The following is a 72,089-nucleotide window of genomic DNA, read 5'->3' as shown; positions in this document are numbered from 1 at the left end:
ATCCATGGACCCGTCATACCAGTAGGAGACTGTGCAAGCTGGTAGAAGCTCTGTAATGGTGTGGAGCGTGTGTGCAGTTGGAGTGATTAGGACCCCTGATACGTCTACATGCGACTCTGAGAGGTGACACTTATGCAGGCGTCCTGTCAGATCACCTGCATCAATTCATGTTCATTATGCATTCCGATGGACTTGGGCAATTCCAGCAGGACACTGCGACACCCCACACGCCAAGAATTGCTACAGAGTGGCTCCAGGAACACTCTTTTGAATTTAAACCCTTCCGCTGACCGCCAAACTCTCCAGACAAGAACATTATTGAGCGTCTCTGGGATACCTTGCAACGTGCTGTTGAGATCTCCACCTCGTCGTTCTCTTACGGGTTTATGGACAGCCGTGCAGGATTCATGGTGCCAGTTCCCTCCAGCACTGCTTCACACATTAGTCGAGTCCATGCCACGTGTTATTGTGGCACGTCCATCTGCTCGCGGGGGTCTTACACGATATTAGGCATATGTATCAGTTTCTTTGCCTCTGCAGTGTACAACAGGTCATACTCAATCATTACGTAAATATTTCATCAAGCTCACAACATAGAACCTTTTGACCAGTCTACTCTGATATGTTACGGTGAGGAAGCTTATTGCCATGCGCCTTCCGTTTTAGTTTCGTTTCTAATGAGCTCTTGCTTAATAGCTTATCGGTTTGTAATTTCGTATGCTTAATGTGGGACCTTTTTCGACTGAGCACTTATTTTCTAGCACGTGTGATCCGAAAATTATTTCAGAGGTTAGCATCATATATCACTTTAAAAAATGTGTTAACCCGTGTGGCATATTATTTGCGTATATGTGGGTCTATGGTGTTCAGAAAATTTGTAAGGTTTGTTGATTCTTTTGTGTGAATACACCCTTCAGGGATAAGCTGCGTACTTTATATTGTTTTCCAATGATAGCTAGAGGCAACTGAATTTACCTGGAAGCGTTAAGTTACAAGTTTTCCTGTGTTTCTGGATAATGTACCTGCCACGTGATGTGGAATCATTGTATGAATTTTGAATCAGACAGCTTAACGAGCTTAAGTGATCCGTTGAATCTCGTACTTTTAGGAATATGTTGCACTGGGATGTTGCCTTGAAACATGTCTTTCGTAAACGATTTTTTTGGGCGTCGGTTACCTCACTCACGGATGCAGTTTTCTCCGTGACCTTCCGGCGTGGAAGAGGAACAACTTGCATTCAATAGATCGATCCAAAAACATAGATTTGAAGGTTATTTAACACCAATGGAATTATCTGGAATTTGCAGAATCGGCTTAGGTATTTTTCAGTTGTGCTTTGCAATAATGAAACTAAGAGCTAACAGTTCAGTAAGACATCACTGTAATGATTTTACCCCTTGATCTTTGCAGCCTTGCCTAATCTCCCTCTCCCTATCGCTATTGCAATCAGATCACTTCATCCTTCAGAGTTGTTTCTTATATGCAAAGGTGGACTGAAGGACATAAATAATTATTCCAAACTTGTATGTAAACTGCCTGATCAACAGAATATGCCAGCCCCATGTAATGTGAAGTTGACCACTAGACACCACGAGAAATAAGCCCGCCAGTATTAAACGAGACGATGAGTATTGCGTCGATAGAGAATCAGTAACAGCAGAATGAGTCTGTCAGGAGAGCTCAGAAACTTCGAACAAGACGACTCACTAGATGTCACCGGAGTAACAAATCCATCATGAAGTTTTCAACCAGTCTAATGCTGCCCAAGCTGATTTTTGGTGACGTGGAAACTGGAAGGAATAACCATAGGGAAATCAAAACCAGAAAGGCCTCATGGACAGACGGACAGGGACAGTACAGCATTGGGAGGGGAGGGGGGGGGGATGGTTGTAAGAAATCGCATGAAATCGATTCTCGAAATGCTCCTCATAAGCCACATATTAGTGTAGTCAATGTTAAACGCCGCCACTGGACAGTGGATGACTAGGAACGAAATTTATTTGTGTTTGTCGAATGCCTGGAGAACTTTACTGCCGTCGTGTATAGTGCCAACACTGAAGTACGGAGGAGGCGATGTTACAGTATTGAGGTGTTCTTGGTGGTTAGCGTGTGTTCCCCTTATTGCGCTTAAGAAAACGTTGAGTGCTGCAGGATACGATAAAATTTTACAGCATTGTTTACTCCGTACAGTGGAGGAACAGTTCAGAGACGATGATTGTTTGCATCATCATGACAACGCACCCTGAAATGGACTGACCCGCTCATTGTCCCCACGTAACCCAATGGAGAACCTTTGGGACGAGTTAGAGCGTCGAATGTTACAGACCCCAGCTTCGAACATCGCTGCCTTTTCTAGTTTCATCTCTTCATTAAGACTGGTATGCCGTTCCACCACAGACATTCAGACACCTCACTGAATGTGTTCCCAACAGAGTTCAATCCGTCCTAAGAGCCAAGTGTGAACATATCCATTGTTAATGCCCACTTATAGGTGTCTGGATACTTTTGATCAGATTGTGTGTATGCAACTACTCGTCCACTTAATTGGTCCTCAGAAAAGTGCTACTTCCTGTGAGGGATTTTCGATAGTTCAGTGCTAAGCGGTTCTGGGAAACACCTCCCATCCCAGAAAAATTACTCACCATTCAGCCATCGCAGACACAAACATCACAAGCCTGCACTTAACCCCTTCCCTACTACTGGATACCAGCCGCCAGGCCCAGTATCCACAACGGTCTAAACCACTCGCCTTTGAGTACGGTGAAGATAGTTATGCCATGAATGTTATTAAAAAATTAGTTTAAAATCCTTTTAACTTCAGCTATGTTTTATTACAAAAACGAGAAACCTTCCGTCTTTTGCAACTGAAATTTATACTTGAGTACGAAATGTTTCGGCTATTCATGTTAGGCATCTTGAGTGGTCTATATTACAAATAAAATTATTTAACTGTACTTGTCTTGATGTAAGTTTTGTAGTGATTCTGTGACAGTTTGTTTATTCAAGCTATGTTTGTATTTTTTTACTTACATTTATTTTTGTGTCCTGTTCATCCAGCCATCTGTTGATTTTATGTGCTAAATGTACATGGTATAGGTTTCTTCCACTAAGTACTTCTTCAGTCATAACCTAAATTGTACAAAACTGTACGTGTTTGTACTGCTCTTGGTCACGTGTGTGACCAATAGCAGTGCAAACATGTGCAGTTTTCTACACTATAGGTTATGTGCAAGGAATTATTTATTGACAGTATAGGCTATGTGCAAATAAGTATTTATCGGGTTAAACCTGCACCATGGGCGTTTAGCACATACAGAACTACAAATGACACGACGAAGAGGACACAAAAATGAAAGTAAGTAAAAGCATAAACCTGAAATTGTAAAAAGGAAGAGCTACATCTAAACAAATTGACAAAAAATCATTACAAATCTCACATCAAAATATGAACAATTAAATAATTTTACATGTACTATAGACGGCTAAAGAAGCCTAACATGAATAAGAGAGACATGTGTGGTACTCAAGAATAAATTTCAGTTGTAAAAGACGGAAATTTATTGTCTTTATGATGAAACGTAACTGAAGTTATTGTTAGTAACTGAGGAAAATGGCTCCAAATATTAATAACATCAATATCTTTTATTAATTCCTAAAACTTTTGTTGCTTAGTGTGGTTTAAAATACGGGAAATTTTAAAGAGTGTTAAGCTGAACACGAAGACTAAAAGTAATAACCAAAGATATAGGAATCAAACAGCAAAAAATTGCCCCGAAAGTAGCGGGGCTGAACAAACGTGTTACGCAAGATAGCCAGTACTCTCCTTTGCTGTTAAACATCTGATCTGCCCTAGTCATTGTGAATTTATTCCAGCTTCGTAACTTTCACCACAAAGCACACGGCGACATGAGAGTTCCACATTTTTCTGTTGTTACCTTGGAACAAATAAAGTATTTCCCATTGTTATTAGCATTTCCAAATAATTTCGTTTTTCCTCAGCACGTGCCAGCGGCTAAGCATTCCGAGCGTCTAGTTTCAATTCGAGGAAATATCTCAAGTATGTTTCCAGTTTTATATGTGAGAATGGTACTTGAAGTGAACAGTTCTTTCCAGAGTGCATTAAAGAACGAATCAAGGACACTGCTCAGCACACAAAGGGACATAGAGTGAATTCACACTATTTACACTTCACTCTCCTCCACACTTAGTTTTCAATATTATGAAATACAGTACCACTAAAGAAAAACAAAATTTACGAGGCAGTGGTATGTCAGGGCCAGAAAAAGCTGCAGTGGAATTTGTCTGTATACGTGATCATATCACGAATTACTATGAAGAACGTTCTTAGCCGGTCCCACAGTCATTGCCACAGCTCACTTCATCTAGGCAGTCACTGCGGACCTCATGCTGTCACGTGATTTTAAGCCTTAGGTATTATATAAGACTGTATGTTTTCTTTCCCCCAATTATTTTATTTAGGTGACTGTCTGTTCTGAATGCAGCAATTTATCTGAACTTGACTTATTGTACATTCATACAAGCTCTGCTTCGAGATTTATTTTACCTTGCCAGTGTGAACGTAGCTTTCGCCATCTACACGTACCATTTGTTTTATCTCTGACATCCATTTATTATTATTCTAGTTTTCCTGAATTGCAGTCTTCTTAACTGGACTACCGACCTTTTGATGGCTTAACTGTTTTAACGCAATGGAACAAAGTATGTTGGGTCATCTAATGACTATGGTTTGGAATAAATTTTAAATATAAGTACGTAATTTTTCCTGTATAGCTTCATGTATAGTAAAATTTCATTTTAACCCAAACAGGACCTTTATTTGTTTTTAATCTTGTTAACATACAACTGCACCCCGAAGGTGTGGCTCTAACGCCACGAAACTAGCTGGATTAGAAATAAAGACTTATCATAGATCTGAAGCGATCTTATTCATCATGTTTCAGTTCTACAGATGTGGTTGCCCACAATACAAAAATTGTAACAAATTTTGCCATACATAATCATGCGGGAGCAAAACTGAAACATAACGCAACAAATTCCACTGCATGTCATCATGGTATAGAGAAATGTTATAAAATGTCCCATACACCGCTATTTCGTGTCTAAATTGTAACAGATTTCTCCTCACGTCATTATATTGCAGCAAAGTTATAACAAGTTGACCTATGCATTGTCATGTTGTAGCGGAATTCTATCAAACTGCGCCATACATCTCTCTGTTACGGGAAAACTGTGACAAATTACTTTCATCATCAACATTGTTACACAAAATTGTAAGAAATTACTCCATATATCATGAAAAAGTGGTGGATTCTATTGGGGCAATGACTGTCACTGGGAATGGTGATGGCCTTTATCCCAAACAACTGGTGGATAATGTTCTGGGGCAATCTGACATAAGGCAATTGCCGTTGTTCAGATACTATTGGGGTTCAAAAATGTCTCTGAGCACTATCGGACAGTAGCGCCTAGAACCGCTCGGCCACTCCGGCCGGCTACTATTGGGGTTCAAAAATGGTTCAAATGGCTCTGAGCACTATGGGACTTAACAGCTAAGGTCATCAGTCCCCTAGAACTACTTAAACCTAACTAACCCAAGGACATCACACAACACCCAGTCATCACGAGGCAGAGAAAATCCCTGACCCCGCCGGGAATCGAACCCGGGAACCCGGGCGTGCGATGCGAGAACGCTACCGCACGACCACGAGCTGCGGACTACTATTGGGGAAATGATGGTTAGTTGACAGGATGATAGCATTACCGCGTATTCTATTCTGGGGCAATGATGGCCAGTTGACTAGGTAACTACCATTGTCCTGCATACCACTGTTTGGGACAATGACGTGTTGAATGCCATCACACCTCATGTGCATTCATCTCAACTTACCAAAATGTGATGTGCTTCGAGATTGTGTCAGCGCGCTTGTGCAGACATCAGCAAGTCTTATCATGATGTGGCTTTCGCTTATAAATCCCAAATTTAGGACAATTTTCGATTCATCTGAGAGCTTGCTGACTAAGTGTACATACACAGTAATTGGGGTAATTCAGGGCAGCGGGCAATAATTTGGCACCATACAAGAATAGCAATGACAGTGAACACAGAATTAGGAAAATACGAACATTGAACGGTGTTTTCTATTTGTCTGATAAAGTGGTAGTCATTTCATTATTGTTTTTAGTACCATCATTTTAAATTGAATCAGCCCATACATCAAGGCCCGACTGTGTGCAATATCGCACTGGTAAGGGTACTCGTACTGCCACGTTCTTCGTAAATTTGACTTCGTTTAGTAATCAAATGGTTCAAATGGTTCTGAGCACTATGGGACTTAACATCTTTGGTCATCAGTCTCCTAGAACTTAGAACTACTTAAACCTAACTATCCTAAGGACATCACACAACACCCAGTATTTAGTAATCACTGGAATAATTTCACATACCCTCTCAGCATGAAGTTTCATTTCACTTTCCCCTCCCCTTCTGGATAATTCACCTTTTCCTTGTCAGACAGTGTATACGTAAGAGAATACAGGAAAATTTAATGCTGTGCTAGAATAAATATAGTGAATTATTTAAAAAGCGGTGAAGTAACTAAAATCGATCTTGATAATAGTCTTTACTAATAATTTGGCCAAAAATAAAGTTGGGCACAATGACTTGGCGGTAGTAGGTAGTTCCCTCTCACAATCCGTTTGGTAGCAGCATCATCTCAGTGAGTGGCAACACTGCCCTGTACAAGTACCCGTACTTGTTCTTACATTCATATCCTGAATATCATCGATAAAACCCATATCTATCTGCACAATTACTAATTCCTATAAGACTCTCAACCAGCAGACGAAGAGTGTGAGCGGATATATTCCAAACTTTCCCTAAAAAGAAAATGTCGAACTTTAAAACAATCGCCCAGCAAAGATCAACATCGAACTCTTTGAAAGAGGTCTACATCTACATTTACGTAAATACTCCGCAATCCACTGTATAGTGAGTGGCGGAGGGAACCCCATACAACCACCACTCATTTCCTTTCCTGTTCCACTAGCAAACAATGAGTGGGAAAAACGACTATCTATATGCTTCCGTAAGAGGCCTAATTTCTTTATTCTTAAAAAGTGACTCTTATGCCCAGTGTATGTTGGAGGCAACAGAATCGTTGTGCATCCAGTTCAGATACTGGTTCTCTAAATTTCTTTAATAGTGTCCCTCGAAACCAATGTCACCTTTCCTCCAGAGATTCCCATTTGAGTTCCTGAATCATCTTGCATGTAGTTCGAACCTACCAATTACAAATCTAGCAGTCCGCCTCTGAACTTCTTCAATGTGTTCGCTTGATCCGACCTGGTACAGATCTAAAGTAGTATCCAAGAACAGCTCGCACTAGCGTCCTATGTGTGATTTCCTTTACAGATGAACTTTACAGTCCCAGAATTCTCCCAATAAACGAAACTCGAGCATTCGCCTTCACTACCACAATCCTGAATGCTCATTCCATTTCATATCGCTTTACAACTTTACGCCCAGACATTTCAACGAAGTGTCTGTGTCAATCAGGACACGACTAATGCTGTATCCGAACATTAAGGGATTGTTTTTCCTATTCATCCACATTAATTTATATGTATCTACATTTAGAGCTAGCTGCAATTCATCTCAACAACTGGAAATTTTGTCTGTCTTGTATCCTCCTACAGTCACTCAAATTCGAAACCTTACCGTACACCACAGCATCATCAGCAAACAACTGGAGATTGCTGCCAACCCCATCCGCCAATTCTTTTATGTACGAGGGCTGTTCAGAAAGTAGGGAACGTTTCAGTCTGACGCCGCTAGGCGCGCGCCGATCGCGTATATTTTGGTATGTGCGTGCTCGGCAGCTCAGTCCGCATCCATCCGTGTCAGTGGGAACGTCTCTACACGTCTGGGTTTTTCGATATTCGAATTTGAAATGTGCGCTGCAATCGAAAATCCAGTCAGTTCTGAGGTGCGGTCTGTGATACGGTTTTTGTTGGCAAAAAATCTAAAACCTACAGAAATTTATCGTGAACTGTGCGAAGTGTACGGGAACAACGTAATGAGTGAATGTTCCGTCCGGAAATGGTGCATTCGGTTTAAAAATGGCCGAACCAACGTTCATGATTAAGAGAAGAGTGGACGCCCGAGCACTGTGACTGTCGATCTTGTCGCTAAAGTTGATGAAACGATTCGTGAAAACCTTCGCTTCACAATAACCGAGCTTCCGCTTTCTTTTCAGCAAGTATCACGGACTTGTTGTTTGAAATTTTCACTCAAAAGCTAGGCTACCACAAATTTTGTGCAAGATGGGTGCCCAAAATGCTTACAGAACTCCATAAAGAACTGGGAATGGGGGCAACGTTGACATTTCTGGAGGCCTACCACAAGCATGGTGATTCATTACTGGATCGAATCGTAGCCGGTGACGAGACTGGAGTGAAACACGTCAAATGCGAGACAAAATTACAGTCAGTGGAGTGGGGGAACACAAGGTCCCCCCAAAAACCAAGAAAATGTTTGCAAACCTTGTCAGCAAGGAAGGTGGTGGCGACAGTGTTTTGGGAAAGGCAAGGTGTGCTTCTTATTAATTTTCTCGAACGTGGAGCAACCATAAATTCTGCCCGGTACTGTCAAACGTTGCAAAGTCTTAAAAGAGCAGTTCAAAACAAAAACGCCGAGGAAAGCTGACGTCCAAAATTTTGTTTTTGCCCGACAATGCCCGACGTCACACGGGAAACCGCACTAAATAACTCCTTAATTGACTCAAATGGGAAATTTTACCTCATCCGCCCTACAGCCCCGATCTTGCACCAAGCGACTTCCACTTGTTTCACAAGATGAACGCAGCGCTTTGATGACGCCGCGGAACTCCAGGCGAGCGTGGCTCACAGGCTGAAGTCTTAGGTGGCAAAATTTTACGACGAAGGTCTTTCAAAGCTTGTCCACCGCTGTGATAAGTGCCTCAATGTGTTTGGTGACTATGTGGAAAAGTAGTATGTCAGCCGCTCTTTCAGTTGTATATATAATAAACTATATTTCTTGTACTTTTTTTTTAATGCCAAAACGTTTCCTAATTTCTGAATAGCCCTCGTATATAGAGAACAACAGCGGTCCTATCACACTTCTCTGGGACACTCTTGACGATACCCTCGTCTCTGATGAACACTCGACGTCGAGGGCTAGATAATGGGTTCTATAATTAAATAAGTCTTCAAGCCACTCACATATCTGTGAACCTATTCCACATGCTCGTACCTTCTTTAACAGCCTGCGCTGTGTCAAACGCTTTCTGGAAGTTAGATGTATGGAGGGTAAGAGATGAATACAATAAGCAAATTCAGAATGATGTTGGTTGCAGGAGGTACTTTGAGATGAAGAAGCTTGCACAGGATAGAGTAGCATGGAGAGCTGCATCAAACCAGTCTCTGGACTGAAGGCCACAACAGATGTATGGAATCCACCTGTAGCCCTTCATTCATAATTTGTAGTATATCTTGTGGGAAAAGGGCAAGCTGAGTTTCGCACGAGCAATGCTTTCTAAGCCCATGCTGATTCGTGGACGTAAGTTTCTCGGTCTCAAGAAAATTTACTATAGCGAATCGATGATAGCGATATTGACCTATAATTTAAGGGTCCATTCTTTTGCCCTGTGCTTGTTTTCAGTCGCTTGGGGCTTTGGGATAGACGAGAAATTCACGATAAATGCAGGCAAAGGGAAGGAGCCAATGCTGTACTCTTTGGCAAACCAAACTGGGTTTTCATTTGGACCTCGTGAATAATTTTTTTTTAATTCTTTCAGTTGTTTCTCTACACCAAAGATGCTTACTTCTATGCTCCTACATATTTTGGGTGTCTGTTTGATGGTCAAACGACGTTATGTTTGCACGATTCTCCTGCGTGGATGATTTCTAGAACGTGAAATTTATGTTTAGAAGTGGATATCCAGGTGCTGAAGAAGAAGATGAAGATGATGAAGAAAGCAATTTCGTCTTAGTAGGTGGATGGAGGACTGTAGACCATCCCACAGAAAATGCAAATTTAATAAACATTAAACATATATATCCCAACGTTTAAGTGAAAATTAAACACAATAAAAATAAAGATGTGAGAGTCCCCAGACTGTATGGGCTGCATCCAATGCTATCCCAGGTGAAACTATCAAAATTTTTCATGCAACGTAGAATATCAACTAAATGAAGCAGGCAGTGATTCACTGGAGACTGGAATATTTATAACAAACCTGAAATATACTTTGCTAAATATGAATCATTGCGTTTCAAAGAAGATATAATTTAAAATGAAAAGTAAATACTTATGATTGCTCAAAGAGATTTTAAGGAAACGAAATACCTCTCTTTCACTTCCTGAATCAAGGCCGTAAAGTTGAATGAATTTGATCTGTCTTTAAAGTTACTTTAAGAGTTTGATATGATCAACTACGACCTTAGAAAATTATGTGGGTATGGCAACCAGGACGATATCTACACGTGGTTTGTCATAGCTTACCCGCAGGCGAACATGCTGGTATTATGTTAGGGAAATGGGAATTACTTTCGAGGATGTAAGTAATTTAGTTGTGGAGGACCTCCGGACTGTTCGTCATGCCCTCCAATACTCTCAGTGTTTGTAAATAATTTACCATCTAATTCGCCAACTGTAGAGTCAGTGTTGTTTTCATATGGTATGAGCGTTTTTATGTTAGGGTGAAAGGGAAGCAGCACATGACATTATCAAGTATGTACAAGATTTTGAAAGAGAAAATAACATCAAAATTTTTACAAAAAAGACCGAAATTGTTTTATACAATCGCCAAAATATCGCAGCAGACATTAGATTGAATAATATTCCAAGTGTATCTACTTAGAAAGTGAAATCACTAGTAGACATTAGCTTGAATAATACGCCAAGTGTATCTATTTAGAAAGTGAAATTACTTCATATGTCGACATAAAGAGCATAATTGCACAGGCAAAGAGAAAGGTACTGCTTGCATCGACAAACTTTATTGTCAGCATCAAAAAGTGACATATTAAGTCCTTTTCATGGAGCGTGACCTTTTACGGCTCGGAAACCTGGATTATATAAGCATGCGATGTCTGGGGTCATTTTAAATATGATGCAGGAGTAGTATGGCAAACAACAAATTCTTAGAAGAACAGATGAAAGAAAGATCACTAACAACATGGAAATAAGGAGATGAATTATCTGACCGTCTCTAGTGACACAGTAGTTTTCCATTTAGTATAATGAAAGGAATGATTCAAAACAAGACAGGAAAATGAGAACTACGCTGCAGTACTCAAGATCAGAGATGATGTAGGAGTTGATTGGTATGAGGAAATAAACAGGGAAGAGCTAGGAGTGGAGTAGAAGATGTTCTGCCATCCAGGCTTCGGACTGAGCATTAAGAAGAACCAAAAATGGCTCGATATTCAAACCGTAGTCTCTAAATCGTCGTTTCTTTAACACTTAGAATAAGATCCCTTGTTTTCATCCAAGGTGGGCAACATGAGCGTTGGAAATGGACTATTTTTGCATAAAACATGAAACCTGCGCACTTCGTCGACTCATCCAACCTCCAGATACTTAGCTGCAGTAGCGTGTTGCTGCTTTTTCCTTTCTTTTTGGTAGAGGTAAAAACTATCGCAAATCTCGTCTGTGAATAGGATATCCTGGCTGCGCTTTTCATCGTAGATATAAATGCTTTTAGCTACGATTGGAAAACTGGTAATATTTCCTTGGGGGACACATTTTTTACAGACCTGTGTAATAAAACCTTCCCGACTCGGTACCAGAAATATCGTCAAGAAAAAGAGACATAGAAATTGTAATGACATCTTTACAACTGCGTCCAAGTGGTATCGGGGGTTATTTTCTCAAGGACGTAAAATAACATCTGCAAAGTTTTAATCTCCTCCGTCAGCCTGTCGTATTACCACTTGAAGCAGCGCGATGTTATCAACGGAAGCACTAGAGAGCTGTCTTCGAAAAAGTGCTCTTTGAAGTAACGCCAACACAGCTGGTGAGGGCGCCTCACTTGTTCAAGAACGGTCCTTCCATGGCTTTGAGAGGCGGTTTAAGAATACCACCTTCAGTGAGTCAGGAGAAAGTACCATGTTCAGATTTGGCTTACCAGGCTGAGAAGAAATTCTGTTGTTTCTCCAGAGAGATTCAGCTCATTGTGTAATTCATAACATCGTGATGAGCAGTTGTAATGCCGAATTTATTCCTGTGTGTGTTGGAAATCAGATTTAAGTTCTGCGCTGCTAGAATTACTTTAAGGATAAAATGATGTATTACGACGTTTCGGCTACTGCAATCGTCAGATATCAAAAAGCTTAGAACTTGTAAGCAAAGCTTCTGTGTCAGTACTAAAACCTATGCGTAATCTGATGATAGAGTAGCCAAAATGCCGGAATAAATTATAAAATTGAAATAAGTAATCCAAAAAGTTTTCTTCACAAAAGATTCATAATGATCGTGGACTCACACAGGAAATTCATTTCCTTTATCAATACAGTATGTTAAAGCTACAATCGAAAACGCCGCTTTCAGCGATAGTTCTGCAATGCTGGAAGTCTGAGTCCTCAATGACCGCGGTATTGCCTTCAGCGTAATGTTTCGCCATTGTCTGTGTGATGTCTGTCTGGGTGACCCGGAGATTACCGCTTCGCATCGCATAAGTGACTGAGCGACTACCATATCGCACAGATGGGTTTATGTGCCCCTCAAACTTATGCTACTATCCTATCTACTCTACTCAATGATTTCTTCAAAACCTTGTTCCACGAAGAGAGTCTTTCAGTTTCCCAAAGATATGATAGTCACATGGAGCCAGGTCAGGACTGTAAGGCGGGTGTTTCAGTGTTCTCCATCCGAGTTTTGTGATCGCTTCAGTGGTTTTTTGACTGACATGTGGACGTGCATTGCCGTGCAACCGCAAAACATCCTGCTTTTGCCGATGTGGTCGAACACGACTCAGTCGATCTTGAAGATTCTTCACTGTCGTCACATATGCATCACAATTTATGGTGGTTACACTTGGCATGATGTCCACAAGCAAGAGTCCTTCGGAATCGAAAAATACCGTAGCCGTAACTTTTCCAGCAGAAGGTGTGGTTTGAATTTTTTTTTTTCCTTGGGTGAATTTGCGTGATACCATTCCATTGATTGCCTCTTCGTCTCTGCTGAAAAATGATGGAGCCATGTTTCATCACCTGTCACAATTCTTCCAAGAAATTCATTTCCACCATTCTCGTACTGTTCCAAAAGTTCGCTGCATACTGTTTTCTTGTTTCTTTGTGAGCCTCTGTCAACTTCCTGGGAACCCACCTGGCACATACCTTTTTTAACGCCAACCCTTTCAGTATTCTGCAAACACTTCCTTCCCCTATCCCAACGTAGCGTGACAATTCGTTCACTGTGATGCGACTGTCAGCAGTCACCAATTCGTTAACTCTCTGCACTTTGTCTGGAGAGTGTGCAGTACGAGGCCTGCTGCTGCGAGGACAATCCTCAATATTGCCATGCCCGCTTTCATCACGTAACCTGCTTGCCCACCGACTAACTTTACTGCTATCGACAGCAGCATCTCCATACACCTTTTTCAACCTCTTGTGGATGTTTCCTACTGTCTCGTTTTCACAGCACAGGAATTGTATGACAGCACGTTGCTTCTGATGAACGTCATGTGTAGCAGCCATCTTGAAGACATGCTGTGACGGCGCCATTCACGGGAACAGATTGAACTAAGTTTGACAGCAAGCGGAAAGGATGTATCTACACACTGTAACACTTTCACACGTGCAGAATGAAAACTGTATTTTTACAAAAATAATGTGCATTTCTTTTCAAGTGATCCTCGTATTCCAATCTCTTTCTTTCCCCACAGTTTTTACCCTCTACAGCTCTCTCTAGCAACGTCGAAGCTGTTATCAGTTATCTTAACTGATGTCCAGTCACCCTGTCTATTCTTCTTTTTACTGTTCGTTATTTGTTCCTTTCTTCGCCGATTCTGCAGAAATGCTCCTCATTTCCTATCAGTTCACCTAATTTTCAATATCCTTCTACAGCAGCACACTTGAGACACATAGTGTCTCGTTTTCCGGGTTTCTAACAGCCCCTTATTCACTGCCATAAAATACTACGCTCCCCAGATTAAGGCCGATACTTTATATTAGCAGACTTTTCTTGACCCGGAATGCTCACTTTCTCTATGCTAGTCTGATTTTTATGTCCATCTCGCTTTGTCTGTCAAGTGTTATTTTGCTTCCAAGGTAGCAAAATTCCTTGACTTTGTCTATTTCGTGTTCCCTAATCTTGATCTTAAGTTTCTCGCTAGTATCATTTCTGTACTGCTCATTATATTCGTCTTTTTTCGGTTCACGATCAATCGATATTCTACACTCATTTGAGTGTTCATTTCATTCAGCAGCTAATGTAATTCTTCTTCACTCTCACAATGTTATCAGTGAGCCATACAACTGATATTCTTTTACTTTTAATTTTAATGTAACACTTGTAAATGTCTTTTATTTTCATCATTCATTCAGCAATACATAACGTGAACAGTAGGAATGAAAGACTGCATCCCTGTCTTACACCATTTTCAATCAGACACTTAGTCCTTAGTCATCCATTCTTGTTGTTCCCACTTGGTTTTTGTACATCATACGTATTATTCTTCTTTCTCTACAGTTCACACCTATTTTTCTCAGAATTTCAAATATCTTGTATCGTTTTATATGGGCGAACGCTTTTTGCAAGTCGATAAATGCTATGAATCTACCCTGATTTTTCGTAAAGCTTGCTTCCGTTATCCAACGCAGCAACAGAACTCTCTGGTGCCCTTACATTTCCGAAAGCCAATCTGATCGTCATCCGATACTTACTTTTCTTTTCCATTCGTCTCTTTATTATTTTTGTCACTAACTTGGATGCGTGAGCTATTAAGCTGACTGCGCGATAGTTCTCGCACTCTCTCGCACTCATCTGCCCTTTCTGTCTTCAGAATTCTTTAGTTGATGCTTTCCCAAAAGTATGTTGATGTGGCTCCAGACCCCTAGATTCTACAGACGAATTTGAATCGTGCGCTTTTTTGCTACTTCCACCAAAGATATCAGAAATTTCGATGGAATGTTACCTATCTCTTCTGCCAGATTTTATCGCCAGTCTTCCAAAGATTGGTTAAACTCTGACTGTAGTTCTGAATCCCCTATGTCTTCCACATGGGCTTCCATTTCTTCGTCAATCACGTCGAAATTCCTGCTCCTCGTAGAGACTTTCGGTGTACTCTTTCCACCCGTGTGTTCTCTCCTCTGCGCGTAACAGTGGAATTTCCATTGCGGCCTTAATAATGACGCCCTTGATTTCGATTTTAAAGAAGGCTGTTTTGGCTTTCCTACATGCTGAATCAGTCCTTCCAACGACCGATTGTTTTTCGATTTCTTCACCTCTTCCCTCCAGGCATTCTTCCTTGCCCTCCATTTACTTCCTTGTTTCACTTCTAAATGACTTCAGCAGTTAGTGGCGTTTAAAGTTGAACTCCCGCACGCCGGTTACGTAATGGTAGTTATGTCTCCAATAGGGATAGGTGAGATTCGTAGACAGCCAGAAGATTTTGAAGTTGTTACATGAACTCTTCATATATCACGGTAGTAAATTCCACATCCATATTCTATTGCTGCTGTCGTTGTGGTTTTCGATCCACGTTGGTGCAAGTCTCTTTATCTGTTCCTAACTATGCAGTATACATATGCTTGAAACTACTTGCTGTAGTCACACCTTAGTCTTCCTTGGTCATAATCTATACGCTCCTCGAGATTAACATTAATGAACATTTTGTAGTAATAACCGATTGTGGACTGTAGTTTTTCCTTACAAAATGTTAGTTTTAACAATATAACGATAAATTTTTGGACAGTTGACAATGTTTTTGATACGGGTACTCTGTTGTGTAGTTCATAACAGTATCTTTCACCATTTTTACAAACTGGAAAACTTATTATCTTAACACAATAATTCTCATTTCTGTGAGCAATGGCCTGTAACATTCTGTAGTCTCTTTAGTGAAGACTTACACATATATCTCAAGTGTTTATTTTAAATATTACACACTGGATCACAGGCGCAGTGTATGAAAGACTCGGATCAAAACACTGGCCTGCATGTCTGAAGCATTTTCCAGTTACGTTTTGCAAATTTTTCACTATTTCAACATTCAAATTTGAAGCGTTGAATTTGTTTCGACAACATTACAGATTTCAGATAAAACATAAAAATACGGTAATCTCTCGATTTGCTAATGTAAAACGTAGTATGTAAGGGACCACTCAGTGGAAATGTCTTTCGCCGTTTGTGTACTTGCGCTTCCTAGAAGCAGTGTTGAGCTGACTGTTTCCTATAACTAATTCTAGATTATTCTCGAGCGCTGTCACGATTTTATCTTACAACTGAATAATGTATCTCATGAAAACTTCTACAGCAAATAACTATCGTCGGATGCATGTTCTAACATGAATGCGCTCTTAAAGAACTACTCGTTGTCGCTCAGATACATGTTTACGAGTAAGCTGAATAAATGTACTCATAAGAATCTATCAGTAGCTATGAATCTCTTAGGTTTGCTCACGTTTTCTCAATAAACATATTTAAGGCATAAGTCTTACAATCTCACTCGAGCTATCCAAGTAAACACACACATCATAACAGTGCCACATCACTCACGGACGCGTTTATGACGTCAGTATTACCAAATGGGACTTAAAAAATTTATCATAACAATTATCTTAAAAATACTTAGGTTAAAGTGAAAAAGAGATGGCGCTTGGAATAGGGATGATGTCTTCAGTCCAGAGGCCGGTTTGATGCAGCTCTCCACGCTACTCTATCCTGTGAAAGCCTCTTCATCTCCGAATAATTACTGCAACTTACATCCTTTCTAATCTGCTTACTGTTTTTTTCTCTTGGTGTCTTCGATTTTCACCAGCCACACTTCCCTCCAGTACTAAGGTGGTGAACCTAATGTCTCAGAATGTATCGTATCAGCCTATCCCTTCTTTTAGTTTACGGACCCATTTTTGTCTCCCCAGTTAAGCTGGTTTCTCCTCATTGGTTACATGCTCTACCCATCTAATGAGTAGTATTCCTCTATAACACATTTCAGACGCTTATATTCACTTCTTTTCTGCACTGTTTAGGCCCATGTTACACTTGCATAAAAGGTTACACTCCGGATACCTTCAGAAAAGATTTCCAGACTCTTACATCTATATTCGATATTAAATTTCTCTTCTTCTTTAATTTTATTTCCATTACCAGTCTAAAAATTTTATCTTCTCTACTTCGGCCATCATCATTTAGTCTGCTGTACAAATAGCAATATACTACTGGCCATTAAAATTGCTACACCAAGAAGAAATGCAGATGATAAACGGGTATTCATTGGACAAATATATTATGCTAGAACTGACATGTAATTACATTTTCACCCAATTTGGGTGCATAGATCCTGAGAAATCACTACCCAGAACAACCACCTCTGGCCGTATTGACGGCCTCGATACGCCTGGGCATTCAGTCAAAGAGAGCTTGGATGGCGTGTACAGGTACAGCTGCCCATGCAGCTTCAACACGATACCACAGTTTATCAAGAGTAGTGACTGGCGTATTGTGACGAGCCAGTTGCTCGGCCACCATTGACCAGACGTTTTCAGTTGGTGAGAGGTCTGGAGAATGTGCTGGCCAGGGCAGCAGTCGAACATTCATTTTCTGTATCCAGAAAGGCCCGTACAGGACTTGCAACATGCGGTCGTGCCATTATCCTGCTGAAATGTAGGGTTTCGCAGGAATCGAATGAAGGGTAGAGCCAAGGGTCGTAACAGATCTGAAATTTAACGTCCACTGTTCAAAGTGCCGTCAATGCGAACAAGAGGTGACCGAGACGTGTAACCAATGGCACCCCATACCATCACGCCGGATGATACGCCAGTATGGCGATGACGAATACATGCTTCCAGTGTGCGTTCTCCGCGATGTCACCATGCGACCATCATGATGCTGTAAACAGAACGTGGATTCATCCGAAAAAATGTCGTTTTGCCATTCGTGCACCCAGTTTCGTCGTTGAGTAAGCCATCGCAGGCGCTCCTGTCTGTGATGCAGCGTCAAGGGTAACCGCAGCCATGGTCTCCGAGCTGATAGTCCATGCTGCTGCAAACGTCGTCGAACTGTTCGTGATGATGGTTGTTGCCTTGCAAACGTCCCCATCTGATGACTAAGGGATCGAGACGTGGCTGCACGATCCGTTACAGCCACGCGGATAAGATGCCTGTCATCTCGACTGCTAGTGATACGACACCGTTGGGACCCAGCACGGCGTTCTGTATTACCCTCCTGAACCCACCGATTCCAATTCTGCCAACAGTCATTGGATCTCGACCAATGCGAGCAGCAATGTCACGATACGATAAATCGCAATCGCGATAGGCTACAATCCGACCTTTATCAAAGTCGGAAACGTGATGGTACGCATATCTCCTCCTTACACGAGGCATCACAACAACGTTTCACCAGGCAACGCCGGTCAACTGCTGTTAGTGTATGAGAAATTGGCTGGAAACTTTCCTCATGTCAGCACTTTGTAGGTGTCGCCACCGGCGCCAACCTTGTGTGAATGCTCTGAAAAGCTAATCATTTGCACACCACAGTATCTTCTTCCTGTCGGTTAAATTTCGCGTCTGTAGCACGTCATCTTCGTGGTGTATCAATTATAGTGATTGACAATATGTCTGTGTTCCTCATTGTAGGAAAATATTTAAGTACTGGTTTGATAGATCAGTCTCCCTCAAAACAAAGAAACAAAAGAAAGAAACAAAACAAAACAAAGAAACAAAAGAAATACATGTACATATAATTATTTTTATCACACCACATCCTAAGGTAAAAGAGAAATATTGAAATGAAACTGTTCTGTAATACTGCATGGAAAAGTGGTATTTATCACTATTCCACGCATTGCAATTACATACGTAGGAGTAAAGGATATACAGGTCGACTCATGTAGGAACGTACGCTCTCGAAACTTTAACAGCAGACCATTCAGTGATCCAGAACGCCTCTCTTGCACCGTCTGCCCCTTGAAGTCGGCTGAGCATCTCCCTGACGTTTTCGCGCTTACTAAATAATCCTGTAACGAAAGGTGCTGCTCTTCTTTGGATTTTCTCTGTTTCTTCTATCACTCCTATCTACTGCGGATCCCGCACTGACGATTTTCAAGTATTGGTCGAACGAGCGTTTTGTAAGTTACTTCCTTTGTTGATGGACTACATTTCACGATGATTCTTCCACTGACTCTCAGCCTGGCATCTGTCTTACCCGCTATTAATTTTATGCGGTCGTTCCACTTCAGATCGTTTCGTACTCATTCTCCTCGATATTTTATGGAAGTAACTGCTTCCAGCGATTGTTCTGCAATCGTGTAATCATACAGTAAAGGGTCTTTCTGTCTGTATAATAGCAGTACGTTACATTTGTTTGTGTTGAGAATCGACTGCCTGTCTCTGCACCAAACTACACAACAGCATCATCCGCGAAAAGTCTCAAGGATTTAACAACTTTACCTACTAGGTCATATATATATATATATATATATATATATATATATATATATATATATATATATATATATATACTCCTGGAAATGGAAAAAGAACACATTGACACCGGTGTGTCAGACCCACCATACTTGCTCCGGACACTGCGAGAGGGCTGTACAAGCAATGATCACACGCACGGCACAGCGGACACACCAGGAACCGCGGTGTTGGCCGTCGAATGGCGCTAGCTGCGCAGCATTTGTGCACCGCCGCCGTCAGTGTCAGCCAGTTTGCCGTGGCATACGGAGCTCCATCGCAGTCTTTAACACTGGTAGCATGCCGCGACAGCGTGGACGTGAACCGTATGTGCAGTTGACGGACTTTGAGCGAGGGCGTATAGTGGGCACGCGGGAGGCCGGGTGGACGTACCGCCGAATTGCTCAACACGTGGGGCGTGAGGTCTCCACAGTACATCGATGTTGTCGCCAGTGGTCGGCGGAAGGTGCACGTGCCCGTCGACCTGGGACCGGACCGCAGCGACGCACGGATGCACGCCAAGACCGTAGGATCCTACGCAGTGCCGTAGGGGACCGCACCGCCACTTCCCAGCAAATTAGGGACACTGTTGCTCCTGGGGTATCGGCGAGGACCATTCGCAACCGTCTCCATGAAGCTGGGCTACGGTCCCGCACACCGTTAGGCCGTCTTCCGCTCACGCCCCAACATCGTGCAGCCCGCCTCCAGTGGTGTCGCGACAGGCGTGAATGGAGGGACGAATGGAGACGTGTCGTCTTCAGCGATGATAGTCGCTTCTGCCTTGGTGCCAATGATGGTCGTATGCGTGTTTGGCGCCGTGCAGGTGAGCGCCACAATCAGGAGTGCATACGACCGAGGCACACAGGGCCAACACCCGGCATCATGGTGTGGGGAGCGATCTCCTACACTGGCCGTACACCACTGGTGATCGTCGAGGGGACACTGAATAGTGCACGGTACATCCAAACCGTCATCGAACCCATCGTTCTACCATTCCTAGACCGCCAAGGGAACTTGCTGTTCCAACAGGACAATGCACGTCCGCATGTATCCCGTGCCACCCAACGTGCCCTAGAAGGTGTAAGTCAACTACCCTGGCCAGCAAGATCTCCGGATCTGTCCCCCATTGAGCATGTTTGGGACTGGATGAAGCGTCGTCTCACGCGGTCTGCACGTCCAGCACGAACGCTGGTTCAACTGAGGCGCCAGGTGGAAATGGCATGGCAAGCCGTTCCACAGGACTACATCCAGCATCTCTACGATCGTCTCCATGGGAGAATAGCAGCCTGCATTGCTGCGAAAGGTGGATATACACTGTACTAGTGCCGACATTGTACATGCTCTGTTGCCTGTGTCTATGTGCCTGTGGTTCTGTCAGTGTGATCATGTGATGTATCTGACCCCAGGAATGTGTCAATAAAGTTTCCCCTTCCTGGGACAATGAATTCACGGTGTTCTTATTTAAATTTCCAGGAATATATATATATATATATATATATATATATATATATATATATATATATATATACGTCTGAAGACTTCTTACAGTTCAGAACGACATGCTGTGAACTGTTTGCTAGAAACTCTTCAGTCCATTCACACAGTTGATCTGATATTCCGTAGGTTTGCAGTTTGTCCATTAGGCGGCAGTGACCGCTGTGGAATACTCAGGTTTCTCGCCATTTTTAGAGTGCTTCAAATAACGGATTTATTCACACTTTACGCCCATCTCCGTTAGATTTTATGTGTATTTATGACATTTCATAAACATTTGGCAGAAATTACTTTGCATATCACATTTAATTTGGATTCTGTTAAGAATCATTACATTGTGATTCTATAAACTTCTGTCTGAAAACTTTATGGAACCTGATTGGTGTACCAATACAGCTCCATCCTCTTTTCTGTCCCGTGACCAATAAAACTACACTCGCAAGACATTTATGAAGAATGCACCACAGGAGGCGTCTGACATTGCCTGACGTGCAAACAGTATTGTTCTCAGAATAAAATTTTCACTCTGCAGCGGAGTGTGCGCTGATATCTAACTTCCTGGCAGATTAAAACTGAATGCCCGACCGAGACTCGAACTCGGGACCTTCGTCTTTCGCGGACAATTGCTCTACCATCTACCCAAGCACGAGTCATGTGCCATCTTCAGAGCTTTACTTCCTCCAGTAATTCGCCTCTTACCTTTCAAACTTCACAGCACTTCTCCTGCGAAACTTGTAGAACTCTCCAGCTGTGCTTGGGTAGCTCAGATGGAAGAGCACTTGCCGCGAAAGGGAAAGGTCACGAGATCGAGTCTCGGTTCGGAGTACAGTTTTAATCATCCAGGAAGTTTGGATAGTGGTATTGACCGCAGTCATTTACCAGTAGACGAAGGTAGATGCTGCATGTAATTGTAGTTCTTTAGGTCATAACGTTGATTTTGTTTCTAAAATAACATGGGACACCATGAATTAGAGTTATGTTTTCAGAGACATCGTTTCGTGGCACAACTGTACTAAAAGAAAGAACGTATTGAGAGGACAAAACACAGTGCTTCAAGAAAAAATAAATTTGTTAATAGAAGGGAGAGCTAGCGGCAGTACTACAGAACAGAGAGAAACCCATATATACAGCAAACAAGTATAGGTACTGTAAATCTAATTTGCACAAGAAAAAATATTTAGCGGACAATGAAGGTATTTCTACCTCAGACGGAACGAGTCGAATCGAATTACAAAATGGTTCAAATGGCTCTGAGCACTATGCGACTTAACTTCTGAGGACATCAGTCGCCTAGAACTTAGAACTAATTAAACCTAACTAACCTAAGGACATCACACACATCCATGTCCGAGACAGGATTCGAACCTGCGACCGTAGGGGTCGCTTGGTTCCAGACTGTAGCGCCTACAACCGCACGGCCACTCCGGCCGGCATCGAATTACAATACGTACACGTATATCCGATGTTGTCGAACAGGAACTCCCTACTGACCTCGGCACAGGAGAGGAGCGACGGAGTTCCGCGAGAATACGAATCACAGGGTACATGTTAATGGCTCTGAGGACTATGGGACTTAACTTCTGAGGCCATCAGTCCCATAGAACTTAGAACTAGTTAAACCTAACTAACCTAAGGACATCACACACGTCCATGCCCGAGGCAGGATTCGAACCTGCGACCGTAGCGGTCACGCGGTTCCAGACTGTAACGCCTAGAACCGCTCGGCCACCCCGACCGGTTACATATTAATGGAGCTGCATATTGTGAACATATATTACTGCCGGGTTTTCTACGTTTGGTTGTCAGTAGGGAGCTGCAAAAGCCCTTAATACGAAAGAACTGCTGGAAACTAATGGCAGTACGCTGAAACACTTGTTTCTGAGAAGGAGACAAAAATATGGATAAAATAAATTAAATAGTAGTTACTACAACACAAAATCGAATACTTACGTACTACATGTGTGGAGCTGACTGTGTTAGTCGTTGATATTACAAGTTTGTTGATGTAGCCATTTTTGCAGGAAAGTAATTAAGTATTCGATTTATAGCTTTAAAAGCTTTTTCCTCGTTGTAACAAAATATTTGCTCTCCGTACGTGTTTCGCCTTCTACATAAATACATGGGCGAATCTCGCCGGTAACGCAAATATTTCACAGCAATAAAGAAAAAAGCACTCCGTCTTCAGGCCACAAGTAACCCATCGGGATAATCCAACAGCCGTGTCATCCTCAGATGAGGATGCGGATAGGAGGGGCGTGTGGTCAGCACACCGTTCTCCCGGTCGTTATGATGGTTTTCTCTGACCGGAGCCGCTACTATTCGGTCTAGTAGCTCCTCAATTGGCACCACGATGCTGAGTTCACTGCAAAGCAGAAAAGAAAAAGCTGTTTAATTTTATAAAACGTAGTTTGTGTTGTCTCAAACGGTCATACGTGAACTATTGTTATTTCGACAATTTAAGATAGTGCCTCTGGCAAGGAAATTGCCCGAATTTTCTTCAATTAAGCTTGTGCTGCTTATAAACTATCTGACGAACCAACACTGTGTGACAAACACAGCGCCTTGTGAATACTAATACAGAAAAAAAAGGACGCACTACGAAGAAACTATTCCGAAAGGGAGGAAATTGGTACATGTGATATATATTTACAGACAAAGAAATGGCCCTCAGAAATAATGAATGATTTATTCAAGAGAAAGAGCTTCACAAAGTGAAAAAGTGAAGCTCTGGCCCTCATGCAAGCGTTATTCAGCTTGCTATTGATCGATAGAGCTCTCTTTCTGAATGATATCGTGCCCAATTCTGTCCAATTGGCGCGTTAGGTTCGCAAAATTCCGAGCTGGTTGCAGAGCCGTGCCCATAATGCTCCAAACGTTCTCAATCGGGGACAGAACTGGCGACCTTGCTGGACAGGAAACAAGTAGTAGAAACTCTCGTCGTGTGTGGCTGGGCGGGCATTATATTACTTAAATATAAGCCCAGGTTAGCTCATGAAGGATAACAAATCGGGGTGTAGAATATCGTCGACGTACCGTTGTGCTATAAGGGTGCCGCGGATGAAAAACAAATGGCTTCTGTTATGAAAAGAAATGGCACCTCAGACCATCACTCGTACTTGTCATGCCATATGGCGGTTAATAGTCCAGTTTGTTTTCCACCGCTACCTGGGTCGTCTTCCCCGGTCATCGTGGATCAGCTCCAAGCGGGGCTCATCACTAAAGACTTTCCTGCTCTATTTAGTGAGCCGGCCGGAGTGGCCGAGCGGTTCTAGGCGCTACAGTCTAGAACCACGCGACCGCTACGGTCGCAGGTTCGAATCCTGCCTCGGGCATGGATGTGTGTGATGTCCTAAGGTTAGTTAGGTTTAAGTAGTTCTAAGTTCTAGGGGACTGAGGACCTTAGATGTTTAGTCCCATAGTGCTCAGAGCCATTTGAACCATTTTTGAACCATTTAGTGAGATTCTAGGCCATTTGTACACGTGCGTCACAACCACCGATTTCCGTACCATTCGGATAATTACTTCGTGGTGCGTAGTTTTGCTTCACCCTGGTTCCCAGAACTCCTGAAGATAGACGTTGACTGTGGATATTGCATCACACACACACTCCCTTTGACTGTTCACAGGTGTCACTAAACCCGCCCAAAGATGTAAACAACCATGCATGAGCAGCGCCTATTAGACGGAGGGGGTCCGACAGCCGATCAGTTCCAGTCATTCCACCAGGAAGGAGGTACACGGCTCGTGTTGTCTATAATTAACCATACCTAGACGGTCAATACCGCGGTTCGATAGCGTCCGTATTGTTACTTTGTGCTAGGAAGGGCTCTCAACAAGGGAAGTGTCCAGGTGTTTCAGAGTGAACCTAAGAGATGTTCTTCGGACATGGAGGAGATACACAGAGACAGGAACTGTCGATGACATGCCTCGTTCAGGCCGCCAAGAGCTGCTGCTACAGTGGATGACGGCTACCTACGGATTATGTCTCGGAGGAACCCTGGCAGCAACACCACTATGTTGCATAATGCTTATCGCACAGCGACATGATGTCGTGATACGACTCAAACTGTGCGCAGTAGTCTGCATGATGCGCAGCTCCCAACGCCTATGGCGAGGTCCATCTTTCTAACCACGACTCCATGCAGTGCGGTACAAATGTGCCCAACAACATGCCGAATGGACCGCTCAGGATTGGCATCAGGTTCTCTTCACCGATGAGTGTTGCATATGCCTTCAAGCAGACAATCTTCGCAGACATGTTTGGAGGCAACCCGGTCAGGCTAAACGCCTTAGACACACAGTCCAGCGAGTGCAACAAGATGGAGGTTCCCTGCTGTTTTAGGGTGGTATTATGTGGGGCCGACGTACGCCGCTGATGGTCATGGAAGGCGCTGTAACGGCTGTACGAAACGCGAATGCCATCCCGCGCCCCCATCGTGCACATCTTGCAAATGTCTTCCTTCAGGATAACGACCGCGCTCGACTAGAGTGACCAGCATGATCTCCAGAAATGAACCCCATCGAACATGCCTGGGATAGATTGAAAAGAGCTGTTTGTGGACGACGTGAGCCACCAACCACTCTAAGGGAACTACGCCGAATCGCCGTTAAGGAGTGGGACAATAACGACCAACAATGCCTTGATGAACTTGTGGATAGTATGCCACGACGAATACAGGCATGCATCAATGCAAAAGGACGTACTACTGGGTATTAGAGGTACCGGTGTGTACAGCAATCTGGACCACCACCTCCGAAGTTCTCGTTGTATGGTGGTACAACATGCAATGTGTGGTTTTCATGAGCAATGAAAAGGGCGGAAATGATGTTTATGTTGATCTGTATTCCAGTTTTCTGTACAGGTTCAAACTCTCGGAACCGAAGTGATGAAAAACTTGTTTTATGCATGTATATATCATTTAATTACCGAATGATCATTCTGGAGACGACTCATTGCTCACTGTCAAAGGTTTCAGAATGAAACTTGACCGACTTTGATGTGGTTTACTGTATTCCGAGGCATAATTATTCGCTTTCAGTAATTTAGTCAAAGTGGTTATGGATGTTACATTAATAGAACATTTAACCACGTTTTGTTTTTTGTTTTTTCTTCTTCTGAAAAATCCGACCGAAAGAGGAAATATAAATGGAACCACGAACATGTTATCCACAATGAGTATGCTGTAAACAGAAAAATCACGACCCTACAAACTGAACAAGACGCTTTGTTTCAGCATGAGTTTCCAGTTTCTAATGATAGGACTCTTCACCAGTTAGAAATTGAATCGCGTCTCACTTCTCAGCGGACTGGGGATAATTGACTGGGAAGAACTTTTCAAGGTGGTCAGCTCTACAAGCTTTGAGGAAGTACCCGAAAGGTTACCAAGTTGCGTCGTTCGTAGGTGCAGGTTCGTGGAAATGATGCGCTGAAGTTGCGCCACCATATGCCGAGTCAAATCAGTTACCTAACACTGCAGATGCTCTTACTTTCCAGGGTTCTTTGTTTCTCCTCACCTCTACGCGTCCTCGGTAAATTTAATCTGGACAACCCACTCGGTGTTTGTAGCGTTTACCTTAAAAGTAAACATTTTAATCGGGACTGTGGTACGACGCGGTGGTACTATAGAGTCAAGTCAGTAACTGCCTGTCAGTAAATGTAGTCGCTGTGTCTCTTAATGTAATATTAAGATTTTGCATTGATTTTTAAACCAGAAGGGAGATTTGAAGAATATGAGGTGAAGGTCGTTCAGAAGTTTTCATCTACATCTACATCTACATCTACATGGATACTCTGCAAATCACATTTAAGTGGCCGGCAGAGGGTTCATCGAACCTCCTTCACAGTTCTCTATTATTCCAGTAACGTGTATCGCGGAAAGAACGAACAACTATATCTTTTCGTACGAGCTCTGATTTCCATTATTTTATAGTGGTCATCGTTTCTCCCTACGTAGGTCGGTGTCAACTAAATATTTTCGCATTCGGAGGAGAAAGTTGGTGACCGGAATTTCGTGAGAAGATTCCGTGGTAACTAAAAACACCTTTCTTTTAATGATGTCCAGCCCAAATCCTGTATCATTTCAGTGACACTTTCTTCTATATTTCGCGATAATACAAAACGTCCTGCCCGTCTTTGAACTTTTTCGATGTACTCCGTCAGTCCTATCTGGTAACTATCTCACACCGCACAGCAGTATTCTAAAAGGAGACGGACAAGCGTAGTGTAGGCAGTCTTCTTAGTAGGCCTGTTACGTTTTCTAAGTGACCTGCCAATAAAATGCAGTCTTTGGTTAGCTTTCCCCACAACATTTTCTGCGTGTTTCTTCCAATTTAAGTTGTTCGTAATTGTAATTCATAGGTATTATTTGAATAGATGGCCTTTAGATTTGACTAATTTATCGTGTAACCGAAGTTTAATAGATTTCTCTTAGCGCTCATGTGGAGACCTGGCACTTCTCGTTATCTAGGGTGAACTGCCACTTTTCGCATCATTCAGCTATCTTTTCTAATTCGCTTTGCAATTTGTTTTGATTTTATGATGATTTCATTAGTCGATAAACGAGAGCGTTATCTGCAAGTAACCTAAGACGGCTGCTCAGATTGTCTCCCAAATCGTTTATGTAGACAAGGAACAGAAAAGGGCCTATAACACTACCTTGGGGAACGCCAGAAATCACTTCTGTTTTACTCGATGACTTTCCGGCAATTACCACGACCTGTGACCTCTCTCACAAGAAATCACAAATCCAGTCACATAACTGAGACGATATTCCATAAGCACGCAATTTCACTACAAGCCGCTTATGTGATAAAGTGTCAAAAGCCTTCCGGAAATACAGAAATACGGAATCGATCTGAAATCCCTTGTCAATTTCACTCAACATTTCATTCGAATAAAGAGCTAGTTGTGCTTCACAAGAACGATGTTTTCTAAATCCATGTTGACTGTGTATCAATAGACGGTTTTCCACGAGGTAATTCATAATGTTCGAACACTATGTTCCAAAATCCTGCTGCCTATCAACGTTAATGATATGTGCCTGTAATTATGTGTATTACTCCTACTACCTTTCCTGAATATTGGTGTGACCTGTACAGCTTTCCAGTCTCTGGGTACGGATTTCGTCGAGCGGACGGTTGTATATTATTGTTAGGTATGGAGCTAATACATCAGCATACTGTGAAAGGAACCTAACTGGTATACAGTCTGGACCAGAAGACTTGCTTTTATTATGTGATGTAAGTTACTACACTACTCCGAGCATATTTACTTCTACGTTACGCATGTTGGCAGCTGTTCTTGATTCAAATACTGGAATATTTACTTCGTCTTCGTTTGTGAAGGCATTTCGGAAGGCTGTGCCTAGTAACACTGCTTTCGATAGTATCTCCATTGCTATCGCGCAGAGAAGACATTCACTGTTTTCACTGTTTCTTGCCACTAACACACTTAACATACGATCAGAATCTCCTTGGATCCTATGCCAGGTTTTTTTTTTTTTTTTTTTTTTTGCAAACTGTTATAAGCATCTCGCAATGAAGTCCGCGCTGTATTTCGAGCTTCTGTAAAAGATCGCCGATCTTCTAACCCGTTTGTGTACAAAGAGGATCAGATCCGAAGTCTGTGAATTTATTTGGTAAAAATCTCTCAATTGCTGCCGATTCTATTTCTTTGAATTTAAGCCACATCTGGTCTACTGTTAGTTTGGAAGGAGTGGAGATTGTCTCTTAGGAAGGCGTCAAGTGAATTTTTATCTGCTGTTTTGAATTGGTCTATTTTTCGTTCATTTTTGGAGGATTTGGGGTTATAGTATTCAGTCTCGCTACGACAACCCTATGTTCACTAATCCCTGTGTCGGTTTTGATGCTCGTTATTAACTCAGGATTATTGGTTGATAAAAGGTCAAGGGTGTTTTCACAACCGTGGGCTCATGAACTAACTATTCCAAATAATTTTTAGAAAATGTGTTTAGCACAATTTCGGATGATGTTTTATGCGAACCTCCGGAATAAAACATGTATTTTTTGCCAACATTTAGAGGGTGAATTAAAGTCACCACCAACTATAATCGTATGAATCGGGTACGTGTTCGAAATCAGACTCAAGTTTTATTTCAACCTTTCAGCAACTGTATCTTCTGAATTGGGGGGAGGGCGGATCCAATTATTATTTTATTCCGGTTGCCAACAATGACCCCTGCCCATACTAACTCACAGGGACTATCTACTTCAGTTTCGCGATAAGATAAACTACTTCTACCAGCAACAAACTCGGCACCGCCAACTGTGTTTAACCTATCCTTTCGGAACGCCGAGAGGTTCTTCGCAAAAACTTCGGCTGACCTTATCTCTGGCTTTAGCCTTTTTTCAGTGCCTATAACGATTTGAGCATCAGTGCCTTCTATTAGCACTTGGAGCTCTGGTACTTTCCCAACACAGAAACGACAATTTACGACTGTTATACCGATGGTTCCTGTATCTACGTTCTTCCTTTGTTCGGCCTGCACCCTTTGTGACTGAAGCCCTTCTTGTGTTTTCCCGAGACCCTCTAACCTAAAAAACCGCCCAGTCCACGCCACACAGCCCCTGCCATCCGTGTAACAGCCTCCTGCGTAATCAGCGGAACCCGAAACCCAACCACCCTTTGGCGTGAGTCGAGGTATATATAGCAACGAAAGAATTTTTCATATCAGTCCATGTAAGGTCTGAGTACAACCAATTTAATCGACCAATTGAATCGACGTAGGCGGTCGGTCGACCGAAAAACTGCAACCTATTTCTTCTCATTAGTCTGTTCTGGCGATTTTACACTTTATAAAATGATCTGCGAAACTTCTGTTGCTTTAAAAACAGTTATACGTAAATAACAGTATTCTAAGTGTATTCCCTTTATTTTGCCTCATATTTTGGTCTTCTTGTAACTAGATATTATCTAGAGCTGTAATTTTTCACAGTCTTTACTTAACTAAGAGACTTTCAACGTTTGAGACATCCCACGATGGAACTTCACTACACGACCTCATTGAGTTGTACACCTAATCGTAGACTTCGGAAGTCATCGCTCTACGAGACGGCTGAATCACTAAAGTGGTACGCGCAGTAAGAAGCGTGTGACAGAAATCAGCTGTCCGCTAAATAGCGCAAAGATCAAGATAAGAGAAAAATGTTAGCCGAAATAAAGTGAGACTATAGCCAACCATCCTAACGTTTCTTCACTATAATTAGTTAAAACTTTCTCCAATTCTAGACAATTTGTAAAACTAATTCTCAAACATTTTATTTATAGCAAAATCTATTTTTATGACGTTTCGATTGATTTTTGTCCCAAAGTGGACGCAGAAAAGCACTAGACATCCTATCATATGAAATGAAATTGATAGCTTCTTTTTACAATAATAGTCAGAGTCACTTACTACTTTAATCCAGTGTCTGAGTGAGCAAAAGGCTTTATTTTCTTACACACATAGTAAGTAATCATTATACCCTCTTCGATTGTTATTTTCATATTAAACAGTCAGGGCCATGTACCATCTTCAGTTCGTCTTATTTCTTTGCTCTCTCCTATTTTTTAGTCCACCTTCATCTTTATATTGCCTGATTTATTACTCTTTTCATCCTTCAAAGGCTAACAAATTTAGCATTTTATTCTTAAAACTGTTCTTCCTGTTTTTCTTCTACTTCCTTTCTTATTCATGTAATCCGTGCTAATTTTAAATTTATTTTAGACAAATACAAGAATGTGCTCATTCCTGCGATAATGTGCAAAGAAGTTTCCCCTTCGCTTTGTCATTGTTGCCGTGTACTGCGTTTGATTACACATTTTGTATTTCATCTTCTTCTTTCCACTACATCTCATTATTCACTGCACTGATTTCTAATTCTCACAAGATTATCACGGTACACTTCTTGTCGCGCATCTGTCGTGACAACAATTCTCCTCATGTTCCATATGTGCGGCATTCGTCGTGGTTAATGGTCTGACCTGCATTGGGTCTACCGAGCGAGGTGGCGCAATGGTTAGACACTGGACTCGCTTTCGGGAGGACGACGGTTCAATCCCGCGTCCGGCCATCCTGATTTAGGTTTTCCGTGATTTCCCTAAACCACTCCAGGCAAATGCTGGGATGGTTCCTTTCAAAGGGCACGGCCGACTTCCTTCCCCGACCTTCCCTAATCCGATGAGTTCGCTGTCTGGTCTCCTTCCCCAAACCAACCAACCAACCAACCTACATTGCGTCTTATCCGTAACGCAAACAACTTATTGATCGGCCACTCCATGGAGTGCTGTGTGCACAACGACCAGGTCAGCGTTGGTCGTAATACTGATAGCAGAATCGATTTTCGATCACATAGTGATCATCTTCGGTGCTGTACACATTAAACTCAGACATTGGTATCAAGTTATCAACAACCAAAACTGAGAAGTTTTGGTTATTGATAACTTGATACCAGTGTCTGAGTTTAATGTGTACAGCACCGAAGATGATCACTATGTGATCTAAAATCGATTATGCTATCAATAAAACATCAATATTACGACCAACGCTGATCTTCCTTTTAAATTAAGCAAAGAACTTAGTTTCTGATACATGATTTTAGTGAAGGAAAGAAGTAGCAGAACCAGAATAACTTTTCTTACGTTAATGAGTAACACGTAAAAGTTTACGACGTTTTTCGTGAACATTGCACCACTTTGTGCTACCTCTACAAGTATTTAATATTGAATTTGATGCATCCAAGACCTCGATGCTTTAGAGGAGTGCCTGACATAACCTAACCTTAAAAAGACGTACACACACACACCGCGCTTGACCGGGGACTCCCCGCTTCAAGGGCGGGGCAAGAGATGCCCTTGGAGATCATATTTCCCTGTTCACGGTCACCTTCCGAGAAGCGCCATAGAATGCACGACGTGCAATGGGTCGTAATTGTGAATGTTCTGGCTGCTGGGAAGTTCGTCCCCTCCTTTCTTGCATATACCTCCCGGCCAACATCGAGCGCCTGCCTCCTATAAAAGGGTCGGCAGCTCCGCTCACTGCTACAGTTGGCTTCATTGCAAGAGGCAAGTGACAGCAGACTACTACCGACATGAACAAGTACTTGGTAAGTGTCTTTGCAATACTATTGCGAACTACCACACGATGCCTCTCATGAGTCAAAATGAGAGTTTAAAGTTGAGCTTTGAAATGTATCTTGAACTTACAGTCAGTTCCACAAGAAAGTGTACATCATAATTTTAAACGTAACGTCAGCAGCGACATCTCTGGTAGTAGTATCGAATCTGTAATTAATGCACTTTTGCACAGTGTATAGGTCAACAGTGTTTCGTGTTGTCGGTTGCAGTTTAAAAGGAGTGCAAAATACCTGAAGCGTCACGAGGCATTGTTTCTTGTACATCATCCAAAGGGCCTGGTCTCCTCTTTCAAAAGCCTGGTGTACGAAGCGTGAAGGGTTGTTTCAACGAACAGTCAAACACCCAGTAAAAGTGCATGGTTGGGGACGTTTCTCTAAACGTAGTTTTGGCTATTTGCACTTATTTACAGCCAATTTAAACCATGAAAAATTGGCAGTATTTATCAAAAATGCCTTCTGAGGTCCGATAAGAAGTTATTTGGTTCGAACGAGGCAAACTGGTGCTTCAAGAGGGTAATGACCCGAAACATCGCAGGCCTCTCTGTGCAGCATGGAAACAAGACAATGGAGTGCCCAATACGGATTGGCGCAATGTCTCCAGATGCAAATCCGATCGCAAAGGTTTGGTCGTACATGAACATGAAGCTTAAAGGAAGGCCAATATATACTTTGAAGCAGCTGGAATATAAAATCAGGATGATATGGAGATACCGAGAGAATACGCAGTAAATCTCTTGAAAAGCATTCCAAAAAGGTGCCAAGCTATAATGGCGGCGATTGGATTAACTTTTAGGTAATTGCGCAATTAGTAATAACATGTATTTTCATGTACACGTATACTTATAATATTGTCTTTTATTTCCTACAAATAACGGCGTACACTTTCTTGTGGAACTGACTGGAGACGTAAAGAATTATTACATTTTCGTGCCATGTTTCTTTCGTCAGCAACCCGAAGCTCACAAATTTCTTACGTAAAATTTCTTTCCCAACCCATCTGGATGCAAAATTCAACCAGTTATCTCATATTTTGACGTAGATTTCCCGTGTCAAAATTAAGGAATGTACAAACCGCTTAAATAGAACCAATTTCTGTATTCTGTATGTTCTGAAAAGTTCGGTGGCTGTGACAGAGTAAGAAATTCTGTAATGAAAATTTTCAGAATCACGAACTACCAACCAGTCTCTGTTTCTAACCCTCTTTCTAGATCTTTTGTATGCGATTCGCTGCTACCTGATAAAGGCAAAACTCTTATGAAATAGATATTAATCTTCTTTGTTAGAAATAGAACGCAGTAACCGACTGATATGACGTCTTTGTGGTTGTTATAGTCCTATATACACTTATACACTTACCGCAGTTTATGTAGGGTGCCACAGAATTTAATTGCTCTTTTTTACGTTTCTTTTAATTTCCCTATGGCATTTCGACGATATATATAAAACTGTTCTTAGAGTTTGACACAGTTCACGGTTTTTATGTCTTTCCTTCTACAGGAATCGGAACAGTCGAGTTAAAAACCAGTAAACGACGCTATATATTCTAATACATTTTTGTTAGTTCCTTTATTTCCCTTCTTCAGAAAAGGGTGAATTTCTTCCTGAGGCCAATGGTTAGCCTTGGACAGTAAAATTCAAAAATAATGTGACGTACCTGGCATCCTAAGAGCACTAGACCATCTGAGCGGCACTGCTAGAAATAAATGAAGTTCGAGAAATCAAGTGTGTCGCTATACTTTTCGTCCTCAACAGCAAATTGCTTAAGATGCATGAGACACTAAACGAAAGTTGACTGTGAATTTAGAAACTTAGAATAATTTTTTGGTAAATTTTGCTGAAAATAAAGACAAACAAGCAAAAGACTGTCCACTCGTATCAGTGAACTGCACCTACAAGTTAAGGCTCATTCAGCATGGTAGAACGTTATACTCCGATGAATGTAGCTTTATCAGGCATACGCTACGTGCATTTCCTGTTCGAGATGTCGGACGAGGCAATCTCGTGCACCTTCTGCCCTTGACATGACAGGTTACATGGTCTTAGAATGCAGCTCTCAAGGTTTCTGAGTGGGTACTTTCACTGCTTTCCGAGTAACGCGAATATGTAAAGTAAACAGAACTTGCGTAACCAACATTTTTAAAAGGATTCTGGAAGACACTAATGTGCGCAGTAGATACCGTAGTTGGATAACATTTCCACTGTATTACTGCCTGTGCAGTGTTTTCCCCTCTTATCTCTTTATATGAATTACATTACGTTTTAGATTTTGTGCTGGAACTACCTCCCAAATCTTACAAATCGGTAATTATTGAACAGAGGCCAAATACTTGTCATTAATGTACTGCTGCCAGTAACAACTAAATTACCTCCTATGTCCCCCACGGTCAGTCACGCGCACTTTCAGTGAAGATATATTTTAGCGTGTTTAGTTAAACATCGGTTCATTAGGTCAGTTTTCGCAGGACATGAGAGATCTAGGGAAATTTTCTCTCTGCTCGGACAACAAATGGCGCCATACTGCTCTTAAACGTAATAATCACTATCAGACATACGAAAAATATCTTCGACTGAAACAAGCAGGCTCATCTTACTAAGGCTACGGAGCTATTGAAACTGCGTCAAACACGAAGGAAGGTATGAAATCCAAGGGCACATCGGGTGGCGAGAATGTGATGAGTATGCAAGCAATAACGGCGGGCCAACCACATTTTAAAGAAGAAGCCTGAGTTCAGCTACAGACTGTCATTTAGGAACACTTCCTTATGTGCTTACCTGAGGCACCCCAAATGAAGAACTTTACGAAAGGAAACATTTTGTGATGTGGACAGATTAGGTAATGGAATGTTTATCATTGTTGTTAAGATCAGTAGTTGTAGGTATAGGCTACATGTTGAAATATCAGGACGTGGGGACAAAAATGCTGTGGTGAATTAAATTTCGGACTTCCCTTTAATGTCTGGGTACTCGTTCTGACAAAATAGTTGACATCCCGTAAAATCTGAAGTTGGTGGGTTAACGACGGAGCACTATGCTAAATGTTTAATGCGTGAACTAATTTGATTCTTGACTCTTAAAGGCATGTACACATCTTCCACATGAGATTATTTGAGCATTTCTGTACACTCTAGTGCTGATTTAACAAACCCATGGAAAACAGCGCAAGATCCTTTTGTATTTCTCTACCTCTTTCGCGAATTCAAGTTAGTAATAAACGCTTAAAAACTCTAAAAAATTAAGGCTCATTTGTATATCTTTTTTACTGAAGTTGGAGAAATAAAATACGAATTGAGTAGAGCATCAAAATAGTATGACAAATTCAGAGGGAAACCAGGTGAGTGAGCATGTTATTGAGACTTTTATTAAGACATTCATAAGTACTTAGTGTAGTACTGAAAAGAACGGTAGAGTTCAGGCGCCAATGTAGATTACCCTTTGTGCCGAAGATTGTCGACAATGTTATGTCTAACAGGTAAATGGAAATGAAGAGAGTAGGGAAGAAGAGGGAGATGGCTTCAAACCAGTCAAACGAAAACTTAGAAAGAAAGAACTGAAGACTGATACATAATTTTGTATCGTGGCCTGACACAAACTACTCAGATCATTATGCCAAGCTGCTAGTTTTTGAAGCAGAAATCAACTCTATGTCGATGGCCGAAGACGCGGTAGAGACGACAACGTTACCACTGCAAGTATCTTGAGCTCGGACCAGAATCAATGAACTAAGACCAAATAATTTTTGGCGTGATACACACAATAATAGCTCGAATCGAAAGTCGAGATGGCTGTTGTAATCGAGAATCGGCGTACTGATGCTTCAACGACAAGATTCAAACTGCCTATCCATCCGCCAGATCAGGTTATTTCCTGCGGTAGTCTAACGACCTTCTTTAAGTGACAAAGTCTATGTAGCGAACGTATAGCCACCTGTTAACCCACTCCTTTTCACCGTCTTCAGTTCGTGATTGCCTACAATCGCGTGACATGACACGTCCGATCGTATTGGTCTCCCCGTGACACGTGTATTTTAACACAGGACGTGTTATGCACTCGAATTGCCGAGTGGTTCCACTGGAATATCACCACAGTGCTGCGATTACGCCTGCACTTTTTTGGCCAGGAGAGAGATGTACTTCACAGATTTTCTAATGAGAGATGCAGCAAGAGCAGTTTTTATGCATTAAGATAAATCATGTTATAATTTTAGATTCGCCCACGAGATATCATGAACAGAGAGATGTAGAACTTTAACTAGTACAAATTTGTGAGCAAAGCTGTTCCGTTATAATGTGAGGTCAGATTCTTAAGACGAATTTCTTTAATCGTCGCTTTTTGTTTTTGCGGAAGTTTCTGTTCTATAATGAGCAGTCCCAGCTGCAGGTTCTACGTCGCATATTGGCGTCAAACATTGATATCTGTAGGTAACTCACATAAGCTCCCTGGACAAAAAATTAGTGACCTCTAGAAAAATCATTACAAGCATCTCCTAATATGTTGTATATACCCAGCTGGACTGCCTCGATTTGGTGAGGAAGTGAGTCCTCAATGTTATGCAATTGCGTCAAATCCAGGTTAAGCCATTCGTTGAGGATGGCTGGGACGGTGATGTCGACGTTTTACCCACTTTTCCAATATGACCCACAGATTTTCTATAGGCAGATGATTTTGCAGACCAATCGAGATCTAATAGGGTGGGGGAGTGTTCAGAAAACCAGTCACGTATTCTTCCATCCCAGAGAACTTTTCTGTTGTTGTGTTAGTAAACTGGAGTGAGCAGTGGGTTCTTACGCGGTGACTGACTCAAACCGTTTATTGCATGCAGCTCCCGTCGCAATGTTCTCTAGATAACAAGTTGGAGTGGACCTTCATTCACTGCCTGCATCCATTCCTGTCGGATTTGGAAGCGATTTTGGTTCACAAGCCCCGAAACGCATCTCCCGTCCGTCTCAGACAGGATCTTTTTTCGATCACAATTCCGACGTCATATTTCGTGGTCATGTGTGTTACACCACTGCTTGTGGACACGTTGAATAGTTCTCGGCGAAAAGCCAACAAATCCCGCAACATCACACACTGTATAAGCACGACCAACACCAGTTTTCCTTTTTGTCATTCTGTCAAGTCTTTAAATTTACCCATATGTACGCACAATGTGAGCTGGTAACGTAAATGTCTCACTGATCACTACTGACTTACGCTCACGCAGAAGTAGCGGATGCGCGTTTGACGACATGACGCGATCCCTGAGCCGTCTGTAGAGGCTCAACGATTCGTTTGCGCGTGCGCAGCGGGCTGACTGATTTTTTGTCCAGTGAGCTTCTCAACTATACAGTTATAGAATAATGCAAGTGTGTGGTGTCACCTGTCAGTCAAGGATGTTTCATGTATGGATGATACGTTTGTTGGGAAATAGTATTCATTTCATGCTCATTACACTGATGATCCACAACATTCCAACGATTGCCCGCGCGAGGTTGAATGTTGCCTTGTAGCAGTGTGCGCACCTGCCGCAGTAGGGAAGTTATGTAAGAGGAACAGAGACGGTCGGGAATCATTCTAGAGACAGTATGCACCAAAAATGGATAAATATACTGACACAAGTGAATTTGACAAAGTACAAACTGTTGAAGCCCAACGTCTGGAAATGAGCGCCCCGGGAACGGCGAAGCTGGTCTGCTGTATGCGGACGTTAATAAACCCCACCCTGTGGAAGAGGGAGCCAATATTTGCGTCTGGTTCTGTAGACCACTTCAGGAGGAATATTGCTGGAGTACGCACGTTTCGGAGCACACCGTTCAGCGTACATTGTCGAAAATGTGTCTCCACAACACATGATCGCTACATGTTTCCACGTCGTCGTCAATTACGATTGCAGTGGGAATGAGGTTACCGCGATTGGACCGTAAATCAATATACGCTTTTCCCCTGCTCTGATGAATCAAGTTTCTTGGTGCACTAGGTCGATTGTCGTATCCGTATATGTCGTCATCAGGAGAACGGCTGCTCCAAACATGCGTCGCACCGCTGACACAAGCCAGCGGGGGGCTGTATCGTGCCATTAGGGACATTCGATTGGACTTTGTTTGGACTAGTAGAAGTCGAAAGCACCATGACAGCTCTGGGCTCCGTGAACATTATTGCGGTTCACCTGCACCCCTTCATTGTCGACGTCTTCCCACAGGATAACCGTCCAAGTCACAAGGCTAAAACCGTCTTCCAGTGGTCTCAAAGAGCGAAACACTGAACTCACATTTACGTCTTGGTCACCAATTTCGCTTGATTTGGACCCGACGGAATAAATCTCAGACCCTAATGGGGACCAGCTCCGCACTCACAAACGACCGGCCCGTAATTTACGGGAATCACGCAAATTAGACATCTGGTTCCACACACGTCCGGAAACCTGCCAAAGACCAGCCGAATCCAGCTAGTTTCGATGTTCTGCTACGTTGCATAGGTGCAGCAACTCGCAATTAAGCAGCTGTGCATGAGATTTTGACTCACCAGAGCGTCCTTTCATGTTCCATGTAATACTCTAAGTCAGAAAAAATTCCTTGAGAAAAATACAACAATATTACTACATAGTTATCAAAAAAGTTGCGATTCTGTCACAGCAATAAATTAGAGCTTACAAAACTACTGTAATAAGGTTTCTTAAAAGGGAAGAACTTTTAATTTATGCTCTTAAATAAACCCTGGTGCCACAGAAGCATGGTTTCTGTGGTGCTAAATGGTTTGGTTGAGCTAGTTTCTTTTAAAGTTCGTTAAATAATACTGCTTCAGAGTTTTTTGTTAACTCTGAAACTTTGTTTCTTCCCTGTAAGAACTATGTTTCATACTTAACGTAGGCTACATTTTTCTGTTACTGTTGCTGAGGATTATAAATGAACTACTTACAACACTAAGTGTCTGAGCTCACAGGCGTAACAAAAACTGGGAAGTTTATGGCTGTCGCTGTTGCTGACAGTAGCACGAACACTGGGATTTATAATCTTTCATAAAAGTTATTTTTCGACGTGTTTCGCTTACATTTTTTGTTGCTCAGGATATATAAGGTAGTTGAGCTCTCTTCCATAACAACAAGCGCTACATAAATAGCTGCAGTCAATGTATCGACAGAAGCCGGGTGGAGCCAAAATAGCACACGCCCGCAATGTAGGACTGTACAGTACTTTAGATGTGACGTCTTTGTCACAATTTCGGGAGTCCCCGATGCCGCATGCAGATCTACTAATCTCCATCATTCTTCTGTAGTACCACATTACAATAAAAAGTTCAGGAAAGACTTCGTAACATTTGAATTTATATTTGATGTTACCAAATTTCTCATTTGCAGATATGTTTTTCTTGCTATTGCCAGTCTGCATTTTATATCCTCTCTATTTTTGCATCGTCAGTTACTTCACTGCCAAAATGGCAAAACTCGTCCACTACTTTTAGTATCTCATTCCATAAACTAATGTCCTCCCCACCACCTGATTTAATTCTGTTGTGTTGGCAGAAGAGCCAACACCGTGTTACTAGAGGAGGCCGAAATGCACGCGTTCTAGCTCACGCAGGCTGGCGTGAGGAGGGAAGAACTATACTGACGTGAGGTCTGGAACATGACAAGGAATTGGAATTCAGAAAGCGGACGTAATTCGTTTGATACTTAACTTTAATCCATAAATGATGAACGTCGCTCTTGACGGTACATGATTCACAATATTATCTGTTCAGAATAGTAAATGAATAAGACGCCTTGCTAGGTCGTAGCAAATGACGTAGCTGAAGGCTATGCTAAACGGTCGTCTCTGCAAATGAGAGCGTATGTAGTCAGTGAACCATCGCTAGCAAAGTCGGCTATACAACTGGGCGAGTGCTAGTGAGTCTCTCTAGACTAGACCTGCCGTGTGGCGGCGCTCGGTCTGCAATCACTGATAGTGGCGACACGCGGGTCCGACGTATACTAACGGACCGCGGCCGATTTAAAGGCTACCACCTAGCAAGTGTGTTGTCTGGCGGTGATACCACAAATTCCACAGCATTCCATTATCTTTGTTTTACTTTTGTTGTCTTTCACCTCATAACCTCTTTTGAATTACAATGTCACCCGTAAACTGCTAAGTTTTTATTTCTTCTTACTGAATATTAATTTTAACTCATTCCTTTCACGGCTATTTCTCCCCTTTAGTCCTCCGACTGTTATAAATGCAGCCTGGTATCTCTAGAAGTTGCACAGAAGTTTTAGCTCCCAGTATTTTACACCTGCTTCCTTCAAAATTTCAAAATGTGTTTTCCAGTCAACCTTTTCTTGCCTCCAGATCTAGAAATACTGTGATGGTAGGTTTATTTTTGTTCAGTCTCTTTTTCTAAGATAAACGTAGGGTACAAAATGGTTGAAATTGCTCTGAGCGCTATGGGACTTAACATCTGAGGTCATCAGTCCTCTAGACATATTCTAGGCGCGCAGTCCGGAACCGCGCGACTGCTACGGTCGCAGGTTCGAATCCTGCCTCGGGCATGGATGTGTATGATGTCCTTAGGTTAGTTATGTTTAAGTAGTTCTAAGTTCTAGGGGACTGATGACCACAGATGTTAAGTCCCATAGTGCTCAGAGCCATTTTGAACCTCTAGACATAGAACTAATCAAATCTAACTAACCTAAGGACATCACACACATCCATGGCCGAGGCAGGATTCGAAGCTGCGACAGTAGTAGCATCGCGGTTCCGGACTGAAGCGCCTAGAACCACTCGGCCACAACGGCCGGCCTAAACGTAGGGTCAGTATGAACTCGCGTGTGTCTATATTTCAAATGGTTCAAATGGCTCTGAGCACTATGGGACTTAACTTCTGAGGTGATCAGTCCCCTAGAACTTAGAACTACTTAAACCTAACTAACCTAAGGACATCACACACATCCATGCCCGAGGCAGGATTCGAACCTGTGATCGTAGCGGTCGCGCGGTTCCAGAGTGTAGCGCCTAGAACTGCTCGGCCACTCCGGCCGGCCTGTCTAGTTTTCTCTAGAACCCGAACTCGTCGTCCTTGAGGTCAGCTTCGACCATTTTTAATTCTGTCTATATCTTGACGGGATATTAAATATGAACAATCGAATGCTGATCGAAAAAAAATTAAACACGACATCGTCTCAGTTTTTTAAAGACCGATGAAAATTTTGTTTATGTCTGCTTCACTCACCCCTTGCAAAGTGATCATATCAATGTCCGAAGGAATATTGCATCGTACTTCATAATAACACAGGCACCGCTCTGTTGTATTTATTCGCCAATACCAGGCCCCCGTCTCTAAATAAATATGTCCTTCCTGGAGAATAGTATACGTAACGTACGAGTGCAGGTTGTGACGCATGGACGACAACATATTGAAGTTTGGGTCTGGCCGCGATTGTGCACGGATAGCCGAAGCAGTGAGGACGACCGTTCCCATAAAACGAGAAATCTGGCATCGACTCGCGGTCTGGCACAAATTTTCATTTTCATCGTTCCAATATTCAGTCGATGGTGGTTCATACTGCGAATACATTTCCCGTATAAAATGGTCATAGTTCGGAAATCAGGGTTCAGGAGTCTGAACAGCGAAGTGAGAGAGTTGTCTGCTTTGGTGTCCACCAGGTGGTGCTGGCCGGCGTGCTGGTGGTGTTGGCCCTGGTCCAGGGTCACCACGAACCGGGCCACGTGGGCGACGACAGCACCGGCGGCGGCAGTGATGGGGGCAGCATCGGCGGCGCCAGCAGCCGCGGGGGCGGCGGCAGCGATGGCGGCAGCACCGGGGGCGGCCACGGCGGCAGCGGCGGCGACCACTCGGGACACCACGGCGGCGGCAGCGGCCACGACCACCACGCCTAGGCTGACGTCTCACTCCAATCAAGGCCCCTGCAACGGCTCCAGATGAGCACACAGCTCCTACATCTATCTCTGTCCCCTTTTCCTTTCAATCCGTAAAACCTTCTTGGAATTTTAGATACACTGTAATAATGACCGAAATCAATTTTTCAGTACTACAATAAAGCTTCAGTTGTTAGTTTAACCAGTTTTATTTGTCCTCAATCGTCTTTTGAATGTACTCTAGATGACCCGAATGCATTGTGTTATCTGGAGTCACGAGCACTGTTTTTGAACCTATAATGAAGTGTCCACAAGCACTGAATTGGTATCCTGTGTTTATGTGTCTGTGTTCAGCAATTCAGAAATATGAATCCATCTTATCCTGTTGTGGTAGTATGCTGTACAATTATTAGAAGCACGCACGATTTTAAAGGCGGGAAGGAGATCCTGGTCCCCAGCACGAATCCGCCCGGCGGACTTGTGTCGAGGTCCGGTGATCCGGCCAGTCTGTGGATGGATTTCAATCTGCCACGGGGAATGCGGGCTGGCTCCCCTTATTCCGCCTCAGCTACACTATGTCGGCGATTGCTGCGCAAACAAGTTCTCCACGTACGCGTACACCACCATTACTTTACCACGCAAAGACAGGGGTTACACTCGTCTGGTGTGAGGCGTTCCCTGTGGGGGGGGGGGGGGGAATCCCACCGGGGGCCGAACCGCACAATAACCCTGGGTTCGGTGTGGGGGTGGCGGAGGGGTGAAGTGGACTGTGGTAGTCGTCGTGGGGTTGTGGACCATTGCAGCTGCGGCAGGGACGGAGCGTCTCCGTTGTTTCTAGGCCCCCAGTTAACATAAAATACATACAATACAACACAATTATTAGAAATGGTATCCACAATCCGATCAAAAGTATCCGGACACCACCAGATAATGCGGGATTGACCAGCAAAAGTCAGGACAGGGGGGAATCCCCTCAGAATAAAAGGACATGAAGAGTGTTGTGTTGTCAGGTTATCATTAGGGAAGTTGTAACAGCAGAATGGAGAGCTCAGTGCCTTAGTCGACTACCTCGTGAATTCATGGACCCTACATGTCAGTGAGGGACTATTGAAGCTGGTGGAGTTCTGTAATGGTGTGGGGCGAGTGCATCTGGGGCGATATGGGACCTGTGATACGTCTACATGTGACTCTGACAGTTAACACGTACCTAAGCATCCTGTCTGATCACCTGCATCCATTCAGTCCACCGTGCATTCCGACGGACTCTGACGATTCCTGCACGACAATGCGACACCCCAAACGCTCAGAATTCCTACAGAGTGGCTCTAGCAACACTCTTCTTTTTTTCAACACTTTCGGTGGCCACCAAACTCCTTAGACCGTCCTTTGTATCCTTTCTTTACTTCTCTTTTCTCTTCTTTGCAAAACCTGATAAAATAAAGTTAAACAGAAAAATTCTGTTACCTCTTAATATTTAAACGGAAGTTTTGTGACCTTTGAAATACCAGTTGACCTAACCAAATTAATTCATCGCAAAATTTACAACAAACATGACAATTCGAGTCAGCGCAGCAAACTGTGACGTCAATATTACAAATACGAAAGTGTTCGGGACTAGAAGTACCAGCCCGACTTCGTCGGAAAATTTCGGGGCGCCTTACAACTGGCAACCTGGAAGAAGTTGGAGATCCTGCTTCTATAACACAGAATAAAATATCCTTTTAAGCATACATTTTAGTGTAAAAGGTCAGTGTGACCGTAAGATATACTAAGCACATATTAATTAAAAGACCAAAGGATTTATTTAGATCACACTTAAGCCGAAACTCCATGACTGCAGATTATGATATATGGCACAGGCCAATAGCCTCTGCTTAACAATGGGCCCAAGGTACTTACCCATCTCCTCCAAAATGATTACGGCCTTTTAATCCCCAACGCACAAAGCAAGTATTTCGAAAACCGTTAAAAGAAACTAACTTACTAATGCAAAATGTCAACTGGGCCAAAGCGAGAGGAAACAATTCAGCATCCAACTTAGTCAGCAACGACGACTTATGAACATTAGCGCCGTTCACTGTTTAATAGCTCCTCAAGGCCACATTGTTCGAGCTTATCAAACGAGAGGCTGAGCAGAGTACAAGGCTTCGTTAGTTACTTTCAGTACAACACTGGGCAAAAGTGCGCATGGTAACCCGGCACTGAAACCACATAAAGCGGCAACGAATTGATGATCTGGCGAACATGTGTTCTCCAAAATTCTGAGAAGGTTAAGCAGCTTGTAAATCATCACCCGAGCAGTACGTTAAAATCCATCAGAGACTATGGCAATACCCAGACTCACACGTTAGGTGAGGACCAAGCAGCGTCTGTAACGGACACAGGTGGTAGGAAGCACAGTTGATAGCAAGAAGCTTCGGTGAAAGACAGCCGAGAACTCCACTGGAAAGGTGCGAATAATTCAAGGTCGGTCAAGGTAGCCTTCCTCGCGTACCCCAGGCCTGGCCCACACACCTCGACACAGTAAACGACTGCAGATGAGCCGCTGCCGGAGCCGCACAGCCAATATAGCGAACACGCCGTAACCAGATCTGCCTCCGTCTCCCTTCCCTTAAGCTCGCTAGAAAGCAATTGACAGCCACCGCCTCTGCTCACTGCCCCAGACCATTTCCGCTTTGCTAAAGCAAAAATGTCACTAAAACCGTGACGTAATCATCGATGGTTATGGCACGTCTCTTCCCCCTTCTCAAACTCCCTCCAGGGAAGGGTTATCCAAAAATAATATTAAAAAAAAATTTGCCTTAACCGGCAGCTTTCACCATGCTCAGATGCACTCGATGACCCCAGCCTGTCTTCTCGTCTCTTATTCTTATAGTAAGAGGAGATTATCCGACATGACACCGTAAAATAACTTTCCAAATGCCTTCCCAGCTTGATTACACCCACGGAAATGAAATGAACCATCTCCTCCACCTTAATATTGCCTGTCTATCCTTCTGACTGGATATTTGAGGGACTTCGGCCGCTCTCTTATAAAAAGAAGCACCTGTAGCCGTCCTTACGATGTTATTTATAATATGACCCTACCAGTTTCAGTGCTTCAGTGCACCATCTTCAGGCCTACCAACTCAGAGTTGGTAGTTGATGGATGGAGACACAACGTCGTTGTTACAGGCAGCATGCCAAAACCAGATCATAGACGTTGGCCACTAGTGAATCGTGTACACGATTGAAGTTAACACCCTCAGTGTCATTTAAGGCCTGAAGATGGTGCACTGAAGCACCGAAACTGGTAGCGCCATATAATAAACTTAGTGAGGACGGCTATAGCTTTGCCATTTTATTACATTAATTTTGCCTCCCCATCGACTGCTGTTATAACGCACAGCTTCTCTCTGACGAGGTCTTTCTAAATTCCTTTATGCCTTGTTCCAGTCGTCCTTAATAATCTTTGAACCAGTCTCCGTGGATCAAAAGAGGCGAGTTCACAAATAGGCACATATTAAGAAGGCAGGACTAGTCTTACGTGCTTCATGAGTAGCTGTATCAAAGGCCAAATTTAGCGATGACAAGCTACGGTCCCATTTTGGTTTGAGAATCGGCGTGGTGTATAACTAGCACTGATTTTTAATTTCTGTTAAGGCTGCCGGGAAAACACAGCTGAGTATAATGAGGCGTCTTGGTCACTTGCGTTACACCATGCAAAAACAAATTTTTTAAACTCTGTAGACACAAACACAGGAGCGTTATCACTGACAAAGACTGTGGGCGGACCAAAGAGCGAGAAGAAGCTATTTGGAAATCTGTGGTAAGGTCTTATGGGACCGAACTGCTCAGGTCATCGGTCCCCCAGCTTACACACTACTTAATCTAACTTAAATTAACTTATGCTAAGGACAACACAAACACCCATGCCCGAGGGAGGACTCGAACCTCCGACGGGGGGAGAAAATGCCAGTTAAAAGCCTAATTCTCAGAGTGGCTGTTACCCCTGCGCTACGCACCAACAAAACAAAACGAGAAAATGCATCACCCACTAGCATGATGAATCGATTTCCCCTTTGGGAGCGGGGTAAGAGATTCCTATAATCAATAAATAGGTTAATTACAAGACGTATATACAGCCACTTCGGTTGCACAAATTTATGTCAACTGACCACGGTTTCGACTCCACTAGGGCAATCTTCATCAGACTAAAAAGTTACGTGGCAAACATGTAATCACTCCATGGTTTGCTCAGACTTTTAAACCATGATGTGATTACATGTATTCCATATAACTTTTTATTCTGATGAATATTGGCCTAGTGCAGTCTAAACCATGGTCTAATGACATAATTTTGTGCAACCGAAGTGGCTGTATATATGTCCTGTAATTAAATAGCGTACGGTTGCTGGATAACAGCAAATCACATGTTTAAAGTTTCAAGAAATAGGTGCTCCGTAGAACATTCAGAACGGACTGATTGAAAGTACCCTCTACAACCATTGAAACTACGCTTTGCAACTTGCCACGCTTGACACAGTCCCACCATTCATCTTACATCTCCATAGAGTGGGAGCCAAGCCAGGACTTGCTTTACCTTATGAATGGACTTATTAACCCCCATTGTACCCATGATAACATCGAAACACCGTTGGGATCAATACTTCAAAAAGATAAATTCTCCATTTACCATCCCGCTGAGCATGATAACACACTATCCCTTTCTGAAGCTCATAGCCATACACCTGCCTAGCTCTTCACCTGCTCGTCCTCGGCTGAGCAACTTCTGATGACCATAATCGGGTGTTGCTCTCCTGCTGTTACTTGTTGTCACCAGATAACACCGGCACCTCGGTTAGTGCGACGCATGCCGAGTCCTCGAGCTCAGTGACTTCTGGTGGATGAAAGCCTTCCTCTTTTATCTCAAACATCCTGCTCAGCCCGTCTGTGACAACAATTTCGGTTCCCCTTGTATTGTTAAAAACCATTCAAAAGCCAAGGTCGCACAAAATATTTTTTATTCTTGACAACCGGTTTCAACAGTCTCGGCTGTCGTCTTCATTCTTAAAATTTTTTTGTAGTAAAACATGTTCGTTTTACGCTGAACCTCATGCTCGAGATGTCAAGCGCATAAAACTCGGCACATGAGTTTTATCCACTTGACATCTTGTGCGTGAGGTTCAGCTAGAATGGACATGTTTTATTACAAAATGTTTTTAAGACCTGAAGATGGGAACTAAGACTATAGAAACCGGTTGTCTTGAATAAAAAATATTTTGTGCGATCTTAGCTTTTGAATGATTTTTAACAACTAAAACAGATCGCTCTTGAATACTCTCATAAGGAGAAAATTTAATTCCCCTTATAAGTTTAAAAGTGAATCTAAAGGCTGTGACTCGTACCGCCCAGCGCTCCATTCTACCAGTCTTCCTAGGATGTGCGAGGATCCAACTCAGACCACTATTGTCAGTCTCAAGGCGAAATTCCCTGTGGTCCAGGTACAATCTAAACATTTCAAGTGCAAACAAGACCTCATTATCTTCTAACTCATACTTGGAATAGCGATGTATGCAACTGGTCTACGCTCACCGTTGTGTGCTTTTAACAAGAAGGCAGCCACTCCTGAGTTAGAAGCGTCGGTCGGCACGATAAAGCCCTGTTCAAAATCAGGAACCGCTGACACGGGCGCGTTGCCTAAGGCAACGTACAGAGCAACAAAAGCATCCTGCCGGCTTTCGGTCTATTTAAAAAGTTCATCATTTTCCGCACTTTATTTAAAGGGGCGGCAACTCCGGCGAACCAGGGCATGAACTTAGGGAAAAAAATCACCATTGCTATGAGTCTAGCTACTCCTTTCTTGTCCGGTGGGTTGGTGTGTGGGCATTTATCGATGGCACGAACCCGCATCTGATCTATGAGGACTCTCTCGCTGGAAACAAGATATCCTGAAAGGAAATCTCCTTTCGCACTAGGTTAACCCTTGAAGGCCTTATGGTCAGCCCCATTTCACTCAACCTTTGCGAGACCTGCTTAATGCAAGGGTTCCAAAATGGTCCCTCTGTAAGGGACCACATCATCAAGTTAATTGTAAATAAAGTCAATCAAAATGTCTTCCAGAACAGAAGCAAGCAGTCTAGCAGTCTGGATAGCGCTGATTCACTAGCGGATAGACCAAGCGGTATGTATGTAGGTGCTTAACTGGGGACCTAGAAACGACGGAGAGGCTTCGTCCCCGCCGAAGCCCTCAGTGGTACACAGCCCCAAATAGGGTACAGCAGTCCACTCACCACACCGCCGCGCCACACCCAACCCAAGGTTACTGTGCGGTTCGGCCCCAGTGGACAATTGTAATCTGATCCGATAACTGAATATGGTACTTAGTCTCACTAATAACTCAAACTTACCTGTGAGCACTTCCGGAAATTATTCTAGCACTCTCAGCAATCCTAGGGCTTCGTCCAGCGGTAATTGATCCATATCACATTCCGTGGATACACTGGCTACAGTAACACTCTCCTCCTCGATAATCTAAAATTAACCCTACACTGTTCATAAAATCACAGCCCACTATTAAATTAGTACACAACTCGTTCATCACAAGAAAATCTAAAGACCAAGAAAATTATCCAACTCTGTAAACAACACGATCCATCTAAAGCTAGCACCTGACCATTTACAACCTTGAGTAAGTGGAATACATATACGATTCTACATAGAGTGTGAGAAAGTACTTGCACCGCTTCTAGCGGCTGTGTACCGTCAGTCAATGGAGAAGTGAAGCTTTCCTGGCGACTGGAAAAATGCTCATGTCATTCTAGTTTTCAAGAAGGGTCATGCAAGAAACCTATTATACTACAGGTTCCACCATTGATATCAATTTGTTTCCTCTTTACTACTCAACAGGGATTCCGCAAACAACGACTGTCTGAAACCCAACTTGCTTTTCGTCCAAGATACCCAGAAGGTAACAGATACTGGTGAACAGGTTCTACATCTACATCTACATTTATACCACGCAAGCCACCCAACGCTGTGTGGCGGAGGGCACTTTACGTGCCACTGTCATTACCTCCCTTTCCTGTTCCAGTCGCGTATGGTTCGCGGGAAGAACGACTGTCTGAAAGCCTCCGAGCGCGCTCTAATCTCTCTAATTTTACATTCGTGATCCCCTCGGGAGGTATAAGTAGGGGGAAGCAATATATTCGATACCTCATCCAGAAACGCACCCTCTCGAAACCTGGCGAGCAAACTACACCGCGATGCAGAGCGCCTCTCTTGCAGAGTCTGCCACTTGAGTTTGTTAAACATCTCCGTAACGCTATCACGGTTACCAAATAACCCTGTGACGAAACGCGCCGCTCTTCTTTGGATCTTCTCTATCTCCTCCGTCAACCCGATCTGGTACGGATCCCACACTGATGAGCAATACTCAAGTATAGGTCGAACGAGTGTTTTGTAAGCCACCTCCTTTGTTGATGGACTACATTTTCTAAGGACTCTCCCAATGAATCTCAACCTGGTACCCGCCTTACCAACAATTAATTTTATATGATCATTCCACTTCAAATCGTTCAGCACGCATACTCCCAGATATTTTACAGAAGTAACTGCTACCAGTGTTTGTTCCGCTATCATATAATCATACAATAAAGGATCCTTCTTTCTATGTATTCGCAATACATTACATTTGTCTATGTTAAGGGTCAGTTGCCACTCTCGGCATCAAGTGCCTATCCGCTGCAGATCTTCCTGCATTTCGCTACAATTTTCTAATGCTGCAACTTCTCTGTATACTACAGCATCATCCGCGAAAAGCTGCATGGAACTTTCGACACTATCTACTAGGTCATTTATATACAGGGTGATTCAAAAAGAATACCACAACTTTAAAAATGTGTATTTAATGAAAGAAACATAGTATAACCTTCTGTTATACATCATTACAAAGAGTATTTAAAAAGGTTTTTTTCACTCAAAAACAAGTTCAGAGGTGTTCAATATGGCCCCCTCCAGACACACGAGCAATATCAACCCGATACTCCAACTCGTTCCACACTCTCTGTAGCATATCAGGCGTAACAGTTTGGATAGCTGCTGTTATTTCTCGTTTCAAATCATCAATGGTGGCTGGGAGAGGTGGCCGAAACACCATATCCTTAACATACCCCCATAAGAAAAAATCGCAGGGGGTAAGATCAGGGCTTCTTGGAGGCCAGTGATGAAGTGCTGTGTCACGGGCTGCCTGGCGGCCGATCCATCGCCTCGGGTAGTTGACGTTCAGGTTTCATAACTAACCTTTTTCGTAGGACTCTCCATACAGTTGATTGTGGAATTTGCAGCTCTCTGCTAGCTCTGCGAGTCGATTTTCCTGGGCTGCGAACAAATGCTTGCTGGATGCGTGCTACATTTTCATCACTCGTTCTCGGCCGTCCAGAACTTTTCCCTTTGCACAAACACCCATTCTCTGTAAACTGTTTATACCAACGTTTAATACACCACCTATCAGGAGGTTTAACACCATACTTCGTTCGAAATGCACGCTGAACAACTGTCGTCGATTCACTTCTGCCGTACTCAATAACACAAAAAGCTTTCTGTTGAGCGGTCGCCATCTTAGCATCAACTGACGCTGACGCCTAGTCAACAGCGCCTCAAGCGAACAAATGTACGCCGGCCGCGGTGGCCGTGCGGTTCTGGCGCTGCAGTCCGGAACCGCGAGGCTGCTACGGTCGCAGGTTCAAATCCTGCCTCGGGCATGGATGTGTGTGATGTCTTTAGGTTAGTTAGGTTTAAGTAGTTCTAAGTTCTAGGGGACTTATGACCTAAGATGTTGAGTCCCATAGTGCTCAGAGCCATTTGAACCATTTGAACAAATGTACAACTAAATGAAACTTTATAGCTCCCTTAATTCGCCGACAGATAGTGCTTAGCTCTGCCTTTTGTCGTTGCCGAGTTTTAAATTCCTAAAGTAGTGGTATTCTTTTTGAATCACCCTGTGTATTGTGATGCCGTGTCCTTGACTTCTCGAAGGTATTCGATACATTTTTACACTGTCACCATACAAACAAAATACACTGATCAGCCAGAACACATGACCACCTATTTAATAGCCGGTATGTCCACCTTCGGCGCCAACAACAGTGACCACAATTCGTGGTATGGAAGCAGTGACGCCTCGGTAGTCACAGGAGGGAGTTTACACCACATCCACATACGCAAGTCACTAAATTCCCTGAAATTGTGCGGAGGGGGGCGCTGAGCTCTGACGCCCTGTTCAATCACATCCCTGTTATATTCGATCGGGTTCAGATGTGGAAAGCTGGAGGCCATAAAATCAACTGGAACTCGCCACTGTGTTCCTCGAACCACTCCATCACACTGCTGACCTTGTGATATAGAACACTATCTTGTTGAAAAATGACACTGCCGTCTGGAAACATGATCGTCATGAAGGTGTGTTTGTGCTCTGCAGCCAGTGTACGGCAGTCCTTAGCCGTAATGATGCCTTTAACGAGCACCACGGGACCCTTGGACGGCCGCGGGAATTTTGCCCAAAACATAATGGAGCCGCCGCCAGCTTGTCTCAGTACAGGTACCGAGGAGCTGTTGCTCTGGAAGAAGATGGATTCATACACTCCCATCTGCATTATTAAGAAGGTGTCGCGATTCGTTAGATCATGCAAATCCACTGCGACAATGTTCAGCGGCGATGGTTACGTGCCCATTTCAATTGTGGTTGCCGATGTCGTGGTGTTAATATTGACATACACACGGTTCGTTGGCTGCGGAGGCCCTTCGTTAGGAGTGTTCGGTGCACTCACTGTGTGTTCAGACACACTTGTATTCTGCCCAGCATTAAAGTTTGCTATTAGCACCGCCGCAGCTCGCCGCCTATCCTGTTTTACCAGTCGGCCCAGCCTACGACACGAGCGGTGGCCGCCCAACCCACGATGTATGGTCGTGGATTCACCTTGGTTTTGCCAGGTGCTGAAGACACTCGCTGTAAAACTCCTAGAATACCCGAAAAATCGTGCAGTTTCCGAAATGCTCGTACCGAGCCTTGGGGCCATCATAATCTGTCCTCAATCAAACTCTAATACTTCGCGCCCTTTCCCCATTCTACTCTGACGATCAGTCATCCCTCGCCAGGTGGCGCTGCTATCGCCTGATCGAGTTTATATCGATAGTAGGTCGGTGGTCGTAATATTCTGCCTGATCAGTGTAAGGAAGTGCGAATACGAAACCAGCTTTGTAAAAGGATTGAAGAGTTCCTAGAAAACAGAATACGGTATGTTATTCTCAATGGAGAGCTATCTTGAGGTGTAAGAATGACATCAGGTGTTCCGAATGGGAGTAGAACTACTGCCATCACGTTCGACATTGTACAAAGTGGCGTGACCAGGTGAAACTGCTTTCGTCTGGCCACGAACGTGTGTTCCTTGATTGCTCTGGCGGAATGCTCATCACGCTAGAACATGTGAATTACTAGTTCACTTTATTACATAAACGAATAAAAGCTTTACTTAACTTGACATACTTCTTTGACATAGAAGTATTGGATAACTGACTACCAAAGCATCGTCTGATGCATCTCTTGAGGTACAATGCTGCACAGTAACAACAGCACAAATTCTTCTCAAAGTCAACTACTCGTCAGCCCTATACTACGATGCTGGCTGGGGTAGCTGAGGTCTCGAATTGGTGCTGAGCTTTTGCACGCTCAGCGTTACATTGACCTCAGTGCGAGACCACTGCTTTTTCTGAGAGACACGATATTCTGCAGCGTATAGCGTCCCCAGTGCTATATTACGAAAGGACTTGAGAAACAGTATTTATAAATTGAATAATATGTTTTTATCGTGTAGCCGTAAAATAATAATCTCTCTGTCCAAGTTTCAAATGCAAAGTAATAATTTATGACACAATGATCTAAAGAGACGACAAGATACGCTCTTTTGTTAATTTTTTAGTCGTCTTGACTTCCTTTTTTGTCTTGAATGTATATAGAGGGACATCTTGCGAGTGCTGGCAAATGTAAGCATATTTGTATGAGTTAAGCATATAATATACTGATTTAATATTATTGTGCACTTTTAATTTGTAAGAGGTTATCCCGATTTCATGTCCGCCTTCCTTGAATTAACCTGCATTCAAGTAATTTACAGTTCAACAATCGCAGCGGCCGATGCGGCCAACGACGCCATTACGTGGCGATATTAACTTATGAAAAATTAGCGGAAGCGGAAAACTCGCCCGCAATTAACATAGTATTAATTTTTCTCCACAGCCGCCCGACGTTGCAGAAAATACTTAGCTTTAAGATTCTTATTTTCAGTACCATAGCCGAGATCCAGAGCCAGGACTCTGACTACAATACAATGGTTAACGGAGGTAAGAAAAATACTCTCGCGCTTGTGTGGGCCGCAATTGTAATTAATAACTAAAGATCTTATGCTTTAAGGTGAACTGACTAGCCCAGGAAATTAATATGAAAAGTTTATTACATTGTACAACTTATATGCTCATGTTTTAAGATTCAGCGAGTCTAACATTCATTAACGTAACGAATAATTTGAAATTAATATTGTTAAAAAGGAGAACTTCAGGAAAGCATTTAATCGTAAAATCAAAATTAAATGGAATATCATTTTTATTAAGGCCCACCACGTAAGTCGGCAACAATCAAAAAATAATAATAACCATAACAATATATATATTAAATTACGACGGCCGACGGACGCGAGAAGCGCCTCCCATTCATTGTTGCTGATTGCAATGAGCTCTCACATATGTATGTGATAACGGTTCAAGTGCCTACTATGCTGTGAACCCACAATCTCTGCATGATACCACACATACATGTTTAGGGAATAATGTCGGAAGCTTCATGAGGCTGTTGGCTGAAGATATTACATACAGAGAAATTACAAGGCTAAAAAATTATAGCGGAACGCAAGAAGACTGCAGAGAATCGATGCTTGGTGGTAGAATTGGCAGTTGAGCCTCAACACCGATAGATGTAGCGTATGACACATAAATATGTGACAAGGCTCATTTCTGTGTGGTAACACGATCGCTGATAAATCACTGGAAGCAGTCACATGCATAAATGTGTAATTAATGAACTGAAATGCGCCCTCCACATAACTGTTCGCGGGTAAAGCAGAAGAACTGTCAGGAAGTGTAGTCCATCCTCGAAGGAGGTAGCTCACATAAGCCTCATACAAGCGATACTTGAATATTGCTCAAAAACCTGGAACCAGTGTAAGGTAGTTTTCAAAGTGCGAATAGATAAAGTTCGAAGAAGACTACGAAAGTGTCATGGAGGTACACTCATCCAACTCCAGCGGCAGACGCACAAAAAAGGTGTTGTGTCACAGCACGTGCTTTAGTGTTAATATCCAGAGAGCGCACTTTCCTAGATGAGTCTGCTAATACCAGGTGTTTATAATTAAACTTTCCCTATTTAACACGTTATAACACGGAAGCTAATTACCGTACGAGTAACAAATTTGATAGCTTTAATGTCTAGAGTAAGCAGCGCATGTGTCCCATGCGTCACAGCGCCACCGTCCAGTTCCAACTATAGCCACCAGGTGTCGTGATCAATCATCGTGATTCATAGTCTCGCACACCTGACCAGTCGCAGTGCACTTGTTGACGTGTCAACATGAGCTTCGACAAAAGCAGCAAGGTATTATTGGTGAAGCTGTATTATCAAAACAACAGTAATGCTGCAGCTGCTCTTCGAGAACATCGCCGGTTGAAAGGATTACGGAAGGGTCCTCTTTCTCCACCTGCTGTGCGGAGCGTGATGAAGAAGTTGGAATCAACTGGAGAACTGGGCGTCGCTCTGGGAAGAGGCCGACGACCGGTTGCACCACAGGTGGTTGATGGAATCGCTGTCGCTATGGCAGACAACGCAGAGCGCAATTCCCAGTCGTAAGGCAGTGCGCGTGCTGTGTCACGATACTTCAACATCCCGTGGTCCACTGTACGGAAGGTGCTTCGAACCATTCTCAAATGGTATCTATACAAGATTCATATCGTACAGCAGCTTGCACCACAGGAAGCACAACGACGTGTTGACTTTAGTCTCCACTTCCTCACAAGGATTGAAGTTGATGAAGTCTGTTTCTGGATTGGGGCCCCACGGCACATCGCTCGTGAAGTTCGTCTGCTTCTCCGAAACACATTTGGAAACGCTGGAATTATCAGCCGATCGTTTCCAAATGCTTACTCCCTGTGATTTCTGGTTGTGGGGCTACCTGAAGGACAGGGTTTACCAGGGGAACATTCACACACGTGCTGATCTGAAGCGCAGTATATCACGAGAAGTAGCCGGCATACCTACGGACATGCTTCGTTCTGCAGTGCGCTTTCAGACGCTCCTGGACTCTTACGGGCGGTATACTGACCCCTTTAGTAGCAGTAGTGGTACCGGTGCGTAATGGTATGATGTACCGTAGCAGCACATCAAAAGTGTTTCAATTGAATTGACTCGCAAATGGTTCAAATGACTCTAAGCACTATGGGACTTAACATCTGAGGTCATCAGTCCTCTAGACTTAGAACTACTCAAACCTAACTAACCTAAGGACATCACACACATCCATGTCCGAGGCAGGATTCGAACCCGGGACCGTAGCAGCAGCGTGGTTCCGGACTGAAGCGCCTAGAACCACTCGGCCACTGAGGCCAGCTAATTGACTCCCATTATTTCTATTCCCCATGCCCTTGACATTAATACTACCGAGTTTGTTACTCATATGGTAATTAATTTACGTGTTATATTGTGATAAATTGGGAAAGTTTAATTAGAACTACATATTGGTCCCTACTACGTATATTTAGTGAAAAAACCATGAATGTGGAATTATATTTTACTTCATACCGAGGGTTGAGCGCAAGTAATGTTCCCTTTATCTGGTTATTTAAGCTGATCCACTGTCACAAGCTTTTTTTTTCAGCAGTCTGTTGTCGGATGTTTTGATGCGGTCCTCCAAGAATTCCTCTCCTACCCTAACCTTTCCATGTCAGAGAAGGACTTGCAACCTACATCCTCTGCTGAATGTATTCAGGTCTGTGTCTTCCTCAACAGTTTTTACCATTTACAGTTCCCTCTGGTCCCGTGGAAGTTATTCCTTTATGTCTAAACATATGTCCTCTCATAGCGTACCATCTTCTTGTCAGTTTCTACCAGACATTCCTTTCCCCGCCGATCCTGAGGAGAACTTCCTCATTCCTTACCTTATCAGTCTATCTAATTTCCCACATTCTTCTGCAGAAAATGCTTCGAGTCTCTTCTGTTCCGTTTTTATCACAGTCCATGTTTCACTACCATACAGTGCTGTGCTCCAAATGTGCATTCTCAGAAATTTCTTCCTCAAATTAAGGCCTATGTTTGATTCCAGCTCAGTTCTCTTTGGCAGGAATGCCCTTTTTGCCAGTGCTAGTCTGCTCTTGATGTCCTCCTTGCTCCGTCCGTCGTGGGCTATGTTGCTGCCTAGATAGCTGAATTCCTTAACTTTATCTACTTCGTGACCATCAACCTGATGCTAAGTTTCTCATTTCTGTTACTTGTCATTACCTTCGTCTTTCTTCGTCAATCTTCTATATTCATTAGACTGCTCATTCCATTCACTATAGCCTATAATTCTTCTCCGCCTTCACTAAAAAGATAGCAATGTTATCAGTGTGTCCTATCAGTGATATCCTTTTACCTTCAATTTCAATCTCATGCTTGAACCTTTCTATTGTTTCAGTTATTGCTTCTTCCATGTACCGTTTGAATGAGCCACATGTCCTGAAACGTTATGTGTCTTTAATGCATTGGTTGGCATTCAGTATACTCATGCCGTTGATCATTGTTGATTCTTCTTCCTTTTAGGGGCAGTTTCTCGCTCGAAGGGCAAGAGAGTGCCATGAACCTCTCTGTCTGCTCTTCCGTCCTATTTGTCAAGACTATTAGCAGACGAGGTTGTCTCCTTATGCTGGGAGTCTTCGACCGCCATTGCTGACGATTTTCATTCAAAAGTCAAGCAGTAGCGGGATTCGAACCCAAGGCCGAGAACGTTTTGATTGCTAGTCAAAGAAGCTATCCGTAGACCACGAGATGTATTGTTAAAAAATAATATTGATGTTGACACGTATTTACATCCTCACAACGCCCAGGCGCTTATCATTCCCTACGTTTCCTGCTCCACAATTTAAGTATCTATGTTTTATACATCGCAGTGCCTTATTACCAGACGTGAGCGGTCTCGCGAACTACTTTATATGTTTTTTTGTTGGCGGGAGTTTACAGGTACACCGTAAATGGTACATTTGCACGATTTCTATAACAGGTACCACGATTTGTATATGAGGTAGTACTGAAAATTGTTTCATTACTAGGTAACTTATCAAGTGTTCTAGTATTGCTAGATCACTCCTTCTCTTCCCTTATATACTATGGCCGCGGTGGCCCAGCGGTTCTCGGTGCTTCAGTCCGGAGCCGACCGACCGCTACGGTCGCAGGTCCGAATCCTGCCTCGGGCATGGATGTGTGTGATGTCCTTAGGTTAGTTAGGTTTAAGTAGTTCTAAGTTCTATGGGACTGATGACCTCAGATATTAAGTCCCATGGTTGTCAGAGCCATTTGATGAAATACCACGGGAAATATGTGTCAGTCAGGCCGAACTCTCTAAGCTTTCACGTATGAACTCTGCTTAAAGTGGCTCACGGCCTGAAAGACCATTCACCTAAGTAACGGAGCAAGTGTGTGAACACAGGGGAATTTTCAGCGATCCTTACGAACATATCTCGAAATTGTTTGTAGATCTCATTTGCTTCTACACTTATGTTTCTGTACCTCTCAACTGACTGATTTCTATTTTTTGTAATCTGTTTCCTTTTTATACTTTTTGTACTATACTCTTCTTTCGAGACGTTTTCAGTGTGTGGATAGTAACTGAAACTGCCTTCTTTCACTAATTGTTTTGTGTATCTTTTAGATTTCATGTGCGAAAAATTTTGTTCTTAAGGATGTTCACCAATTCAGGTAGCATATTGTATTTATTTTGGAATTTTGAATTATTGATAGTTAATTCTGCTAGCATCAGAAATAAACAAGTATTTTTGTCGATTTTTTGGAGCATGGTTGCCATAGAAATATATCCCCAACCTATGGGTCTAGTTTGACAATTGTCTTAATGTGCTGCAAGAGTTTGGCAGAAACTGATATGAATACATCATCTTGCACACTATAGTAATTTCTGAGTCTCGAATGTTGGCTCCCAAACATCATCACAGTTCTTCATGAGATGAGGCTTATACCGCTTCTAAAATAACAGTGGACAGGGGTTAGTAGTTCTATCGTTTCTGGAATACTGCTTTGTGGTAAAAGTACATAAAAAGAAGTGGTCGTTTGGTGTGGCACATTCAGAGGCTCCAAGAGTCAGTTTCGTAAGAGAAGGAACTGTGGGCGCTAAAAACTGTTAGACTAGACCAGGGATTCCCAAACTATTTTGGACAAGTGACCCCTTTTCCAAAATGAACTGTTACCTCAGACCCCCATGGCTAAATTACCTATTTTTAAGATGAACCCCCTTATTCGTAATGGTCCGCTAACTTAAAACAGCTGCTACAGAGTGTTATTTTTCATCCTGACTTAGGTCAATAGAAGAAGACAGAGTGAGAATTAGCAATGCTTTAAGTTAGCAGACTATTATGAATAAGGGGGCCTATCTTTAGTTTTTTCCTATTGATACAAAATACCTAGGTATTAAGATACCAATTGGAAAACTTTTCACTTGTTAAGTGAGTAAAGTTGACTTCATTTTCTCATCAAAATAGTAAAATACTAAAATATCAGGAACATGTTTGGACTTGATCATGAATTCGTTCGTGTTAAATCGCGTAAGCGTCAAATAGAGAGGAAGTCAAAAAGCGCCTGAAAGACGTACGCTCGAACTCATTATCTTGCACAAACTTGTCCACACAGACTTGCCGAGGTTTTCATCTTGTACGAACTTGTGACTTTACATTACTACAACAATGCTATTTCTTACAAAAACATTAATTATTCTTAGTACACGTAACACAACATAAACAATACAGCCCGCATCTCGTGGTCGTGCGGTAGCGTTCTCGCTTCTCACGCCCGGGTTCCCGGGTTCGATTCCCGGCGGGGTCAGGGATTTTCTCTGCCTCGTGATGGCTGGGTGTTGTGTGATGTCCTTAGGTTAGTTAGGTTTAAGTAGTTCTAAGTTCTAGGGGACTGATGACCATAGATGTTAAGTCCCATAGTGCTCAGAGCCATTTGAACCATAAACAATACAGTACCTAACTATCTTGAAAGTTTTAAATAAGAACTTGTGTTAATTTAATAGGGGTCGATTTTTAGACCTCGTCGACCCCCAAAATCAGTTTTCGTTTATGTCGACCCCTAGGAAACCGATATCGACCCCATGGGGGAAACTGCATCAAACCATTACTTTGAAGACGAAAAATATCGCAGTTGAGCATATTCAGTTATAACTGCGTGAGATGTCATCAGTATTTGAAAACTTACCGGACTGTTGCGCCACAACAGGAAGTAATGAGCAAATCTAAAAGTTTTATTTAGCCAGCACCAAGCTCAGCCAAGAGAGGCTCAAGTACTGTGGCGCAATCAAAACGACAAACAGGCAGAGAGTTGACATCGCAAATAGCACAGAACCAAACGAAGCTGCTGCTGCACCATGCTCGAGAGAGAAGTCTGAACCGCAAATTCAGCAACATGACCTTACTGAGGAGGTACATGTCATTCAGACAGCACAGTAAGTAAATCTTACACAAGAAAGTCTATCAGCTTGCTGACGTAGTGGAAAGTGCCATGCTGAAGAGTTGAAAAACACAGTTACGACACCAAGGTGTGTTGAAGAATGTTGAAGAACCTGGAAAAATAAGTCACACGCAGTCATCCCTGATGAGACATAAGGGCATTGCCTCAGCTACAAATACCTAGGCTTCTGAGTCCTCCTCCATTTCAGTTGCAGTAAGCTAGAACAATGTTGCTTACCAGTTGCCAGATGGCTTCTACCTTCGAGACTGCAGCCTGCCTAGTCTATTCAACTTGGCTACTGTGAGCTGCAGATCTCTCATCCGCTGATGTGAAGACCTGGTATCTTCTTTCACCAGCTTACTGGGAGCTGAACGGATAGTGTCTGGCACTCCATAGACCTCGCTCTGTACCTGGGACGTGTACTAGCTGCTGCTGCTGCTGACTTGAATCTGTGAACAGACATAGGCACACAAGGCCTTCCTCTGGTGGAGAGGCCACGCTGTGACCCTGCGCCACCATCTCTGTTCTGTGCAGAGCTGCTAGGAGTGTACTTGGGCACTCCCTTCGATGCCCACGACTGTGCCCAAACCGAACTGATATTGTTTGGCAGAACAACGACCTGTCGCTATACCTGTAACGTCCACTAGCTGCTGCCGCCGCCGACTTGCATCTTTGATCAGACATTGGCGTCCACAACCCTCCTCTGGTGGAGAGAGCCTCCTGTAACCCTGCTCCACCATCTCTTTTCTGTGCAGAGCTGCTGGGAGCTCACTTGAGCACTCCCTCCAATGTCCACAAGTGTGCCCCAGTAAAGACAAGTCGTCGTCCTATGGGACGACAGCATCGGATGATCAATACCTTCCAACCGCCTGGCTGGCTGCCTGCATGGCGTTGTGATTTCTGCATGAGCTGCCGTGGCCCAGCTGACGGCACCAAGAAATTGCCGAGAAAGACGAATCAGTGCATTCCAAGTCTGCGTGCTGAGCCAACTGCCCTAGCTACTGCAGAAGAGGAGATGAATCAATTGTAAAACATGAACTACTAAATATACGACTTACTGATGCTGCTTCACTGGCACAGAATACCTAATCTTCACTACCGTACTCTTTCATCTTCCTGCAACCATAAGGATCACAGTCTCGACACCTACAGAACTATTAACGGCTCTGCCCAGTTAAAAAGTAGGAAGCGGGAATAGACTTCAGAATAAGATAAGCTGAATGTAAATTGAGATAGGACAGGTACTCTTAGACTGTAACATAGTGAAGTACTTCGTGACATAGTACTGTTCAAACCCCGCCAGCAGAGATCACTGACTGGTTGCAATAAATAATGAGTCATAAGTGTGTGCCATCGACCCAAGTAGCGAGTTACATTTAATCTGGAATTATTTGCTAACACAGTACTGTTGGAACTCCACCTCTAAAGGTCACTGACTGGCTGCAGCAGGAAAAACTTAAGCCTGGTGTTACATCTTCCGCTAGCTTACTATCAGCTCTTTAGATTCGTAGTAAAATGACCTCAGTTCGATTTCTGATACCTTCTCAGATCTTTTTCTTATGTAGGGAGGTGTGTAACAGAACCCACCCAGCCTTGCTAGTTGGAATGAGGAACTACCTGAAAAAGAAAACAATGACATCATAAGGATTCACCCACTGTCAGTTACTGCTGGTGTTATTTACAATGTGCTGATAACATCTTGCACGATCGTAGATTATACTTTGTGCAGCCTAGTAGGAAGGAGCCAGCGAATCACAGCCAGCTTAAGGCCTCATGTCTGATATGTGTTTACTTTGTTTCAGGTTCGTACCCTGGTAAATTATCTACGTTATCAGGCATATCACCTATCCAAAGTTACCCCAAAACGATACTACGTAGTGACTGTAGAGTAAATACGCCAAATAGCTCCTTATAATAAGCAATCTCTATTTACGACGGACTGTTATGCCTTTATCGCCATTTTCAAGTATCTGCAATTAAAATTTTGGTAAGAACAGGTATATATGCCAATGTCATTCATATTAAAATAGCTGTCTTGTACTCACGTCTAGATTGATGTGACGTCCATATTGCGTCATTAATGGAATGAACTGTTTTGTAGCTGTCACTGCTTTAATAATTTCATAAATGCTGTCAAGATGTTGAAATTAAATGTTAATTACGACGTGACAGCAGTTTGACAGTTCCGTCTTTACGACGCTATATTTTTCAACATCATGACAGCATTTACGATCTTATTAAAGTAGTGACAGTTACAAAACAGTCCACTAATGACGCAGTATGGACGTCATATCAAACTAGACGCGAGTATAAGACAGCTGCTTTAATATGAATGATATTGGCATCCATAACTGTTCTCAACAAAATTGTAATTGGAGGTACTCGAAAATGGCGATTAAGCCGAAACACTCTGTCGTAAATAAAGATTACTTGTTATAACCAGCTACTTGATGTGTCTACTGTAACAACCATGGCCGGCCGCTGTGGTCGAGTGGTTCTAGGCGCTTCAGTCTGGAATCGCACTGTTGCTACGTTCGCAGGTTCGAATTCTGCCTCGGGCCTGGATGTGTATGATGTCCTTAGGTTAGTTAGGTTTAAGTAGGTCTAAGTCTAGGGGACTGATGACCTCAGATGTTAAGTCCCATAGTGCTTAGAGCCATTTGAATTTGTAACAACCATGTCGTTATCAGACATATATTTCGCTGCTGGTCCTAAAGAAGAAAAATTGGTACTACATAGATTTGAAAATTACGAGATTACCGTTAGTTTGCGTACTGTAGTGTTGTAGGCTAGTAACCATATTTGTAAACGGTTATTATGTTGTAAAATTGTGAATGAATACACAGGGATTATCGTTGTTAACTGTGTAAACGTTTTCAGTAAATAAGCGTCTGTAAACAAGCAGTTTACGGGATAACTGTATTAGTCGCCATTGAATAAAGACCGCACAGTATGTGCATGCCTGCCACCAGCTTTCAAATGATGGAACTGACGAGATAGGTAAAACTCAAATTATGTGAGTTAAGCTGTTGAAAAGCAGTCACATAGACTGTTATGTTCAAAAGTATCTGAAATTTGCATCTTGTTGAAAAATATCCTGAACTCTCTGAATTTATGTAAATTGGTGCTGAAGCATCGTATATAGCAGTTCAACGCTTTCTTTTTCTTCCTCTTACACATTAGCACTAACAATCTTTCATGTTCCACTTACTGATTCTCCTATGGACAGAAATGTTTCTGCTTATGCAGATTGTACACAAAGCATCTTCCAGTCTTCTTTTCTCTCCTGCTGACTTTTTTCTACATACGCTTCTGTCTACTAGAACATTTCCATCTGTATGAATCATTCCTAAGGCTTGCTTTTTCTAATTCAATTTTGTAGAATCTACAAGCTGCTGAAGACAGAGCAGTGAGTGCTCAAAATACAGCCGAACTATCCTCCAGTAACCCAATTAAGTAGCAGTGGAGAACCTGCAGTGGTTGAAGCACAGCAGTAGCTAGCACGTGAAGAAGTTCACTGACAGGGGCGCCTCCAAGTACGCTATTATGAACGTCGTCAGTGTCGACTTTGAGGCTTTACTACATTAGCAATAATCGTTTAACAAGCACCAAACTGCATTAAGTTACATGACACCGAATGGGTTGTTACCGAGTCTGCATTTAGAAGTCGAAATGCACAGGTTTAATTGCCAAGAGGGCTGGGTTTATAGAGTCTTTGTATTTCTTTGACGGCAGTTTGACGTGATTGAGAACAGTGTTCATCTAATAAATTAACTTCTTAAGGTAAATTTTTCACTAGTCTAGAACTTTCTCTTTCACATGTCAGGTGAAGCAAAACAAATGTACCTCAATACGAAGAATGCGAGTTTATTGCTATTCGACATTAGAGATGATGGAAACCTTAAAACACAAAATTCGTGTGAATTTCCTGTACAACAGATAAGAAGCACACACTGGCGACACAAAAATGTGGAACTAATAGATACGATCTATAATTCCACATTTTATGATCCTCCAAATGAGTACTGATTCCACCGATTTACTTTGAACAATTCATTGGCAGTAACAATATTCAGACCTAGTAGATCAAACAAATCTATAGTTTACACAAAAAAACCAGGGAAGCCGTCGACAAATCTACAATTGAAACGAGGAGGAAAGTGATAATCTTAATACATGTTCGATTTGAGGGTAGAGATAAACGAGAACATCATGGTGCTAAAATTATATGACAATAAGTGAGTGCGCCTTATTTCCTCATTTATAAATCAAGAGCCCATAGAAGATGTAAGACGATGATCAGTGCTGCTAAGCAAAATGTGGATGTCCCTCAGTCTGCAACAGTAAAAGAGTTCAACACTTTTACAAGGAAGAGGGGTTTTGATCTGCTTGAAGAGCTGATTCTGCTGTACAGGAAAAAATCGAAGGACGTTGGTTCTAATAGAGAACTATATGTCATCGCGTCAGCATGACATGTGTCAATGCATGGCTGTTGTGCAGAAGAAATTGCGGTCAGAAAGTGTAAAATACAGACCAGTACTTGATTTTGTCAATGATATTGCAAGATGTCTTCTTTTAGAGGGATACAGCATGATCAAAATGGAATTCACCAAATACAAACCCAATGAAGAAAAGGAGAACAGCGGAAGCACCTCGTCCATTTGCAGATTTATGCAGTCATGGTATAGGCTGTTGGTCAGAACACTAAAATGACATAGCAGGACGTAAATTGTGCATAAAAAACCGTTCTAGATTGAAATGCACGAAATGCAATATGTCACTTCGTCTCGAGCCGGCCGAAGTGGCCGTGCGGTTAAAGGCGCTGCAGTCTGGAACCGCAAGACCGCTACGGTCGCAGGTTCGAATCCTGCCTCGGGCATGGCTGTTTGTGATGTCGTTAGGTTTAACTAGTTCTAAGTTCTAGGGGACTAATGACCTCAGCAGTTGAGTCCCATAGTGCTCAGAGCCATTTTTTTGTCACTTCGTCTCATCTAGGATGAGAACTAGTTTAAGGAATTTCCTGTGCTGTAAATTGAATGTTACTACGTATTAACCGCAAAAGTATTTTACCGTAAAATAAAAATTCAGATTTTCATAATTTAGTGTGTATTTTGAGAAACGTGGACACTTTTTGTTAAAATAAAATGTTTTTTCTTTGCTTTCAACAACCACACCAGTGCCCCAATGATTCCAATTGGAATCATTTCAGAAATCATACACCAAAATGTATTTTTCAGAAATATGTTTAAAATTCTTGTTTATTATGACCTGAAGACAATGTAAGTTAAAAGAAATCTTTTCATTGGTAGGAAATAATTCAGGTCAGAAAGGGTTCCATATCTATGAGCCTTCCCTAAGGCATACTTTGTTATTCAATACTGTACAATCTAAAAGCGACTAGAGATAGAGCAGTAAGTGACCAAAATACAGCCAAACTGTCGTCTAGTAACCCAGTTAAGCAACAGTGGAGAATCTGCAGTGATTGAAGGACTGCAGCGGCTAGTACGTGATCGACGAAGGGTAGAAGAAGTAGATCATCGACGGAGAAGCCTCTTGGTGGGCTATCATGAAGGTCGTCAATATCGACTTTGAGAGTTTACTGCATTAGCAATATTTGTTGAACCAGCAACAAAATGTATTAAATACGTGATCTATAATGGGTTGTTACCGAGTCTCCCTTTAGAAGTCGAATATGTACACGTTTAATTGCTAACAGGGTTGGGATTTATAGAGCCTTGACATTTCTTGCATGCCAGTTTTCACATTTTGGAGAAGAGCGTTCATCTAATTAACCAACATCTTAAAATCAGTTTTTCACTAGTAGCCAACTTCCTCTTTCTCATGTCACATGAAGTAAAACAAACGTAGCACAACACAAAGAATGCGAGTTTAATGCCATTCGAAATTAAAGGTGACTGACACTCGATTAATGTTATTGATAGGCTGTTAAAGAAACTTGAAACTTTTGCAGACAGATATTTCAGCAAAGAGTTGAAGGGAACAATTCAACTGCATGTTGATGCTAAAGAAAATGAAGTGTTTTATGCAGGAATATACACAAAAGTGTTTATGGCGATACCAAGTAAGCACACCGTAATAAACGTGCAGTAAAAAGACAATGCCTCTTTTAAATGGTCCTTTCTGCCGGGTTTATAAAATGGTTCAAATGGCTCTGAGCACTATGAGACTTAACATCTGAGGTCATCAGTCCCCTAGAACTTAGAACTACTTAAACCTAACTAACCTAAGGACATCACACACATCCATGCCAGAGGCAGGATTCGAACCCGAAACGGTAGCGGTTGCGCGGTTCGAGACTGACGCGCCTAGAACCGCTCGGCCATACCGGCCGGCCCGGGTTTATATTCTGTACATAAAGATGAAGAATGTATATCTGAATACTAACCACATGCAAACAGATTAAAGTTTGTCAGCAAACTGTTTCCTACCGAGATGAAACATACAAATTCATGAAACGGGATGAATATGTCTTTTTAAACGTTATGACAGCCAGTAGTTTGATTATGAATGGATGCCAGTGGCAGACTGAAGAGATGAGAAATTATTTCGAATTGACTGATTCCTTTTGTCGAAATGGTGTCGAAAGCATCAGTTTACAGGGTATGTATACATGATTACTGTTAACATTAAAGCACTTTTTTTTTAATCTTATTCAAGTAACTACACTTAAAAATTAGTTCTTTTTAATATACTAAATGCATATTAGAACAAGCTGCTACTGAAAGTCATAGCAGTGATTCTGGTTCGAATGACAACCAGGTACATTTACATACACTATTCAGTATAGCCTACTGCCTACACTGCTGCTATGACCAGTAAATTCTGAGTTTAAATTCTACAGAGGCAGCGACTGCATGGAATGATTCTCTGAACAGCTGTTTGCAATCGCTGAGACTGTAACGAGTTTTATTACAAAATAAAAGGTGGAAATTAGCCCTGAAGACGATTTAGCGTTTCGCTCAACTAAAATAACTAAAATATGTCATATTTGTCGCAAATCATTTGAGAAAGATGATGTAGAGCGCAGAGATGACTGTCATTTCATCAGTGTGTCCTGAGCTGCAACACATGTCAGTTGGAATGAGAGCTAGAGGCTTCCCTATATTGTGCCCATCATTAGCAACTATAATGGGCGTTTCTTGATCATACAGTTTGTGAACAAAAGGTAGTGGTGATAAAGAAGTTAAATTTAATCCAGACCGCTTCTTCGTTCAGCCATCGACTATTGAGAAAAATATACCTTCAACAAAAAGTGTTGCATTGTTGCACGAAGATGGCAAGTATAATGTAACTTCCCAGTTTATTGATATGCTAAATTATTTGATGTGTTCACTCCAAAAGTGCGTATCATGCCTGAAATCAGATGAACTCAAGACCTTGAGGACATAGTTTCCTGAGGATCAATAGTTTAATCTGTGTCATTCAGCCGTTGCGTGTTTACCACAAATGAGCACACCAACAGTCATAAAATACATCACTGTGTGTAAACCATGACATAACTGTGTACCTTTACGAAGATGTGTATTACACACGAATGATGAAAACAGTGCAGGAAGACGTAGCAGTTGCTTGCATAACAGCGTCACACACCACATTGAAAAAATATACGTCTCTGAAACAAGAGACAGATCGGAATTTATGACTTGGGCTTCTAAAACACAAGTTTTGTATCATTTCAGTATCTACAAAACTATATGGACAATGGTAACATATTGCACTTCAACCTTGGAATGTGCAATTTGATAGGTCTATGCCTTCTTCTTGACCTTTAAGGTACGAATTTGAATTTATCTGTGGACACACGGAAGATTCACTAACCAAAAAGATATTTTTGATGTAGAAAATGGGGAAAGTTGCAAGAATCAGTTTTTTTATTTAATTTTGTAATATTTGGTTACCTGTACGCATTTTCAAATCAACTTTCGGCACAAGAAATCACCCTCATTCTGCCAACGGCCATGTCAAAGAGGGTGGTGGTGCGGAAAGAGGTTCAGGGCGCTCTCTTGTTCTTGAGGTGGGAAACTACCCCTAAGGGTGGAAGAACCACCAATGATCAACGGCATGAGATTGCAGAAGCCAATGAAAACCACTGCGTTAAAGGCACGTAACGTATATCCACTGGACACGTGACCTGTAATTGAAAAAGTGTCATAATGATCTCTCCATTGGCAAAGATTCCGGAATAGTCCCCCATTCGGATCTCCAGGAGGAGACTGCCAAGGGAGAGGTGACCATGAGAAAAAATTGAATAAGCAAAGAGATGATAACGTTCTACGAGTTGGGGCGTGGAATGTCAGAAGCTTGGACGTGGCACAGAAGCTAGTAAATCTGAAAACCGAAATGCAAAGGTTCAGTCTAAATATAGTAGGGGTCAGTGAAGTGAAATGGAAAGAAGACAAGGATTTCTAGTTCGACAAGTATAGGGAAATATCAACAACGGCAGAAAATAGTATAACAGCAGTAGGATTCTCTATGAATAGGAAGGTAGGGCAGAAAGTGTGAACAGTTCAGTGATTGGGTTTTTCTTACCAGAATCTACAGCAAAGCAACACAAACAACGATGGTTCAGGTACACATGTCGACGTCGCAAGCGGAAGATGAAGAGATGGAGAATGTATATGAGGATATTGAAAGGGTAATACAGTACGTAAACGAAGATGAAAATCCGATAGTCATGGGGGATTGGAACGCAGTTGTTGGGGAGGGAGTAGAAGAAAAGTCACAGGAGTATATGGGCTTGAGACAAGAAACGAGAAAGAAGAAAGACTAAGTGAGTTTTATAATAAATTTCAATTATGAAAAGCAAATACTCTGTTCAGGAATCACAAGGCAAGGAGGAATACTTGTAAAAAGCTGAGTGATACCTGCAGATTTCTGTTAGATTACGTCATGGTTAGACAGGGATTCCAAAATTAACTATTGGATTCGGAGGCTTACCCAGGAGCAGATATAGCCTGAGATCACCATAGTGTAATGATGAAGAGTATGGTGAAGTTTAAGAGAGTAGCTCAGGAATGTCGAGATACAATCTCTAATGCTGTAGATACAGCAATAAGGAGTAGCGCAGTGGGCAGTACAGTTGAAGAGGAATGGACATCCCTGAAAAGGGCAATCACAGAAGTTGGAAATAACTACTTAGGTATAACGAAGATAACTCGAAGAAACCATAGGTAACAGAAGAAATACTTCAGTTGAAGTACAAAGAAGAAAGTACAAAAATTTTCTAGGATATTGAGAAATACAGAAATTCGAGTCGCTGAGGAATGAAATAAATAGTAAGTGCAGGGAAGCTAAGACGAAATGGCTGCTTGTAAAATGTGAAGAATTCGAAAAAGAAATGATTGTCGGAAGGACAGATTCAGCATTTTTTTTGCAATCTGATTATGTTCGTTTTCGTTCGTTGCATTTGCTCGGGGCGGACGTCGCAAGACACCCGTTTTAGATCGTCGTTGATCCATTAACCCAGTTTTTTTTATTACAGAGGGTAGCTAACCTTCTGAGCGAACACGCTGAGTTACCGTACCGGCTCATATAGAAAAGTCAAAACAGTGAAATTAACAAAGGCCTCTATGAGGTGGAAGGTTTGTGACAGAAGAAGAAACAGGCGTCCATTTAGAAGAGACAGGATCCAGTATTAGAAACAGAATTTAAAAGAGCTTTGGATGACTTAACATCAAATAAGGCAGAAGGAATACATAACAGTCCATCAGATATTCTAAACTCATTGGGGGAAGTGGTAACAAAACCACTATTCACGTTGGTGTGTAGAGTGTATGCATCCGGCGACATTCCACCTGATTTTTGGAAAAATATCATCCACACAATTCCGAAGACGGCAAGAGATGACAAGGGCGAGAATTATCGCACAGTCAGCTTAACAGCTCATGCATCCAAGTTGCTGACAAGAATAATATACGAACGAATGGAAAAGAAAATTGAGGATGAGTTAAATGACGACCAGTTTGGATTTAGGAAAGGTAAAGGCACGAGAGAGGCATTCTGGAAGTTGCTGTTGACAATGGAAGGAAGAGTAAAGAAAGATCAAGAGACTTTCATAGAATTTGTCGACCTGGAAAAAGCGTTCGACAATGTAAAATGGTGCAAGATGTTTGAAATTCTGAGGAAAATATGGGTAAGCTATAGGGACAGACGGATAATGTACAACATGTAAAAGAGCCAAGAAGGAATAATAAGAGTAGACGACCCAGAACGAAGTGCTCGGATTGAAAAGGCTGTAGGACAGGGATGTAATCTTTCGTCCCTAATGTCCAATCTGTATATCGAAGGAGCAATGATAGAAATAAAAAAAAAGGTTCAGGAGTAGAATTAAAATTCAAAGTGACAGGATGTCAATGACACGATTCGCTGATGAGATTGCTATCCTGAGTGAGAGTGAAAAAGAATTACATGATCCGCTGAATAAAATGAACAATGTAATTGGTACAGAATATGGATTGAGAGGAAATCGTAGAAAGGCGAAGTAATGAGAAGTAACAGAAATGAGAACAGAGAGAAACAACGTCAGGATTGATGCTTATAAAGTAGATGAAGTTAAGGAATTCTGCTACCTAGGCAGCAAAGTAACCAATGACGGATGGAGCAAGGAGGACATTAAAAGGAGACTAGCTCTGGCAGAAAGGGCATTCCTGGCCAAGAGAAGTCTTCTAATATCAAACATAGGCATTATTGTGAGGTAGGAATTTCTGAGAATGTACTTTTGGAGCACAGTATGAAACACCGACTGTGGGAAAACCGGAACAGAAGAGGACCGAGTTGAAAATTAGGTGGACTGATAAGGTAAGGAATGAAGAGGTTTTGCGAAGAATCGGAGGGGAAAGGAATATGTGGAAAACACTGACAAGGAGAAGAGACAGGATAATAGGATATCTGTCAAGACATCGGGGAGTGACTTCCATGGTACTAGAGGGAGCTGTAGAGGGCAAAAACTGTAGAGGAAGACAGAGATTGGAATATACTCAGCAAACAATTGAGGTCATAGTTTGCAAGTGCCATTTTGAGATAAAGAGGTTGGCAGAGACAGGAATTCGTGGCGGGTCGCGTCAAATCAGGCAGAAGACTGATAACTAAAAAAAAAAAAATCAAAAATAAAAGAAAATAGCTTGGGCCTCTCTGGAGCTGTATTTTGGCCTGTTGTTTCGCTGGAGTTTGGCTACCGTCCACACTGCTGAGCTTGGTTCTCGCTAGTGTAGCGTTGGGAACGCCCCTCATCGAAGTACAAGTGCTCGGTGCTCGGTTTCTGTTTCCGAGAGAATTAATTGACAGCACAGATGATATGTACGGATCTCACAAACCACGCTAGGAATGACAGGAGTTTACATTTTTCATGTATTAGAAGGTATAAAACGAACGTTGAATCATAATAAGTCTCTTTTAATCTGGAGTAATAGTGTGACTAAGACCACATGTTTTACGATTATGTTTAACAAGCCTGACATTAAGTTATACTTTTTTGCTATCTTTTTTGTTGTTGTTGTTTGTGTACGAGAATGTCCCAGGCTGCACTGCTGTTGTACGACCACATACAACGTCAGAGGGAAAATAATACTCGGGTTTCTTGAGTAGTCTAGTAGAAATTTCTAGAGATAAACACCACAGTTTTTTTTATGGTAGATATTGTTATGTGCTTGTTAGGGTAAGAATAATGTAGCTTAACGGTGCAGGGTGTAGTTAGTCGTAATCTTAAGCAGTAACTGGTTAGGATGGTGCAGGTTAATTGCATTTACACACACTATCACAACGTAAATGATGATATTTGGTAGCTTAGTATATAGTCGCTGCCTCACAGATAGACACACCAGTAGCTTCATAAACCCACATTGAATTTGTGAACCCAACATTTACAGAAGTAGTTGATAAGTACTCTATAGATATCCACCTAATTATTAGATGTTAAGGAATTCATTTTTATTGACATATTCATTACATCTACATCTATATCTACATCCATACTCCGCAAGCCACCTGACGGTGTGTGGCGGAGGGTACCCTGAGTACCTCTATCGGTTCTCCCTTCTATTCCAGTCTCGTATTGTTCGTGGAAAGAAGGATTGTCGGTATGCTTCTGTGTGGGCTCTAATCTCTCTGATTTTATCCTCATGGTCTCTTCGCTAGATATACATAGGAGGAAGCAATAT

The 72,089-nt window shown here is 42.4% G+C and overlaps 1 protein-coding gene across 1 annotated transcript; it reads left to right on the top strand.

The window, feature by feature from the left end:
• Nucleotides 1-32,116: 32,116 nt before the first annotated feature.
• Nucleotides 32,117-42,324, top strand: LOC126260035 (uncharacterized). Its single transcript, XM_049957208.1, has 2 exons — nucleotides 32,117-32,265; nucleotides 41,910-42,324. The coding sequence occupies exons 1-2, from the start codon at nucleotides 32,251-32,253 to the stop codon at nucleotides 42,141-42,143; spliced, it is 249 nt and encodes an 82-aa protein (XP_049813165.1). The 5' UTR covers nucleotides 32,117-32,250; the 3' UTR covers nucleotides 42,144-42,324.
• Nucleotides 42,325-72,089: the final 29,765 nt, after the last annotated feature.

This window comes from Schistocerca nitens, chromosome 5, assembly GCF_023898315.1.
Source record: "Schistocerca nitens isolate TAMUIC-IGC-003100 chromosome 5, iqSchNite1.1, whole genome shotgun sequence".
Taxonomy (NCBI): Eukaryota; Metazoa; Arthropoda; class Insecta; order Orthoptera; family Acrididae; genus Schistocerca; species Schistocerca nitens.
The sequence above is the reverse complement of the archived record's forward strand: the minus strand, read 5'-3'. Positions and strand labels throughout refer to the sequence as shown.